This window comes from Nicotiana tabacum, chromosome 3, assembly GCF_000715075.1.
Source record: "Nicotiana tabacum cultivar K326 chromosome 3, ASM71507v2, whole genome shotgun sequence".
Taxonomy (NCBI): domain Eukaryota; kingdom Viridiplantae; phylum Streptophyta; class Magnoliopsida; order Solanales; family Solanaceae; genus Nicotiana; species Nicotiana tabacum.
In genome coordinates, this window is record NC_134082.1 from 36,197,859 (window position 1) to 36,269,947 (window position 72,089).

Genomic DNA, 72,089 nt, shown 5'->3' on the forward strand with positions numbered 1-72,089 from the left:
CACCGTGGGGTGCCCCGTTTCTTTTTGTCAGAAAGAAAGATGGGTCGCTCCGGATGTGTATTGATTTTCGGCATCTTAACAAGGTCACCATCAAGAATAAATATCCTTTCCTTGGATAGATGATTTGTTCGACCTATTGCAAGGTGCGAGGTTCTTTTCCAAAATTGATCTACGGTCCGGGTATCACCAATTGAAGATCAGAGAACAGGATATTCCTAAGACCGCTTTCAGAACTCGCTATGGTCACTTTGAATTCTTGGTCATGTCTTTTGGGCTAACCAACGCCCCGACAGCTTTCATGGATCTTATGAATCGGGTCTTCAAGCCATTTCTAGACTCCTTTGTGATTGTTTTCATTTATGACATCCTTGTTTATTCGCGGAGCCGGGAGGATCATGCCGATCACTTTAGGGCAGTTCTGCAGACCCTTTATCAACACCAGTTGTATGCTAAATTTTCAAAATGTGAATTTTGGTTGGAGTCCGTTACCTTTCTGGGCCATGTTGTTTCCAGTGAAGGGATTCAGGTGGATCCTCAGAAGATTGCAATAGTAAAAAATTGGCCTAGACCCACGACCCCGACGGAGATCCGTAGCTTCTTGGGTTTAGCGGGGTATTATCGGAGGTTTGTGGAGGGATTCTCTACCCTCGCCTTCCCTTTGACTAAGTTGACGCAGAAAGCAGTTAAGTTCCAATGGCCCGACGCTTGTGAGAAAAGTTTTCAGGAATTGAAGTCGAGATTGACCTCGGCGCCGATATTGACCTTGCCGGAAGGAACGAAAGGATTTGTGGTTTATTGCGATGCCTCCAGGGTCGGTTTGGGGTGTGTGTTGATGCAACATGGGAAGGTTATAACGTATGTTTCAAGGCAACTCATGAATCACAAAAAGAATTATCCGACGCATGATTTGGAGCTTGCGGCAGTTGTATTTGCCTTGAAAATATGGCGGCATTATCTTTATGGGGTCCATGTGGATGTGTTTTCGGACCACAAGAGTCTCCAATATTTGTTCAAGCAGAAGGAGTTGAATTTAAGGCAGCGGCGGTGGTTAGAATTGATCAAGGATTATGATATGGATATTTTATACCATCCAGGGAAGGCGAATGTGGTGGCCGATGCTCTCAGTCGGAAGTCCATGGGTAGTTTGGCTCATTTGGGAGCGGATCAGAGGCCTTTGGCTCGGGAGGTTTATCAATTGGCCAGTATGGGGGTTCATATTCCGACCTCAGACGAGGATAAGGTTATGGTGCGTAATGGAGCAGAATCGTCACTGGTAGCGGAAGTCAAGGAAAAGCAGCTCATTGATCCAGCATTAGCACAGATGAAGGAGGCAGTATTGAATAACAAGACTTCGACATTTTCACTCATTGGTGAGGATGGTGTATTACGATGTCAAGGTAGGCTATGTGTTCCCGATGTGGATAATCTTCGAGGGAGGGTAATGGCGGAGGCTCATAATTTCAGGTATTCTGTGCACCTAGGTTCTACGAAAATGTACCATGACCTCAAGGAAATTTATTGGTGGAACGGTATGAAGAGGGGTGTGGCGGACTTTGTATCTAAATGTCCGAATTGTCAGCAAGTAAAAGTTGAGCACCAGCGGCCTGGTGGGTTAACTCAGCTTATGGAAATACCAATGTGGAAATGGGAGATGATCAACATGGATTTCGTGGTAGGGTTACCTCGCACTCAGCGCAAGTTCGACTCAATTTGGGTAATAGCGGATCGACTCACCAAATCAGAACACTTCTTGCCAGTCAATTCCACGGATACTGCGGAACAATATGCTCAATTATATATCAAGGAAATAGTAAGGCTTCATGGCACTCCACTTTCTATTATCTCAGATCGAGGGGCCCAGTTCACAGCTAATTTTTGGAAGAAATTTCAGCAAGGTTTGGGTACTCAGGTGAATCTCAGCACGGCTTTCCATCCGCAGACTGATGGTCAAGCAGAGCGGACTATCCAGACGCTTGAAGATATGTTACGGTCTTGTGTCTTGGATTTCAAAGGTAATTGGGATGATCACTTGCCACTTATAGAATTTGCTTACAATAACAACTTTCATGTTAGCATTCAGATGGCCCCATTTGAGGCATTGTACGGGAGGAGATGTAGGTCTCCGATTGGATTGTTCGAAGTGGGTGAAGCAGAATTGTTAGGGCCATATCTCGTGCACCAGGCTATGGAAAAAGATAAAATCATTCAGGAAAGGCTGAAAGCTGCTCAGAGTCGCCAGAAATCTTATGCGGACATTCGTCGAAGAAAATTGGAATTCAAAGTAGATGATTGGATGTTCTTGAAGGTATCTCCTATGAAGGGAGTCATGCAATTTGGGAAGAAAGGGAAGTTGAGTCCTAGATATGTCGGGCCGTATCGGGTCACTCAAAGGATAGGGCAGGTGGCCTATAGATAGGAATTGCCCCCTGAAATGGCATTAGTGCACCCGGTGTCTATGTTAAAGAAAGTGGTTGGAGACCCATCCACCATCGTGCCAATCGAGGCTATCGAGGTCAATGAAAAGTTATCATATGATGAAATTCCGGTCGCTATTCTTGATAGGCAAGTCCGCAAATTGAGAAACAAGGAAGTTGCTTCAGTTAAAGTGCTATGGCAAAGTCAACAAGTCGAGGAAGCCACGTGGGAAGCGGAAAGTGAAATGAAAGAAAAATATCCCCATCTGTTTGAACAAGTCTAGTAGTGATTGTGCGAACTCTTGTCTCTAAGTAAACTGATGTTGTGTTCAATCTGGTGCAAAGTCACCCCATATTTTTCCCTAAAATGCTTTACTATTGTAACTCCTCAAGTTGTGCAAGAATTATATTTGTTGTGATTAATTGGTCATGCGCAAGCCCCTTTTTGGTAAATGAAAGTTTTGTGAGAACTCATGTGATAAGTGAATTATTAAAGGCAGTGTAGATTAGTAATGATTAATTGGAATATGTATAGTGTATTGGAGTGGTTGAACTGTATGGAACTCATTGAAGTGGCCAAATTATGTGCAGGTGTTGAGGTAATGAATTGTATACCAGTTGTAGGGATAATAGGGATAGCGTAATGGTGCTTGGAAATAATGTTTTGGGGGCTCTCTGACAGGTAGATAAGTCTAATTACAAAGGGAACTCTGGCAAAAAAAAATTTTCTTCAAAAATTGGGAGTTTGCATATCATGTTTTCAAAACCAACCGATTTCCAAAATCCTCATTCGAGGACGAATGATTTAAAGTGGGGGAGGATGTAAGGCCCCGTGGAAACTTGTACTCAAAATCGGGTAGCTCGTGGTGCCAAGTCCCGAATATATGTTCGGAATGTGTAAAATTAAGCGAGCCGCGGTTCAGAACCTTTTGGTACTGATCTATGCTATAAAAAGTCAAGAAATACTGTTTTCCAGAAAATGCGATTCTGTGTCGAGAGTGCGGTCGCATATCAGGTATGCGGACAGCATAATCGTCGTAAAGTGAGTCAGTGTGTTGGTCGAATTGGAGGTTAAATATGCGGTCCAATATGCGATCGCATAACGGATATGCGGACCACAAAGTCGTCACATATTTCCCTTGGGATTTTGTAAGGGGCAGTTCTGCGGTGCACTATGCGACCGCATAATGGGTATGCGGACCTCATTTCTGCCGCATATCCAGGCAGTGTGTTCAGATTTTGGGAGAACTTTTGCGGTCCATTCTGCGGAACGAATTTCCACTCTGCGATTGCAAAGTGCGATCGCATACCTAACTCGGGCTCCTATTTTTCTAAATTTTAAATCCGACCCCTTCTTCAATAAAACACCCCAACCCCTTATTTTAACATATTTTCTGAACAAACCTAGAGAGAGGTGAGAGCATTTGAGAGAGAGAAGAAGGAACCCAACATTTAAATCATCCAAATCTTGCATCAATCCTCAAGAATCAAAGAACCCAATCATAAGTTCTTCATCTAAGAGGTAAGGTTCTATACCCTATACTTTAATTTCAAGTTTGTAGTATAAGATGAGTTATTGAGGTATTATTCTTGGGTGTATTAGTATTATGTATACATACATGTACAACTTCGGTTTATGGGAAGATTATTGAACATAAATAAGTAAAGATTGGGTTAGGGATTGAAGGAAATCTTGTAAAAGAGATTAGAAATCAAGAAGCTCAACTAGTATTTGATAAAATGCTCAAATGAGCTAGAATTATGAATATCTTCCTAATTTGTGTTCAATTTTGTTATATCTCGAAGTAGATGGGCATGGCCAGAATTTCCGGAACATTGTAGTAACTTAAGGAAAAGCTCTTTGAGGTATGTATGGCTAACTTTAACTCTTGTAGAATACCCTTGTTATGACGAGCATACGGTATGTGTACCTTTTATGAAATATGTGAATTTATTGACTTAGTTGATTTCCATACCACCAAGTTATATGCGATTGTGAGAAGTGATTTGATGTGCCTATCTTATTATGTGCAAAGTTTGTAAATGCTTGAGGATGTCGACATGGAAGTATGTGTTAACGGATGAAAGAACTTTAATGTGTCCAAACATGGGAATGTGTATAGTGGCGTAAATAAATGGCAACAAACCAAGTGTGTGCATGTGAATATGGTTATGGGGTAAGAGCTGTGTAACAAATTATAGAAAAGAAATCATAATTGATGCAATTGAAACAACGACGGTAATATCATCTGTGACTTGTTGTGGGCAATTATCATTGTGACTTGAATTGTATACGGGTTATTGTATATGATGGAATTGGTATTGATGTTTATAAAAATTCTTGTGAATTGTTGTTGTTGTGAAATGATATTCTGGATGACCTGAAGCCATGTGATTGAACTGTGAACTACTGTTGTTGTGTGAAATGTAATTGTCCAGTAGGATCGGGTTGCGCGCCACAACACGAAGTTATAAGGTGCGGGTTGTGGTGATAAGGGTGGCCGAGGTAATAAGGGTGGAAAAGTGATCGAAATCACTATTGAAATAAAAATATGTGAAAGTTGTGAAATCATTGATGTGATATAATAATGTTGAAAGGGGAAAAGGAGAGATTGTGGAGTTTGTTTGGCTTTGGTTGTTCCCTTCATGTGCATTTGATTGTTGATTCTATTACTGTTTGTTATCTGTGTATTTCTTGATTTTACTTGGGGTAAAGTTGGTTCATACATACCAGTACAATTCAAATGTACTAACGTCCCTTTTGTCGGGGGAGCTACATTCGTGTTATGATTGTAGGTGGTTCCATAACAGGTACTCCAGCCCACCGACAATAGCACTCCTTCACCTCCCGTCTGCTGAATTGGTGAGCCCCTTTCCTCTCAGGGCCCTGCGTGGCTCATGCCGCTTATCCTCCCAAAAATTTTATTTTGGTATTTGCGTAAGGTATAGCCGGAGCCTTGTTACCGGCAAGTATTGTAACACTCTTCTTTTTCTCTAGAGGCTCTGTAGACAGGAAATGTGGGTTATGTACTTATGTATTTTGGGCAGTATAACTTGTAAACCACGCTAAGTAACTATGTATGTTATGTAAATCTCGTAAGAATGTGTTTAAATTTATAAATGGCTATTTTACTTGGTTAATGGGTAATGGAAACGCAGGGTATCACGTGGAATAGGAAAGGCACCCAGGTCCGCTTGGCTAGGGGATACCCGATCGAGCGCTGGTCTCGCCCCTCGATTTTTGGGGCGTGAAACATGCCAAAACCGTGATGTTGGCTATGCCAGGTGTACCGTCTGTTGAGTGGAGGGGTACTTTAGATCACACTCCCTGTAGAGTTATTTCTTTCCTTATATCTCAGCGTATGGTTGAGAAGGGGTATGATGCATATTTAGCTTATGTGAGAGATGTCAGTATTGATACCCCTTCAGTTGATTCAGTCCTAGTAGTACGGGATTTTCCTGATGTGTTTCCAACTGATCTTCCGGGCATGCCGCCCGATAGAGATATTGATTTTGGCATTGATCTGTTGCTGGGCACTCAGCCCAGTTCTATTCCTCTGTATTATATGGCTCCTCCTGAGTTGAATTAGTTGAACTCAGTAAATACGTATCGAGGGTCCTTCCTCATTTGCGAAGAAGGAAATACCTAGGCAGTATTAGGCATTTCAAAAACAATGATTTGGTCATTTTTATCAAAACTTAAGCTTGGGAGCTCGGATTTGAGCGAGGTTTTGAGGGATTTTTAGAGATATCGCTTGGGTAACGATTCTTAACTCCTTTTTGCTTGTAACCCATTAATCTAAACATGAATTCATCATTTAATTTCAGTAATTATATGAAAATTGGGGGAAGTTCTTAGACCAAAAATTCAAGTTTTGATTGGGGGATTTGACATTGGATTTGGATAATTTTGGATGGTTAGACTCTTGAGAGTACGGGGATTCTTAAAATGTAAATTTTACCCGATTTCGAGATGTGGATTTGAGGGGCATTTTGGTTATTTTACCTAATTTCTCGTATTAGCTTAGAATATATTTGTAGAATTAGTTACTTGAAGTGTTATTTACATTATTCAATTGAATTGAATAGATTTGGGTCATTTAAAGTCGAGTACTCGTGGCAAGAACGTGGTTTTGGGTTGATTTAGAGTCGTTCGAGGTAAGTGGATTGCCTAACCTTGTGTGTGGGACCTTCCTCTTAGGACTTGGTATATTTGGTAATTGAAATGCTTTGTACATGAGGTGACGAGTGCGTACTTGTGCTAATTGTTGGAAATCCATTTTTCACTAAGTAATTACTTGTGACGACCCGGCCGGTCGTTTTAAGAATTTTCGCCTCGATCTCCTATTAACTGCTTTCCCCGAGTTTGTTTCTGCTATTTTTATTTGTCGGGATGTTCGATTTTGAGTTTCAGAGAGTTTTGGGACACTTTGTCCCTAAATGAGTGCTTAAGTGTTGGAAAGTTGACCGTAGTCAGAACAGTGTGAAGACGGCTTCAGAATAGAAATCTGATGGTTCCGTTAACTCCGTTGGGTGATTTTGGGCTTAGGGGTGTATTCGGATTGTGTTTTGGAGGTCCATAGCTAATATAGGCTCGAAATACCGAAAGTTGAATTTTTGAAGTTTCCGGTTCGATAGTGAGATTTTGATCCGAGGGTCGGAATGGAACTCCGGATGTTGGAGTAGCTCTGTGATAACGTCCAAATCCACTACTAAAATGTAAATGGACACGGTCGCATACAATATAATTTACGCAACTATGAGTCGGGGTCGAATCCCACAGAGAACAATATGTAGGCGATTAGGAATGTAAAAGAATTATCATTTATCGCGCAATGCCAAACACTTAGATTTTGGTTTAGAAAATATTTTATATCTAAATGCGGAAATGTAAACTAACTTAGAAAGCAAGTAAAATGATCAATGGCTACAAGTATGGTTGCATCGGGAATTACACTCAAGTAACGATCCAATGTATTTCATGATTTTACAAATATGAGCAAGTTTATGTTAATTAGCCATAGATAAGAATTCTTACTTAGCTTCTTCCGAAGACTAACAAGACTTCCTAATTGAATTATCTCTATAACAATGAAGAGATTAAGCACACCCGGAATGGCTACAAGTAGTTCAATCCTATCCCTAGGTAGAATCTATAAAATGAGGGATAACGCCTCAAGTTCTTGTTAATTAATCTTTCTCAACCCCAAATTATCTTTTCCAAAATCAATTCGGAGTTAATGTGAGAGTCCTAGGGATTAGATAATCCCTTTGGAAACATTAAAGGACAAGAATATTTAAAGTAACAATAACTCACTTCATAATAGGATAAAAATCATTCAATACATAAGCATAACGAGGTATTTAATCCACACTTTAAGCAAGAATATTTCCATAAACAAGATTCAAGTTTTGGAAATAAATAGTACACACTTAAATATTCAATACAAAGCAAGGAAATAAAAAAATAAACATAAATGGGTAAGAAATCCTTAACCACAAGCTTGAAATCTTCAAAACCCAAGTGTGTGCGCAAAACCCTAGCTTCAAGACTTATTCTCTCAAGTATTGGGAATTGAAAATAAGCCCAAAGATATGCTAAAGATTTTCTAGGTTATGTATTAAATAGCTTGAGGGACGACTGTGTGAAATTCCAAAACTGTCTAGGATTTCCTCAATGCATTCGCAATAGTACAACCACGATTGCAGAGAATAAATTCTCCCAGTTATGCGATCGCATACGGCCTTCTGCGTTAGCACAGGTCTGTTGACCAGCCGTTGTCCAGGCTTCCTTCTTTGCGTTCTCACCTATTCACCCGCGTTCGTAGTGTTTTACTATTATTGACTTATGCGATCGCATAGTGTAATCGCTGGTAGTGGTCCATTTTTCCATTTTAGCTCCTTTTTGCTTTATTTTCACTTAGTTTCCTCACCATTACTTCTAAATCACATACAACCTGTAAAATAAAAGTAAATGACATTAAATACATGATTTTATCACTCAAACATAGTAAAAGTATAGGTTTAAAGACAAGATAAGTTGGTAAAATACCAACTTATCACTCCGCAGTGTTGAATGTGACATGTGTGCAAAATTTCAGGTCATTCGGATGAGGTTTGATAGACCTTTTGATCGAAAGCGTGTTTTTAGAGTTTTTGGAGTTCTTAGGCCTGAATGCAATGAAAAATAGGTGTTTTTATGTTGTTTTGAGAATTCCAAAGGTTGGAGCAAGTTTGAATGAAGTTATGGGATATGTTGGTAGGTTTGGTTGAGGTCCCGGGGCCTCGGGTGTATTTCGGATGGTCAATGGACCATTTTTGAACTTGGGAAAGACTGCAGACTTTTTGCTGTTGTGTTGTAGAGAAACCATTCATCGCGTTCGCGAGAGAGTCTCGCGTTCGCGTAGAACATCTGGGTGAAGCAGCTGAATTATGCTTCGCGTTCGCAAAGGTATGGACTGTCACGCTCCCAGTTTTCCTGGCAGAATTGGGTTTATGACATTTGGAGGGACAACTCATTCCTTATGGGAATTGGGTTTGATTTGAAGAGTCGCCACCTAATGATTAGGGTGCATTAGGACACCAAGAGGGTTTGATTTGAGTAACCAGAGATTGGGTAAGGGCTTGAAATTATTCCAAGGGGAAGGTGTTAAGCACCCCTCAGAATCCACTAGTGTGGTTCCCAGCTAGACAATTATTGTGAGTTTAGGGTACAATTAATATGTAGACAAATAAAGCTCAAATAGGAGGGGATTTCACATATAAAGGTTTGAAAATAGACAAAGTTTAAAAGAGCAATTTGAGAAAGCGGATTCTAGAATGAAAATGTTAAAGAAATTAGAGTAAAGGAAAGGGGGGGGGGTCCTAGGTTTACTAATAATATGGATCACCCCACACAACGTCCGGTAATCACTCCTCAATGAGGGGCTACACGTGATGTTATCGCGTGGTCATCATATCCATATCTACCTTTTCCACCCTGCTAAGGTATTTAAAGCGCGGGTTGGTCTTGTTTAGTTATTGCATACTATTACCCGTCCCAATCCTATCAGTACCAAAGGCATTTAGGACTACTAATCCTAAAGGGAGGGATATTGGGCTTATTTGTAGTTTCAAATGTAAAAACTCTAAGGAGACATACAAAACACGTATTGCAAGTTGAGGAAAAGCACATAACAAGCAGAGGCTCAGATATACCTCCTTGAACAAAGAAGAACGTAATCAACATGACTTACACATAGTGTTTAGGTCTGATTATTATAGATGAAGAAGGACGGTTACTGAGGCAATTTTAGTTTATTACATAACTCAGATAAGAAGTTCAAATTAGGCCTGCCTGCTGGTTGTAATAATTAACAGAAACAGTATCAGCTTATAATTTTACCCTAAGGCTTGCCTAAGCATTGGACAAGGATCATATAGGCATAATATCTACTGGATTCGGAAAAGCAATGAAATAGTAGGGTCTGAAACATACTGGTTAAACTCGCTAAATAAGGGTAATAAGATTGTTAAAAGAGAGGCAAGCCTTAATGAATTGGTTACAAGTTCTGCAACTGAGGGTACCCATTATTACCAATTTTAGCTCTATACGTGAATGAATCCGCTAAGCGTTGGACAAAGATCCTATAGGCATGCTTTCTACGCGTTGTTGATTTTGAACCTTGTAGACATGGTGTAAAAATGCAGAAAACCTTATTGGCATAGTATCTAAATGCATAAGACTGGTTTTAATCCTACAAATATGGTATCTAGTTTGTAGAATTTTGCTTAAGGCCTATGCCATGGTATCTAGGTGTAATTGAATATGCAGAATTGAACAATCCTATGGGCATGACTTCTATATGTATTTGAATATGCGGAATTCAAAATACCTATAGACATGATTTCTATATGAGAATTGGATATTCAGAATGACCTATAGGCATGATGTCTATATGAATTTGAGTATGCATAATTCAAAATACCTATAGACATGGTATCTATGCGAGAATTGGGATATGCATAATTCAAAATGACCTATAGGCATGATTTCTATATGCATTTGAATATGCAGAATTCAAAATACCTATGGTATCTACCCTTAGCATAAATAGTTACCCACCCTTTTCACTAACCATCACCAAGAGTTTATTACAAATTATTACAGCCCGGAATAAAATAAGAATGCATCAAAAAAATATAAATAAAAGTACAACTAGAGGAAGCCTGATTCTGACTTCCTCACTCAGTTATGAGGTAAACCAACTCCAAGAGATCATGATCCAAAGCCTTTCTCCCATTTGAGTCTGTCAAAGTTCCCCAAGAACCTCAATGGAACTCCGGGCAATGCTCACACCCAAATGTATTATTAGAATAGGGATAAGTGTTGTAAGGCCCCGTAAAATTTGGCGAAACAATATAGGATTTCGGGGTATGAGGTAGACTAATTATAATATTTTATGTGCTATAGATATGATGAATAGAATTACTAAACAAGTGTATGAGTCATATAATAAGTAAGGTGGGGTCCAAAGAGAGGCCTAAGTGTAATCCAAATGGGAAAATTTCATAATAGGCTAAGATTCCAAAGGTACTTCCACTAGTCTAGAATTTGAACGAGTATATATAAATATATATAAGGTATTAGTTGATTAATAACAGATCAAATTAAAGATCTTTGAGTCGAGTTTCCAATGCTTCAAACCGTTCGTCATTCGAACACTCCTACCAGAAGTTATGACCAAATTACCAAAGTAGCGCAGAATTTTGTACTACCGCGCCACCCCATGCGGCGCACGGCACGCCGCGCCTGTAGGAATTCAAGAATGGTACGAAATTTCAATTCCAGAAATATTTTGAATAGACACCCCGCACCCCGCAACACCCCACGCGCCGCTGTTGTACAAAAATATGTTGTTAAGACCCGAACCCCATTTAATTTAACTCGATTGAGGTTCATTTTTGGGGAAATTTTTGGTGTTCTAGAGAGAAGGGAGAGCGATATAGAGAGAGGAAAGGGAAGAAAAATAAAGATTTCACTACTCTTTCTTAAATCACACCTTGAAATCGCATCAAAAGGTTGCTAAGGCTTCAAAGAGGTAAGAATTTCTTTTCCCCAATTCTTCAATTTCGAAATCTAACCAGAAATGGGTAATTAGTAAGATGATTCTTGGATGTGAGAGTATTAGTTATTCATGCATGCAGAAATTAGGCTTGTGGGAAGATTGTTGTCAAGTAAAGATTTGGTTGGGGAATGAAGGAAATCTTGTAAAAGAGATTTGAAATCGAGATGCACAACTTGTAATTGATAAAATTCTCAAATGAGCTAAAACCATGAATACCTTCCTAATTTGTGCTCAATTTTGTTATGTCTCAAAGTAGATTGGGATTGCTAGAATTTCTGGAACGTCGTAGTAACTTAAGAAAAGCTTAAAAAAGGTATGTATGGGTAAAACCCCGTCTCTTAGAAATTGAGCTTCCATGGTGCTCGTGTAAATGTTGAAAGTTCGAAACGTGATTGATGCAGTACTTGTTATGTTAAGTGAATTATTGTTGTGAAAATGTATGTGGTAGGTACTTCTTCATGTGTTTAATGTGTTATTATTTGTAAATGGAGGATGTATGGAGAACATAATCTATGTGCAAAATTCCTAAATGTCATGCCAAGGTTACTTTGGGACTAATATGTCAAACTTGACGAATCCCTCTCTATGCTTATGATTTAAATTGCCTTTGTATGCGCCAATGATCTTAAGTGGCAAAGTAAATGTTGAAAATGGGAACAATGTGAAATGTGAATTATGGAATGTGGAAATTGTGGCCCCAATTTCCGGTAAACTAATACATGTGTAACCAAAAATTGGAGTGAGAGGAATAATGGAAAATGGTAACGTCTCGGGGAGGCGGCATAGCTGATAGGGCCGTGATCGGATGCCATGATATATACACATGGTGGTAATATATTGATGATTGAAACTGAAAAGTGTGAATGAAATAATGGTAACGTCTCCATGAGAAAGGCTTGGAGAGTCGTTGATCTGAGCAGGAGAAGTCGAGATCAGGCTCGAATAGCCATGGCTTACCGGAGCAAGGCCGGAGGTGGCCATAGAACTCAAATCAAACAAGCTTTGGGCCAAGCTTCTTCGTGGTCTGGCCTTGAAACTTTAGTAACTAAACGTGTAGGAGTTATAGGAGGCCGGTATAGGACTTCTATGGCGTTAGAAGCCATGGATTCCGGTGGTTTTAGGGTGGAAGTGGAGGGAGGCAGCTAGGGTTTCTGAGAGAGAATTTGGAAGAAGGGGAATCTGGGGGAGGCTATCGGTGAGAAATGATTAGGGTTTGGGGGGTATTGGGAAATTAAAAAGAAAAGGGTGAGTATGAGTCGTTGATCTAAGCCTTTCTCACCGACGGCTGGGATTGAAAGGGGGATCCGGGCGAGTATTAAGAGGGTCATGGTTCAGGTAAATTTAGGAATTGGTCTGGGTAATGGGATATGAAATAGGGTTCAATTAAGGGTGCCCAATCTGGCCAAAATTGAAATACAAATGGGCTAACATTTAAATAGCCATTTTCCCTTATTTATTTTATAAAAAATAGTAAAATAATTTCTGAAAATAATTTAAAGATAATAAAATTATTAATAATATATAATTATAAAAATAAAAATACTGGGGTAAATTTTATAATTATAAACACAATTAAATCTTAAAATAGGCTAATATTGCAATTATATGGAATTTAGCTTTTAAAAATACTAAATAAATTTGTAAAATTATGCAAATATTATTTTAGCTATATTTTAGTATAAATATGAGAATCTAATAAGTTAATTGCCAAAATGACAATTTTGGGAATAATTATTGGGTTTTTCTTGATAAAATAGGGCAATAAATTGATCTAAAAATCTTTAAAAATTAGTGAAAAATAAGAAAACCCTTGGAAATACTTATATATGCATACATATGCTATTCAAAAGGTAATTTGCATATAAAAATATACAGAAAAAATTGGGTATCAACAGTTGCTCCTCTCTACCCGGGAAGGATGAAAGAGTTGCCGGGTAAAGATATGATGGCCAATTTTGATCGAACGAAATGGTTCGAGGAGACTTAGGTCGTACTCTGGCTTCTGAGCTACCTACATATCACCGGTCTTACAGGAATCATGCCATATCTAGTTCAGGATCTGCCGGTGGAGTATGCCGATGGAGACTTTTCAAAAACGGACGCGATATTGAGGACGGGGTGAATGGTCAAAGTCTAATGGGGCTGCGGGAACTGGAGTGGGATCGCTCCTGCTGAGATGGCCGTTGCTCGCCGGTTTACCTGCAAATGAGCAATATGAGTGTATATTATGTGTAAATGTAAACATGATGCAAGTTCCCATCGGACCATGAATGTTGTCTTTGGACGGTTAGGATGACGTCCTCAGACCATGATGTCCTGGGCCATGAAGCGTATAATAAATTATTCACAGGCCATGAAATAATACTTTCAGGCTACGTGAATGATTCCTCCAGACTATGATGCCTTTAAATAATAATATGCAAAAGATTAAAAGGGGTCCTCAGGCCATGATATGGTGTTCTCGGGCTATGAAAATGGTTCCTCCGAACAATGATGCCTTTAGATGATTTGGCGATCTTCAGCCCATGAGATGCAGTAGGTGGCAATCTTTCAGCCGATAAGATGCAATGGGTGGCGATCTTTCAGCCATGCAAGTGTAAAAATGGCGATCTTTCAGCCATGCAAATATAAATAGTGGCAATATTTCAGCATGCAAATGTAAAGGTGGCGATCTTTCAGCTATGCAAATTTAAAGGTGGTGATCTTTCAACCATGCAATAAGGTGGCGACCTTTCAGCCATGCAAATGTAAAGGTGGCGATCTTTCAGCCATGCAAATGTAAAGGTGGCGATCTTTCGGCCATGTAAATAAGGTGGCAATCTTTCATCCATGAAAATGTAAAGGTGGCGATCTTTAAGCCATGCAAATAAGGTGGCGATCTTTCAGCCATGCAAATATAAATAGCGGCGATCTTTCAGCCATGCAAATGTAAAGGTGGTTATCTTTCAGCCATGCAAATGTAAAGGTGGCGATCTTTCAGCCATGCAATAAGGTGGCGATCTTTCAGCCATGCAAATGTAAAGGTGGCAATCTTTCAGCCATGCAAACAAGGTGGCGATCTTTCAGCCATACAAATGTAAAGGTGGCAATCTTTCAGGCATGCAAATAAGGTGGCGATCTTTCAGCTATGCAAATATAAAGGTGGCGATCTTTCAGCCATGCAAATAAGGTGGCGATCTTTCAGCCATGCAAATAAGGTGGTGATCTTTCAGCCATGCAAAAATAAATAAGGCAGCGATATTTCAGCCATGCAAATGTAAAGGTGGCGATCTTTCAACCATGCAAATAAGGTGGCGATCTTTCAGCCACGCAAATGTAAAGGTGGTGATCTTTTGGCCATGCAAATAAGGTGGAGATCTTTCAGCCATGCAAATGTAAAGGTGGCGATCTTTCAGCCATGCAAATAAGGTGGTGATCTTTCAGCCATGCAGATAGAGGTAGAGCTTAACCTCGGCAGGCAAAATGGTAGCCTTATGCAATGCAAGAGTGTAGACGGAAGTAGAGCATAACCTCAGAAGGAAGAATGGTAGCCTTATGCAAGAAGTAAAAGGGCAAAATGATAATAGAATTTTCTTAGCTGATAGAAGATTGCAATATTGCAACTCCTGAGGATACTATGTCTGTTGAGGACACTGCGTGCGGACAGCAGCTGTGAGTAAGTGCATGGTTCTGAGAGTGGTATTTCTGAGCAATGTGAGTCTCGTTAGTGTATAGTATATTCGATGATTTTGCAACTCAAGTGCCTGCATCCAAAGAAAAATTGTGAGTTTCGTAAAGAGGGGATGTTAGTTCGTATTCCCGCTGGCTCTGCTTGACCTGCTCGGCTTTGATCTGGTAATACTTCATGTATCATTGGGGTAGAGTTTCCAAACAAGGCAATTTTGGTAATAAACATGCATGATTTAGTAAAGGCATACATAAAAACATAATTAAGAATAGTTTTCTTTTGATGAACTAATGACTGCGACGTGGTTCAAGACATTGCAACCCTTCTTGTTACGGAATTTTGAAGGTCCTCAAAATTCTGCCCCAATTTACTAGGTTGATGCTTTTGACTGTTGTTTACGACGATTGGCTGAAATTACTTCGGAATTTTGAGGGTCCTCCTTAAATTTCTGCCCCAGTTTCCAATTGCGGGGGAGATGAAATTTTTATTGCATTGTGACCGAACCCATAGGGCTGCCTACGTATCCCCTTCTTAAATGGGAATTAGTTCAGGTGTAGTTCAAATTAAATCATATAGGAAAGCATAAAGACTACACATAGTAATGCTTGACTGTATCTGAAATTAATTGCCTTTGGCCAGACTTCTACGTCTATTTCTGGAAGTATGAGGGCTCCTCCTGTTAGAACCCGATGAACCATGTATAGACCCTGCCAGTTGGGAGAGAATTTCCCTTTGGCTTTATCTTGATGTGGAAAGATTTTCTTTAACACCAGCTACCCCGGTGTGAACTGTATTGGCTTGACTCTTTTGTTGAAGGCTCTGGACATTCTGTTCTGAAAAAGTTGACCATCGCAAACTGCATTCATCCTCTTTCCATTTATGAGGGCTATCTGCTCATAACGATTTTTCACCCACTCTGCATCGTCGAGCTCAACTTCCTATATGATCCTTAGGGAGGGAATTTCTACCTCGGCGGGAATGACTGCTTCTCTACCATAAACCAACATATAGGGGGTTGCCCCAGTTGATGTGCGGATTGTGATGTTGTACCCTAGAAGAGCAAATGATGACTTCTCGTGCCACTATTTATGCTTCTCTATCATTTTCCTCAATATCTTCTTGATATTCTTATTTGTGGGTTGTACTACTCCGTTCATCTACGGTCTGTAGGTTGTAGAATTCTTGTGTCTGATTCTAAAAGTGTCACACATGGATTTCATCAAGTCACTGTTGAGATTGGAGCCGTTATCGGTAATGATTGACTCTGGAATCGACAAATAATGCGGCCGCGGACAAAGTCTGCCACAACCTTCTTGGTTACTGCTCTATAAGATGCTGCTTCAACCCATTTGGTAAAATAGTCAATTGCTACCAAGATAAACATGTGCTTGTTTGATGTGGCAGGTTCGATTGGTCCAATAACATCCATTCCCCAAGCGGCGAAGGACCATGGTAAGCTTGTTGTATTAAGCTTGTTTGGAGGTACCTTTATCGTGTCTGCATGTATCTGACACCGATGGCATTTCAGGACATACTGGATACAGTCTGTTTGCATAGTCATCCAAAAGTAACCAGCACGGAGTATCTTCTTTGCTAAGACAAAACCGTTTATATGTGGACCGCCGGTCCCTGCATAAATCTCCTCTAATAGCTTGGATGCTTCTTTCACGTCGACACACCTTAGTAATCCCAAATCAGGAGTCCTCCTATACAGGATTCCTCCACTGTGAAAGAAATTATTGGATAACCTCCGAAGTTTGCGCTTCTGGGTAGGATTTGCAAGTTCCGGGTATTCTTCTTTCGCTAAGTATTCCTTGATATCATGAAACCAATGATTTTCATTTGCTCCTTCTTCAACCTGGGCACAATAGGCTGGTTGATCATGGACCTTTACAGGAATAGGATCAATGAAGATTTTATCTGGATATTGTATCACAGAGGACAGGGTCGCCAATGCATCGGTGAACTCATTCTGGACTCTGGGAACATGTTGGAATTCCGTCTTTGTGAACCTCTTTCTCAATTCCTGTACATAGTGCAAATATGGGAGTATCTTGGAGTTCTTGGTTGCCCATTCTTCCCAGACCTGATGTATAAGTAGGTCAGAATATTCGATCACTAGCAAATCTTGAATGTTCATGTCAATGGCCATTTTGAGCCCTAGGATGCAGGCTTTATACTCGGCCATGTTATTGGTGCAGGGAAACCTGAGCTTGGCGGACACTAATTAATGTTGACCGGTTTTTGATGCTAGGACTGCTCCTATGCGAACTCCTTTAAAATTTGTTGCTCCATCGAAAAACAGTCTCCAACCGTCATAGGATTCCGCAATGTCTTCTCCTATGAACAATACCTCTTCATCAGGAAAATATATTTTTAAGGGTTCTTATTCTCCATCCACGGGGTTTTCAGCTAGGTGATCTGCTAGTGCCTGTCCCTTGATTGCCTTCTGAGTGACGTAAACAATGTTAAATTCGCTCAGCAGGATTTTCCACTTGGCTAGCTTGCCAGTGGGCATGGCCTTCTAGAAGATTTACTTTAAAGGATCCATCATTGATATGAGATATGTAGTATAGGCATAGAAGTAGTGCCTCAGCTTCTGATCTACCCAAGTCAAAGCACAGCAAGTGCGCTCTAACAGAGAATACCGGGCCTCATACGGGGTGAACTTCTTATTGAGGTAATAGATGGCCTACTCCTTCCTCCCTGTTTCGTCATGCTGCCCCAGAACGCAACAGAAAGCTCCATATAATACTGCAAGGTAGAGTAATAGAGGTCTACCTGGCTCTGGCGGGACCAAGACAGGTTGTGTTGACAGGTACTCCTTAATTCTGTTGAAAGCTTTTTGACAGTCATTAGTCTATTTGGTAGCGGCGTCCTTCTTCAACATCTTAAAGATTGGCTCACAGACAACCGTAGATTGTGCTATGAACTGGCTGATGTAGTTAAGTCTCCCCAAGAAACTCATCACATCCTTCTTGTTCTTTGGCGGTGGCAATTCTTGAATAGATTTGACCTTTGATGGATCCAGTTCTATTCCTCGGCGACTCATAATCAACCCAAGTAGTTTCCCAGCAGAAACCCCGAATGCACACTTTGTGGGATGCAGTTTCAGGTTGTACCTTCTTAATCTATTGAAGAACTTCCTCAAATCTTCCATGTGATCAGTGGCCTTTTTGGACTTTATGATAACATCGTCTATGTATACCTCTATCTCCTTGTGTATCATATCATGGAAAATGGTAGTCATGGACCTCATGTAGGTGGCCCCAGCTTTCTTTAATCCAAAGGGCATCATCTTGTAATAGTACATCCCTCATGGTGTAATGAAAGTCGTTTTCTCAGCATCTTCTTCATCCATCCAGATCTGATGATACCCAGCAAAACAATCTACAAATGACTGCAGCTCATGCTTGGCGCAATTGTCGATCAGGATGTGTATACTCGGCAAAGGGAAGTCGTCTTTCGAACTAGCCCGGTTGAGATCCTGTTAGTCGACACAGACTCTAACCTTCCCGTCCTTCTTTGGTACTGGCACGATGTTGGCTAACCATGTTGGATATTCTACTACCCTGAGAACTTTAGCTTTGACCTGCTTAGTGACTTTTTCTTTGATTTTCAGACTCATATCAGGCTTGAACTTTCTGAGCTTTTTCTTTACTGGTGGACATGTTGGATTGGTTGGCAGTTTGCCAGCCATAATAGATGTACTCAGACCAGTCATGTCGTCATATGACTAGGCGAATATGTCCTCATATTCCCTTAGAGATTCTGTGTACTCTTCCTTTTCTAACAGTGACAAATGGACGCTGATTCATGTTTCTTTGACATTCTCTGCATCTCCCAGGTTAACGAACTCAGTCTCGTCCAAGTTGGACTTATGTCTGATCTCAAAACTTTCGATTTCTTTAACAATCTCTTCTAGTGTATCATATTCCTCTGAATCTATGTCCATTTGTTGCGTTGTTTCCTTGCATGTCACAGTCATCGGTTCATCAAGATAAGTAATAGTAATGTTGTATAAGTAAAGTAACGATAGAAAACAATAGTAATAAGTGTTGATTCATAAGAAAAATCAAAATTCTTTGATAAATTGCATAATTGTTTTAAACATTGAAAACATGGGAAAATAAAATCTTTCAGTAAATTAAAACAGTGCTTGTTTTAGCCTTGCTACCCCGAGGCTCGTCGGGCTCTGGTTGTCCTAATGGTCCAGTTGTTGGGGCGGGCCCCTCTGCTTACTGCCTACATGGAAGGTCCTTTCTCCCCCTCCTCCTCGAGAACAACATAACACTCCATGTCATTGTCTTCTAGGAAAAAATTCCTCACCGCTGCAAGTGCTTCTTCCTCTTCTGACACATAGATAATACCGGCCGGTTGGAAAGTCCGCTCCAAGTGTGTTACTGGCTTCTCCAGCGGGTAGTAAGGACCGCGCCATGGTGGCGACCAATGGTTGAATTCCTCCCAGGTGTACTCATATCCCAGACCGAAGGTGGTGCCATGTTTCTTGAGTTTTATGGGCTTAGCGATTCCTTGGAGGTGTTTACCAAGCCCTTTGCCAGGTTTGTATCCACACCAATTCAGTATACTCGATGTTTTAATCACACCTTTTGTCTTTGTAAACAGCATTCACCTTTCAATGTGATGGTAAGTTTCTCCTCCTAGCTTCCTTCTTCTTTCGATTGACAGAATGGTCTAGTGACTGTATATAGGATTGCTTCCGTCGCCGTGAATGATTACCTCTTGATGGTTCCATTCGAATTTCACTGCCTGATGCAGTGTCGATACCACAGCCCCAGCACCATGAATCCATGGTCGTCCCAGCAGCAGATTGTAAGATGTTGGTACATCTATCAATTTGAAGTCAACATCGAACCAAGTTGGCCCCATTTGCAAACACAGACTAATCTCCCCAATAGTGGACCTTTGGGAGCCATCGAAGGCTTTCACATTGATAGCTCCATCCTTTATCTCGTGCAATCCTTTGCCCAATTTCTTGAGTGTTACCGGTGGACAAATGTTGAGGCTGGAACCCTCATCAATCAGGATCCTGGTGATAAAGTAATCCTCGCATTGCGCAGTGATGTGCAGTGCATTGTTGTGCCCCAACCCTTTAGGCGGTAGCTCATCCTCATGAAAAGTAATTTTGTGACTCTCCAATACCTCTCCGACCATGTTAGTTATTTCTCCGCCAATAATGTTGTTTGGCACGTATGCTTCACTCAGTACCTTCAACAGAGCATTCTTGTGTGCCTCAAAATTTTGTAGCAAAGCAAGTATGGAGATCTGCACCGGTGTTTTGTTCAACTGGTCGATGACTGAGTATTCCTTGGCATGTATCTTTCTCCAAAGATCGTCTGGATCTATCTCAATGATGGGTGACCGATTGGAGGCCTACTTGCTTGACTCAACTAGGTGTTCCGGGGTATAGATCCTACCAGTTAACAGTTTCCTCGAACCTAACCTTGCCTTTCCTCCTTGCCTCAACTGTATAGTCCCATGGTATAGCCTTTGTGTGGAATGGTGTCATGGTCGACATCACCACTAGGATCAGCGTGGCTATCTTCACTCCGAACGGAGCATGTTCCTTGGGTGGTAAAACTGCAACTTTTAATGGTACAGGTACATTTGCTGGATACACGAATTCAACCTCAATTGGCACTGGTGTCTTTGCAGATGATGTTGTTTCAAAATTCCAGTGGTAGTGACATATTTACCTCAGCGTCCCTAGAGGGCTGAATCTGGATCACGATCGGGTTAAGTGTAACTATTGGTTTCTTTGGGTCATCACCTTCTGTGGTCAAACCGATCGATCCCTCGAGATCTCAATCATCCTCTATTTCAATCATCTGAATGCCTCCACCCTTGTGGTCTAGCAGCGGGTTATTGTGGACATTCGGAGCGGGTTCCTTTGCTACAATAATCTTGTTGTCAATCAAAGCCTGAATTTTATCTTTCAAAGAGCGACATTCGTTGATGGTGTGTCCTTTCATGCCGGAATGGTATGCATAGGATCTGTTTGGATTAACCCACTGAGAAGGGTTCTCAGGGGTTACCGCAAGGATAGGGGTGATATAACCAGCAACTTTGAGTTTTTCGTACAACTGGTCTATAGGTTCAGCAATGGTTGTGTATTGTTTAGGAGGTCTATTATCGAAATTTGGTCGAGGTCTAGGAAATTTTTAGCATGTAGAAGGTGATTGATAACGGGATGGTTGAGTATTGTAGGCTTGGTTAGCATGTCCGAGTTGGGAATATCTGGGTGAAGTAGGCTGATATGTGGGAGGCGGAGGTGATTGATAAGTGGGTGGTGGAGCTTGGTATGCAGGTGATGGTGCTTGGTAGTTCGGAGTTGGTTGATATGTGAGTGGAGGTATTGGGTAAGTTTGGTATTTTATAGGAGATTACGTTCTCTATGCAATCATTACGGCCTCTACGTTCTTTTTCTTGGACACGCCACCAAACTGCAAAGCCTTATTTGTAGCTTGCAAGGCCTCGAAGTTCGTAACCATACCGCTTTTGATGCCCTCTTCGATCCTTTCACCTAGCTTGATAATGTCAGAAAATTTATGGCTCTCAAACATTAGTCATTCATAATACTGCGGGTCTTGAGCCCGAACAAAGAATTTGTTCATCTTTTCCTCTACTAAGGCAGGTCTGATGTTAGCAGCTTATGACCTCCAGCAAGTAGCATACTTACAAAATGTTATTGTAGGTTTCTTCTTTAGATTCTGAATATAAAACACATCCAACGCATTCTCGGTGTTGAACCTGAACCTGTCCATGAAGTCGGACGCCATGCTTACCCAATTTGACCACTTCTTCGGATCTTGACTAATGTACCAAGACAGAGCATCTCCATTCAAACTCCTCATGAACAGCTTCATGTGGATTCTCTCGTCTTTCCCTACTCCGACCAGTTTATCACAATAAGTTCTCAAATGGACCCTTGAATCCCTTGTACCATCAAACATTTCGAACTTTGGAGGTTTGTACCCCTCGAGCGGTTCGACATTGGGTTGTATTCAAAGATCTTCATAGTTCAGCCCTTCAATTTCCTTACTTCCTTTAACGCCTTGAATTCGGCTAGTCAATTTCTTTAGTTCTTCAGCCAGGTTCCTGATGAGCGAGTCTTTATCATCAGACTCAGGTGTGTTTGAAACGGGTTGGGAGGAGTGTGGCATAGTCTCCACATAGATGGGGGTGTTATGATTGGTGTGGAAGTGGTCATTTGTGGAGTTCAAGGGTTTTGGGATGAGCATTAGAGCGTTGTTTGTAGTATGGCATGTGTTGCAGTGGTGGTGAGGAACGGGATGGTTTTGTTGCTTTGGGATATTTTGCGTAGGTGTGGGATTTTGAGCATTTGGGAAGTTGACATCCGGAGTGGTGAGGGAAAATGGCAGATTTGCCAGATTCCTAACCTGATCAAGTTCCTCTTGGAACTTCAGCAACTTTTGTTCCAGTTGGGATGCATTTTCTTTGGAAACCTGAGTACCATGGGCATGAGTGACCTCTACCCGTTCAGTTGAGTTCTCCTTTCTGGTGTTGTTCAGATCTTCCATCTTCCCTTTGTTCTTGTTTCTGACAAGACTAAGAGGAGGAGTGGGTGGAGAGCCCCTGGATCTCGTGGAATAAGATGAAGTTGCCAGAGTGCACGAACTAACCGTTAGGGAGGGGAATAAATAAACAAAAAGGTAACAAGTTAGTGAGGATTATAATAAATCTTGCGATATTTAAACACATAGTGCAAGAATGTTAATCGTGTCCTATTTGGGAACCTCTTTGTGCCTGAGGTAGGCCTAGCGACAAGTTGATTTGGAGAACTTAGGATGCTAAATGCCTCATTTTATTGATAAAAAGTAGACGAATCCCAAATCGACAACAAATAACAGGAAATAAGATATCACCAGTGGTCGTTGGCCTTATTACATTTCATATAACAAAAGAAAACTCCTATCTATTTGGTCCTAGAAGGACCTTCCCCAGACTCGGCATCTTTGGCTCCGTCGAACGGCTTTCCCAACTATCAAAGTCCCAGCAATTGGTAGGCTCTAGCTAGATGTTCGCCCTCATTTCCCTCATCATTATGGCAATTCTCAATCATTTTGAGAAATTTCTATTCTAGCTCTACTATGCCCCGCTCCAAGTATCCCAGTCGCTTGTTGGCACCGACAACCATGTCTTTCCACTCTTCAATCAGCTTTTGGTTGGCTTCCTGTATCTTACGGTGCTCGCTTTCGCATTCCCGAATCCTCTTGCACAATTGATTGTATCTGACCTGTGCTTCGGCCCTCTCATCTATGATCCTGTGGCCGCTAGCAAGTCCTGGCTGACCCAGACCATCGTGATTAGATTCTAACCAGCCTGAAAAGTATGGAGCGCAACCAATGTGGTATCTGTCTAGCTCGATAGTATCTCTTCCCATAATGATCTTACAATGCCACATATGCTGAGCTTGGCACTTATAAGGACTGTCATCGGCTTGGAAGTCAGCCCAGAAGTGACTCACCTTGTTGACCCTTGGTATACCTGCATCCTACCAGCCTGTCTTATAACTCGAAGAGGGACATAAGGGTAGGTTCCTCTCAGACCGATTAATATCAGAAACGGCACATCCCTGGATCGGGCGATAAACTCCTCGGGGAACCATTCAAACATCCATTGTATTTGATCCTAAGTTAGGTTTTCAAATAGCTCTAACCATCCCTTGGCGTATTCTAGCTGGACGAACATGTTGGGCATGTAATTCATCCACCTTGGATGATGGAAAGCTATATGATCATCCCAATCCCTTTGCTGAATCTCTTGCCGGTATTCACCCCTTTGGAGATGTTCTATGAGCCAGAGCTGGAGTAGCAAATTGCAGCCCTCGAAGAGTTTGGCTTCTCATTGATACTTCTCCAAGGCTCGGTATATCTCCGCAATAATCATGGGCACAATGTTGAAAGGTTTCCCATCAATGCCCTACATTAGAGTTTTAGTTACCATAGCTAGCCTGGTATGGATCTTTGCTTTCTTCATTGGAAATACTATCAACCCTATGAAACAAAACATAAATACAAAGACCCTTCAGTTAATATGTCCTAATGATGTGATGGAAAATTTGTCAGGATAAGTACGGTAGGATTTGCTGTGACCATACCTCTCATACAAGTAGTCGAAGGGGATATAAGATTCCTTCAGACATGTTAGTTCTGGATTCTTCTTCAAACCCATCATTTTGAGAAAACTTCTGCCCTAGCGGTTCTCAAGCATTAACCATCCCGGTTTTTCCCATGGTATACCGGTCAATCCTCCTATTTCTTCTAGCAAGGGTGTCATTTCAATGTCCCCAAAGCGGAATACAGCCCTCTCATAGTCCAAGAACAAAGTAGCAACTTCTATGATCTTGTTGTTGGGTTGAATTTCTAGAAGAGAAGGTAGATTGCCCAGATATTTCCGGACAAGAGTTTGATCACTAGAGTGAAGATCCTCCCACCAGCTTAACAATTTTGGGTGGATGTTGGTGACCATGGCGAATCTTGGGACTTCGTGCCTCATTTTCTGCAAAATAAAAGGGTTAGACACTTACCCCACCGAACTCGACTATTTAATATCAACAATTGGCATAAAAATATTTAGTTCTCCAAATTAATGCACAGAATGTGGTAGTGTCCGTTTGGGTTTTGGGAAAACCCAGCAGACCTTGGACAAGGCTATTTTAAAGAGTCATTATGGGGACAACATAACGGACTCGGCTAGGTTTGACCATGATGCATGCACAGTTAAACAGAGCAAGGTTTCTATGGGGTTTTAGACTGGTACCCTTGAGCGGACAACTCAAGGGGGAAAGGCACGGAACCGTCGACTACACCGTTGATTGACTGGTTTTATCGCAAATACACATTTTTCAGATTTAGGGGGTGATAATATCGGAAGAGCGCAACCACTCATTATAAGCGTTGCTATGGTATTTTGTTTGGAACGAGTGGAATATGATGTTGAGCATGATTATGCAACAATTAAAGCAGGTTGTCACATATTTGCACGTTATGAAAGCAGTAAATACAACAGTTCTTCATAATTTAAAGCAGTAGTAAGGGAAAGCAGTAAAGGAAAGTAATAAAGGAAAGAAACAAAAGACAAGTCAGTTTTGCAATCGAAAAGAAAATTGAATGCTTGAAAAAAATAAACAGATAATTGCGCATAAATAAGCATAAATTCACAATAATAGTCTGAAATGGTAAAAGCCTAAAAGTCCCCAGCGGAGTCGCCACGCTGTTGCTCCCCCTTTTTCCTCGCGGAATCAGGTTTATGACATTTGAAGGGACAATTCATTCCTTTTGGGAATTGGGTTTGATTTGAAGAGTCGCCACATAATGATTAGGGTACAATAGGACACCAAGAAGGTTTGATTTGAGTAACCATAGATTGGGTAAGGGCTTGGAATTATTCCAAGGGGAAGGTGTTAAGCACCCTTTAGAATCCACTAGTGTGGTTCCCGGCCAGACAATTATTGAAAGTTTAGGGTACAATTAACATGTAGACAAATAAAGCTCAAATAGGATGGGAATTCACATATAAAGGTTTGAAAATAGACAAAGTTTAGAAGAGCAATTTGAGGAAGCGGATTCTAGAATGAAAATGTTAAAGAAATAAGAGTAAAGAAAACGGGGGTCCTAGGTTTACTAAAAATATGGATCACCCCACACAACGTCTGGTAGTTACTCCTCAATGAGGGGCTACACGTGACGTTATCGTATGGTCATCATATCCATATCTACCCTTCCCACCCCGTTAAGGTATTTAAAGCGCGAGTTGGTCTCGTTTACTTATTGCATGTTATTACCCATCTATCAGTCCCGGAGGCATTTAGGACTACTAATCCTAAAGGGAGGGATATTGGGCTTATTTGTAGTTTCAAAGGTAAAATCTCTATGGAAACATACAAAAAACGTATTGCAAGTTGAGGGAAAGCACATAACAAGCAGAGGCTCAGATATACCTCCTTGAACAAAGAAGCACGTAATCAGCATGACTTACACATACTGTTTAGGTCTGATTATTATAGATGAAGAAGGACGTTTACTGAGGTAGTTTTAGTTTATTACATAACCCGGATAAGAAGTTCGAATCAGGCCTGCTTGCTGGTTGTAATAATTAATAGAGATAGATTCAGCTTATAATTTTACCCTAAAGCTTGCCTAAGCGTTGGACAAGGATCCTATAGGCGTAATATCTACTAGATTCAGAAAAATAATGAAATAGTAGCGTCTGAAACATACTGGTTAAACTCACTAAATAAGGTTAATCAGATTGTTAAAAGAGAGGCAAGCCTTAATGAATTTGTTACAAGTTTTACAATTGACAGTACCCATTATTCCCAATTTTAGCTCTATACGTGAATGAAGCGGCTCAGGTTTGATTAGGAGTTCCTATAGGTATGCTTTCTACGCGTTGTTGATTTTGAACCTTGTAGACATGGTGTAAAAATGCAGAAAACCTTATTGGCATAGTATCTAAATGCATAATACTGGTTTTAATCCTACAAATATGGTATCTAGTTTGCAAAATTTTGCTTAAGGCCTATGCCATGGTATCTAGGTGTAATTGAATATGCAGAATTGAACAATCCTATGGACATGACTTCTACATGTATTTGAATAAGCAGAATTCAAAATACCTATAGACATGATTTCTATATGAGAATTGGATATTCAGAACGACCTATATGCATGATGTCTATATGTATTTGAGTATGCAGAATTCAAAATACCTATAGACATGGTATCTATGTGAGAATTGGGATATGCAGAATTCAAAATGACCTATAGGCATGATTTCTATATGCATTTGAATATGCAGAATTCAAAATACCTATGGTATCTACCCTTTGCATACATAGTTACCCCCCCCCCCCCCTTTTCACTAACCATCCTCAAGAGTTTATTACAAATTATTATAGCCCGGAATAAAATTAGAATGCATCAGAAAAATATAAATAAAAGTACAACTAGAGGAAGCCTGATAAGTGCAGTGTGGAAGGGCCAGCCCTCAAGTGTCCAAGTTCAGAGGGAGCTCAAAGGGTCCCAAGGCAAGGCTCACAAGAGGGGGGGCAGAACTTAAAGACTAAGAAAGTGTGCAAGTGGAGAACAGAATGCTAAAGGGGAGGGGGGAGGAGAGGGAAACAGCTACAAATAAGTACCCATAGGGGTCCAGGGGAATAGGGAAATTGTGAAGAGCCTATTGCTTAGGCAAGGGCAGTCTTTAGGCATGCCCAGCAATGGAGAATGCTATCATACCTATAAGCCTGCTAGAACACACATTATTAGAGGCTAGGATTCCAGGGGATCAAGTTTGATTCATGGACAATAATTTGCAGTATTGTCGTGCCTCAAACCATAGCATGAACACATAGGGGTAGGGGTTTGGGATTCATAATAGAACAGGCAGAAAGAAATTTCAGTATGCTAGAGTAAGTGTTGAACTATACAGAAGCAGTAGGTAGACATGCATACAAAGGTAGAACATAAACACATTGTTATGGTGCTGAAAACCTTAAATCAAGACATATCAATTTTTAAAGAAGCAAATAGAGAAAAGCAGGCATCAGGACTTGCAAATAGGCCACAGTACAAGTAACAAGAGAAAATACTTTTGAGTATAGGTATAAGTTCAGAAACACTATGAGGGTTGGTGTGTTTGTGTCAATGAAGAGCAGGTATTTATAGTGTGAAAACAGACAGAAAGAAGGTAAAAAAATAATTAAGGAACTGGGTATCAATTAAAATCAATTAGTATGAGATTCCTTTAATTAAGGAGTTTAAACTTAAACGGTAATGAACAAAATTATTTAAGGAAAGGGATCAAGTAAGCATCTTGTGTAAAGTAGGCAATTAGGGGTAGATACATAGGAGTTTTCTTAAGGGAAGAATTTTGAAATACACGATTAAATAAATAAGATAAATATCAATTAGTACATAGTAAATCAAGGAGTCAGAGATTTGTAATTATTGGTCCATGAATAAACCAAGTCTGAAAGGCTAAGGAAAGTTTTCGACCAAGTAATAGGGAAATCAGCAAATAAGGAAAGAAATCAATCAGGCTTACACAAAGGAAGTCTGACATTAATAAAAAATGAAAGCCATTTTAGAGGGAATTTCAGCACATATAAAGAGCACACAAGTATGCGAGGCTGAATTTAGGACAAAGAAAAACGTCATGCAATTGCAAAATCAGTAAGTAGTAGACTATAGGAACATGGTAGTCACATAGGCCAGTCTCAGTAACTCAACAATGTAGAAGAGAGAGAGTATCAAATAGCATACAAAGGGTCCAGTAGAAAGACCTTAGAAGAGTTTAATAGGTAATCAGAACCATATAAAGAAACAAAGGTTAAAACAAAGCTTTGGAAGCCTAATCGAGTAGTAGATGAGATAACTTCAGAAACTCGAAATAGGTTCAAAGAAGTTAGGGCTTTTTTTCTCTTTTGAATCAAAACAAGTTCAGAGATTTCAGAAAGGAACTAAGACCTTTAACATGCATCTTTCAGTAGAAGAAACTCATGAGAAATATAGTAAAAGAACAATATGCGAAACACAATAGAAGAACTCATAAGAACATAGTAGAAGAAACACATAGGAAGTCACAATAGAAGAACTCGTAAGAACACACTAGGAGAGACATATCACAATCACAGTAGAAGAAACTAATAAGAAATATAGTAGAAGAAACACACAAGAGAAAAAGAAAATCAGAGAAGCATCTAAAAACTTAACAAAACCCCTAAATCGGAAAGATAAAGGTTTTGAAAGCATTGTTTGTTGAAAGAAATCTCGAGAAACTGTTTAAAAGTTTAGAGAAAACACGGATCTAGAACAGATCTAAAGAAATTAGAAGAACCTCAAGAGTTAGGGTTTTAGAAGAAACCAATAGAAGAACCTCAGAGCTTGTGATTCATGGGTTTCCGGGTCTTCGATATATGTATTTATTTCTGACAGTTAAATATTGTGTATGCCGAGCGGCACTTTTAAACACTGTCTTATTACTCTAATTCTGTTTTAAATTGTTTTACTTCCGCCAATTGGTTTATTTTCCTCAATTTAGGCTTACCTAGTCGTAGGGATTAGGTTTCATCACGATGGTTCACGGAGGGAGAACCGGGGTCGTGATAAGTTGGTATCAGAGCTCTAGGTTCATAGGAGTCATGAATCACAAGCTGGTTTATTAGAGTCTCGTTGATCGGTACGGAGATGTATGTACTTTTCTACGAGAGGCTATGTAACCGTTAGGAAAATTCCACTTCATTTGATTTCCCTGTCGTGCGAGATTTTTGACATCACGAATCCCAAACCTCTATCTTCCATTCTCTAACAGATGGTGATGACACATGCTACTAGAGATGATCAGACACCCACGCCCCCTGCGAGAGCCGTCAGAGGTCGGGGCCGAGGTAGAGGTCAAGGATGCGCTGCGGTACAGCCAAAGCACCCGCGCAAGCTTCCACCGAGGAACCACCAGCAGTTCTAGCTAGAGCACATGCATCGGATGTGCCTACTGCTCTAGCACTTCAGGAGACATTAGCACAGTTCCTGAGTATGTTTGGTACATTCGTACAGGCAGGGTTGATTCAGGTTGTACCAACTACCTCACAGATCAGGGAAGGGACCAAGACTTCTGCCACCCCCACTCCAGAGTAGTGAGTTCTCATTGGTCGGATTCCAAGTGTCATAATGACATAGCCTGTGGTCCCAATTCAGCGAGTGGTGAGGACCTCTTGCCGAGTAGATGACAGGTGGGTCCAGGAGAGAGGGGACATACGAGGTCATGAGAGAGAGTATAAGGAAGTGAGGAGACCTCATAGATTTGATAGACCCACTGGTCCTTATTTTGGAGGAACAGTACGACATGGTAAAGGTTTTGTGGGTCAGCCAGCTAAGTTTGCATCATAGATTTCACACAGTTTTTCAGGTGTTCAGGGGTCTTGGAGTACCTGTACCACACAGTTCCCACTGCCATGTCCTCCTAGAGCTTGTTTTGAGTGTGGTGACACACGCCATGTGATGAGGGATCTCCCTAGACTTGGGAGGAGTGCACCTCCACAGACTTCTCAGCCATAGCGCACTCCGCAAAGTTCTCAGGCTATGATCACAACACCAGTTGCTACCCTACCTGCTCAGCCAGCTAGAGGGGAAGTCTAGGCCATACATTATGCCCTTCCTGCCTGTACCAAGGCTATTGCCTCCAATTTTGCCGTCATAAGTAATATACTAGTTTATCACAGAGATGCATCGGTTCTATTTGATCCAGGCTCCACTTACTCTTATGTGTCTTCTTATTTTGCTCTGCATTTGGGTTTACCTCGGGAGTCTTTGAGTTCCCCTATTTATGTTTCTACTTTTGTGGGAGATTCTCTTGCTGTGGACTGCATTTATCAGTCATGTTTGGTTGCTCTTAGTGGTTTTGAGAGTAGAGCCGATTTATTGTTGCTCAGCATTGTATATTATGATATTATCTTGGGCATGGACTGGCTGTTGCCCCATTATACTATTATTGACTGTCACGCCAAAATCGTGATGCTGGCTATGCCAGGTGTACCGCGTGTTGAGTGGAGGGGTACGTTAGATCACACTCCCGTAGAGTTATTTCTTTTCCTGAAGCTCAGTGTATGGTTGAGAAGGGGTGTGATATGTATTTAGCTTATGTGAGAGATGTCAGTGTTGATACCCCTTTAGTTGATTCAATCCTAGTAGTAAGGGATTTTCCTGATGTGTTTCCAGCTGATCTTTCGGGCATGCCGCCTGATAGAGATATTGATTTTGGCATCTATATGTTGCCGGGCACTCAACCCATTTCTATTCCTCCGTATCACATGGCTCCTCCTGAGTTGCATGATAAGGGTTTTATAGGAATTGCATGATACGAGTTTTATTCGGCCCAGTGTACCACCTTCGGGTGCTCGTGTCTTGTTTGTGAAGAAAAAGGATGGTTTTATGCGTATGTGTATTGATTATCGCCAGTTGAACAATGTTACAGTGAAGAACTGTTATCCTTTGCCTCGTATTGATGATCTATTTGACCAGCTTCAGGGCGCACGGGTGTTTTCCAAGATCGACTTACGCTCAGGTTACCATCAGTTGAAGAATAGGGAGCCAGATATCCTGAAGACTGTTTTTAGGACTTGGTATGGTCATTACGAGTTCCTTGTTATGTCATTTGGACTGACCAATGCCCAACAGCCTTTATTGATGATATTCTAGTGTATTCTCGCAGTCGAGAAGATCATGAGCAGCACATGAGGACTGTGCTTCAGACTCTAAGAGATAAGAAGTTATATGCTAAGTTCTCAAAATGTGAGTTTTGGTTGGATTCAGTGGCTTTCCTAGGCCACGTTGTATCAAGTGAGGGTATTCAGGTGGATCCGAAGAAGATAGAGGTCATACAGAGTTAGCCCAGACCATCCTCAGTTATAAAGATCCATAGTTTCCTTCGCTTGGTGGGTTACTACCACTGTTTTGTGGAGGGGTTTTCATCGATTGCAGCCCCAATGACTAGGTTGACCCAGAAGGGTGCTCCGTTCCAGTGGATGGAGTTGTGTGAGGCGAGCTTTTAGAAGCTCAAGACAGCTTTGCCCACAACCTTAATTTTGATATTGCCTACAGGTTTGAGGTCTTATACGGACAATTGTGATGCCTCGAGGATTGGCCTTGGAGTGGTGTTGATGCAGGATGGTAGGGTGATTGCCTACGCGTCCAGACAGTTGAAGATACATGAGAAGAATTACCCTGTCCACAACCTTGATTTAGCTGCCATTGTTCACACCCTGAAGATCTGGTGCCACTATTTATACGGTGTGCTTTATGAGATTTATACTGACCATCGGAGCTTGCAGCACTTGTTCAAGCAAAAGGATCTAAATTTGTGATAGAGGAGATGGTTAGAGTTGCTGAAGGATTATGATATCACTATTTTGTATCACCCGGGCAAGGCCAATATGGTGGCAGATGCCTTGAGTCGTCCGGCAGAGAGTTTGGGAAGTTTGGCTTATTTACCAGTATCGGAGTGACCTATGGTGATGGATGTCAAGACCCTAGCCAGCCAGTTTGTGAGATTGGATCTTTCGGAGCCCAGTCAGGTTCTAGCATGCGTGGTTTCTCGGTCTTCCTTATTTCATCGTATCAGGGAGGGACAGTATGATGATCCTCATTTACTTGTCCTCAAGGACAAGATTCAACACGGTGATGCCAGAGATTTGACTATTGGTGATTATGGGATATTGAGGATGCAGGGTCGGATTTGTGTACCCAATGTTGATGGGATTCGGGAGTTGATTCTGGAGGAGGCCCATAGCTCGCGGTATTCCATTCATCCAGGTGCCGCTGATATGGCAGCACTACTGGTGTAGGCAGATGAAGAAAGATATAGTTGGATTTGTAGCTCGGTGCCTTAACTGTCAGCAGTTGAATAATAAGCACCATAGACCGGGTGGGTTGCTTCAGCAGTAGAGATTCTGAAGTGGAAGTGGGAGTGGATCACCATGGACTTTGTAGTTGGGCTCCCACGGACTTTGAGAAAGTTTGATGATATTTGGGTGATTGTGGATCGGCTGACCAAGTACGTTCACTTTATTCCTGTGTGTACTACTTATTCCTCGGAGAGGTTGGTGGAGATCTATATCCGGGAGATTGTTCGTCTTCATGGTATTCTGGTTTCCATCATTTTAGATAGAGGTACTCAGTTCACATCACGGTTCTGGAGAGCCGTTCAGCATGTGTTGGGTACTAGGGTGGAGTTGAGTACAACATTTCACCCACAGACGGACGGACAGTCCGAGCGCACTATTTAGATTCCTGATGATATGTTTTGTGCGTGTGTGATTAAGTTATTTCTTGACACTGGCTATGCCAGGTGTACCGCGTGGTGAGTGAGGGGTACGTTAGATCACACTCCAGTAGAGTTATTTCTTTTCCTAAAGCTCAGTGTATGGTTGAGAAGGGGTGTGATATATATTTAGCTTATGTGAGAGATGTTAGTGTTGATACCCCTTCAGTTGATTCAATCCCAGTAGTAAGGGATTTTCTTGATGTGTTTCCAGCTGATCTTTCGGGCATGCCGCCTGATAGAGATATTGATTTTGGCATCGATCTGTTGTCGGGCACTCAGCCCATTTCTATTCTGCCGTATCACATGGCTCCTCTTGAGTTGCATGATAAGGGTTTTATAGGTATAGCATGATAAGGGTTTTATTCGGCCCAGTGTACCACCTTGGGGTGTTCGTGTCTTGTTTGTGAAGAAAAAAGATGGTTTTATGCGTATGTGTATTGATTATCGCCAGTTGAACAATGTTACCGTGAAGAACCGTTATCCTTTGCCTCGTATTGATGATCTATTTGACCATCTTCAGGGCGCACGGGTGTTTTTCAAGATCGACTTGCGCTCAGGTTACCATTAGTTAAAGAATAGGGAGCCATGTATCCCGAAGACTGCTTTTAGGACTTGGTATGGTCATTACGAGTTCCTTGTTATGTCATTGGACTGACTAATGCCCAGCAGCCTTTATTGATGATATTCTAGTGTATTCTCGCTGTCGGGAAGATCATGAGCAGCACATGAGGACTGTGCTTCAGACTCTAAGAGATAAAAAGTTATATGCTAAGTTCTCAAAATGTGAGCTTTGGTTGGATTCTGTGACTTTCCTAGGCCATGTTGTATCAAGTGAGGGTATTCAGGTGGATCCGAAGAAGATAGAGGTCGTACAGAGTTAGCCCAGACCATCCTCAGCTACAAAGATCCATAGTTTCCTTGGCTTGGTGGGTTACTACCACTGTTTTGTGGAGGGGTTTTCATCGATTGCAACCCCAATGACCAGGTTGACCCAGAAGGGTGCTCCGTTCCAGTGGACGGAGGTTTGTAAGGCGAGCTTTCAGAAGCTCAAGACAGCTTTGCCCACAGACTTAATTTTGATACTGCCTACAGGTTCGGGGTCTTATACGGACAATTGTGATGCCTCGAGGATTGGACTTGGAGTGGTGTTGATGCAGGACAGTAGGGTGATTGCCTACGCGTCCAGACAGTTAAAAATACATGAGAAGAATTACCATGTCCACGACCTTGAGTTAGCTGCCATTGTTCACACCCTGAAGATCTAGCGCCACTATTTATACGGTGTGCTTTATGAGATTTATACTGACCATCGGAGCTTGCAGCACTTGTTCAAGCAAAAGGATCTAAATTTGTGACAGAGGAGACGGTTAGAGTTGCTGAAGGATTATGATATCACTATTTTATATCACCCAGGCAAGGCCAATATGGTGTTAGATGCCTTGAGTCGTCGGGCAAAGAGTTTGGGAAGTTTGGCTTATTTACCAGCATCGGAGTGACCTATGATGATGGATGTCAAGACCCTAGCCAGCCAGTTTGTGAGATTGATCTTTCGGAGCCCAGTCGGGTTCTAGCTTGCGTGGTTTCTCGGTCTTCCTTATTTCATCGTATCATGGAGGGACAGTATGATGATCCTCATTTACTTGTCCTCAAGGACAAGGTTCAACACGGTGATGCCAGAGATGTGACTATTGGTGATTATGGGGTATTGAGGATGCAGGGTCGGATTTGTGTACCCAATGTTGATGGGATTCGGGAGTTGATTTTGGAGGAGCCCCATAGCTCGCGGTATTCCATTCATCCGGTGCCGCTGATATGGAAGCACTACTAGTGGAGGCAGATGAAGAAAGATATAGTTGGATTTGTAGCTCGGTGCCTTAACTGTCAGCAGGTGAAGAATAAGCACCAAAGACCGGGTGGGTTGCTTCAGCAGTAGAGATTCCGAAGTTGAAGTGGGAGTGGATCACCATGGACTTTGCAGTTGTTCTCCCACGGACTTTGAGAAAGTTCGATGATATTTGGGTGATTGTAGATCGGCTGACCAAGTACGTTCACTTTTTTCCTGTGTGTACTACTTATTCTTCGGAGCGGTTGGCGGAGATCTATATCCGGGAGATTGTTCATCTTCATGGTATTCCGGTTTCCATCATTTTAGATAGAGATACTCATTTCACATCATGGTTATGGAGAGCCGTTCAGCATGAGTTGGGTACTAGGGTGGATTTGAGTACAGCATTTCACCCACAGACGGACGAACAGTTCGAGCGCACTATTTAGATTCCTGAGGATATGCTTTGTGCGTGTGTGATTAAGTTTGGAGGGTCTTGGGATCAATTCTTGCCATTGGCAGTGTTTGCTTACAACAACAGCTATCAGTCCACCATTCAGATGGCACCGCATGAGGCTTTATATGGTAGACAATGCAGATCTCCAGTGGGTTGGTTTGAGCCTGGTGAGGCTAGATTATTGGGCACAGACTTAGTTCAGGATGCTTTGGAGAAGGTTAAGGTGATTCAGGATAGACTCCGCACAGCCCAGTCCAGACAGAAGAGTTATGCGGACCGGAAGGTTCGTGATGTTCCCTATATGGTTGGAGAGTGGGTTCTACTTTGAGTTTCGCCCATGATGGGCGTTATGAGATTTGGAAGGAGGGAAAGTTGATTTCGAGGTTTATTGTCCCTTTTAAGATATTGAGGCGTGTTGAGGAGGTTGCTTATGAGCTTGCCTTACCTCCCAACTTGGCAGGAGTTCATCCGATACTTCATGTTTTTATGCTCCATAAGTATCATGGTGATCCGTCGCACGTGTTGGATTTTAGTTCAGTCCAGTTGGACAAGGATCTATCTTAAGTTGAGGATCCAGTGGCAATAGTGGATAGGCAGGTTAGAAAGCTTAGGTCAAAGAACATTTATTCGGTAAATATTCAGTGGCGGGGCCAGCCGGTCGAGGAGGCGACCTGGGAGATCGGGCAGGATATGCGCAGCCGTTACCCCCATCTTTTTACTAATTTAGGTATGTCTCTATGATCATTCGAGGAAGAACGAGTGTTTAAGTGTAGGAGGATGTGACGACCCATCTGGTCATTTTAAAAATTTATGCCCAATCACCTATTAACTGTTTTCCCCACGTTTATTTCTGCTATTTTGATTTGCCGAGATGTTCGGTTTTGAGTTTCGAAGAGTTTTGGGACACTTAGTCTCTAAATGAGAGCTTAAGTGTTGGAAATTTGACTGTAGTCTTAACAGTGTGAAGACGACCTCGGAATGGAAATCTGGTGGTTCCGTTAGCTCTGTTGGGTGATTTTGGGCTTAGGGGCATGTTTGGATTGTGTTTTGGAGGTCCGTAGCTAATTTAGGCTTGAAATGCCGAAAGTTAAATTTTTTATGTTTCCGGTTCGATAGTGAGATTTTGATCCAAGGGTCGGAATGGAATTCCGTAAGTTGTAGTAGCTTTGTAGTGTTAAATCTGATGTGTGTGCAAAATTTCAGGTCACTTGGACGAGGTTTGATAGACTTTTTGATCGAAAGCGTGTTTTTAGAGTTTTTGGAGTTTTTAGGCTTTAATCCGATGAAAATAGGCATTTTTATGTTGTTTTGAGCATTCCGAAGGTTGGAGAAAGTTTGAATGAAGTTATGGGATATGTTGCTAGGTTTGGTTGAGGTTTCGGGGGCCTCGGGTGTGTTTCGAATGCTCAACAGACCATTTTTGGACTTGGGAAAGATTGCAGATTTTCTGTTGTTGTGTTGCAGAGAAACCATTCATCGCGTTCGCGAGAGGGTATCGCGTTCGCGTAGAACATCTGGGTGAAGCAGTTGAATCGTACTTCGCGTTCGCGAAGGTATGGACCTGTTGGACTTCGCGTTCGCGACATGGTCCTCGTGTTCGCGTAGGGTCTGCCAGTGTAAGCTGCGCGTTCGCGAGTTGACCTCGCGTTTGCGAAAGAGGAAGTCGGCCAATAGGATTTTTGTGCATCGCATTCGTGATAGTAGTCTCGCATTCACGAAGAAGAATGCATCCAGGCAGAATATAAAATTCAAAGTCGAGGGTTTAGCCATTTTGTGAAAACTAAAGCTTGGGAGCTCAGATTTGAGCGAGGTCTTCAGGGATTTCAGATATATCGATTGGGTAATGATTCTTAACTCTTTTTTTCTTGTAACCCATTAATCTAAACAAGAATTCATCATTTAATTTCGGATTGGAGATGAAAATTGGGGAAAAGTTGGAAGAAAGTTCTTAGACCTAGAATTCAACTTTTGATTGGGCATTTGACCTTGGATTTAGATAATTTTGGTATGTATGAACTCGTGAGAGCGTGAGGATTCTGAAAATATAAATTTTACTCAATTCCGAGACATGGGCCCGAGGGGCATTTTGGTCATTTTACCTAATTTCGCGTATTAGCTTAGAATTTCTTTGTAGTGTAAGTTACTAGAAGTGTTATTTACATTATGAAATTGAATTGAATAGATTTGGGCCATTTGGAGTCAAGTACTCGTGGCAAGAATATGGTTTCGAGTTGATTTTGAGCCGTTTCGAGGTAAGTGGCTTGCCTAACCTTGTGTGGGGGACCTTTCCCTTAGGATTTGGTATATTTGGTAATTGAAATGCCTTGTACGTGAGGTGATGAGTGCCTACTTGTGCTAATTGTTGGAAATCCAGTTTTCATTAAGTAATTACTAGTATGTTTCCTTTCCTATTTTTATTACTCGCAATATTAAGCTTGTTGTAGCTTAGGAAAGCATGTCTAAGTGATTTAATTACTTTATTTGCTCAAACTGCCTTACTTGAATTCTGTGCAGCATGCTAGGATAGAATTACTTGTCGCCTTAATATGAAATTTGTCATTTCTGAATATTTTCCTTTTGCTACTGTGTATTTACATTGGGACTACGGATGTGGGATTCCGGTAGATCCCCCTTATCTGTTTATTTGGGAATACGGATTTGGGACTCTGGTAGATCCCCCTTGTCTATTTATTTAGGATTACTGATGTGGGATTCCGGTAGATCCCCTGAACAGTTATATGGAACTACGGGACTGCACCCGGTAGATTTCCCCAGTATTAGGTATTTATATTTGGGACTACGGATCAGGATTTTAGTAGATCCCCACGCACTGATAGTTGGACTACAGGACGTGATCCTCGGAGATACTTCGGATATATATGATGGACTAGGGGACAACATCCCGGGAGATCCACTGGATAGATGTAATTCAGACTACAGGACGGTATCCTGGAAGGTACCCCGATTGTTATCTCTGTGTTGAGTTGTATTTCCTTTCCGTGATTATTTTGCCTCTGTTTTAGTTGTTGTTGCTCTTTCTATTCTATGTTATTTCTTACTCTTGCACTTATTTATAATATCTTGTTCTACACTGTTATACTTTGTATTTTATTTAACCTCAGTAGGGCCCTGACCTTCCTCGTCACTACCCGACCGAGGTTAGTCTTGGCACTTATTGAGTACTGTTGTGGTGTACTTATGCCCTTTGTGCACATGTTTTTCATGTGCAGATCCATGTACCTTGACTCAGACTTACCATCCTTGAGGCGAGGTGACCGTTCGGAGACATCGAGGTATATCTGCCGCGTCCGCAGACCGAGGAGTCTCTCTCCACTCTTTCTTATAGTTACCACCCTTCTATTTTCTTTTGTTTTAGACTATTCAGGAGTTAGAGCACTATGTAGTGATCCTTAGCTTGTGATTCATGGGTTTCCGGGTCTTGGAGATATGTATTGGTTTCTGAGAGTTAAATATTGTGTGTGCCGAGCGGCACTTTTAAACACTGTCTTATTACTCTAATTATGTTTTAAATTGTTTTACTTCCACAAATTGGTTTATTTTCTACAATTTAGGATTACCTAGTTGTAGGGACTAGGTGCCGTCACGATGGTTCACGGAGTGCGAACCGGGGTCGTGACATTACTAGTATGTTTCCTTTCCTGTTTTCATTACTTGCAATATTAAGCCTGTTGTTAACATAGGAAAGCATGTCTAAGTGACTTAATTGCTTTACTTTCTCAAATTGCCTTACCTGAATTTTGTGCAGCACGCTAGGCTAGAATTACTTGTTACCTTAATATGAAATTTTCCATTTCTAAATATTTTCCTGTTGTTGCTGTGTATTTACATTGGGACTACAGTTGTGGGATTCCGGTAGCTCCCCCGTGTATGTTTATTTTGGGACTACGGATGTGGGATTCCGGTAGATCCTCCTGGACAGTTATATGGAACTACGGGAATGCACCCGGTAGATTCCCCTAGTACTGGGTATTTATATTTGGGACTACGGAACGAGATTCCGGTAGATCCCCGTGCACTATGAGTTGGACTACGGGACGGGATTCCGGTAAATCTCCGTACACTATGAGTTGGACTACAGGACGGGATCATGATAGATCCATTGGATATATGTATATTTGAGACTACATGACAGTATCCTGGGAGATCCCCGATTGTTAATTTGGTGCTGAACTGCATTTCCTTTTGTGTTTACCTTGTCTCTGTAATAGTTGTTGTTGCCCTTTATATTTTGTTTTTCTTTTATTGTTGTACTTATTTATATTATTCTGTTCTACATTGTTGAACTTTATATTTTACTTAACCTCAGTAGGGTCCTGACCTTTCTCGTCACTACCCGACCGATGTTAGGCTTGGCACTTACTGAGTACCGCTGTGGTATACTCATGCCCTTTCTGCGCATGTTTTTCATGTGTAGATCCAGGTACCTTGACTCATTCCTATCACCCTTGAGGCGAGGCGACTGTTCTAGAGACTTCGAGGTATATCTGCTGCGTCAGCAGACCGAGGAGTCCCTTTATACTCTCCCTATTGTATTAGCCCTTCTGTATTTCCTTTTCCTTATTAGATATTCTTGAGTTAGACACTGGTAGACATTCCAAGGATTTTGGATTCATGGGTTTCCTGATTTTGGAAATATGTATTAGTTTTTGAGAGTTAATGACGTTTATGCCGAGCGACACTTTTAAACGATGTTTTACTACTTTATTTCTATTTAAAATTGTTTTATTCCGCAAATTGGTTGTTTTCCGCATTATTACGCTTATCTAGTTGTAGGGAACTAGGTGTCGTCACGATGGTTTACGGAGGGCGAATCGAGGTCATGACAAATGGTCATTGTTTTACCTTAATTGCTTTCACTAATATATTACATGTATTTTAATTATTCTGCTGCTTATCATCATGATTACCCTTTGTTTTCATTTATTTACTTGTTTTTTCGTTGTTAGCTTTATATTAATATTTTAGTAGGTTAGTTGATTAGTAGGTGTGTTGACTAGAATCTCGGTACTGCTCCACTGAGATTAATTTTGATACTTATTGGGTACCATTGTGGTGTACTCATGTTACACTTGCTGCAAATTGTTGTTTAGATCCAGGTACCTCGAAGCATGTTGGGCGTTAATTAGTTTCTTGTGATATGCTGTGGAGACTTCAAGGTATACCTACCAGTGCGTTCTCAGGCCTTAAAGTCTCCTTTTTTGTCTTTCATTTCTAGTGTTTATTTTTATTCCGGAATAGATATTGTATTTAGAGATTGTAGTGCACTCAGTAGAGCTTATGACTCCGTGCTACCAGTTTTGGGAAAATGTATAACTATTGATTGTTTCTAGCTATGTATGTCATTTACTGGTTTATGTTTAATGGTTAAATGGTTTAAATATGTCAATAACTCAGCATGTATTTAGCTTACCTAGTCCTAGAGACTAGGTGTCATCACGTTCCTCAAGGCGGGATTTTGGATTGTGACACCTATAAGAAACCTCCCCAACTCTTTCTAACACCTCAAATAGACCAATAAACCTCAAGCTCAACTTTTCCTTATTCCAAAATCTCATCACACCCTTCATAGGTGAAACTTTCAAAAGTACCTTCTCACCATCCATATAAGACACATAACACACCATCTTGTCCGCATAACTCTTCGGCCTTCTTGCGTTTTCCGAAGGCGATCCTGAATCAACTTTACCATATCCAAGTCATCACAATCCAAATTCGTACCCAAGATCCTAGCTTCACCAGGATCAAACCAACTAATAGGAGAATGACACCTAGGGATGGAAGCGGGGCGGGGCAGTTTAAAGTTTATGCGGCCGCACCGCGGGTTTTAAAATTTTCTTCAAAACTCAATGCGGGGGGGGGGGGGGAGGAGGAGGGTATGTGGGTTGTCTCTTCCTCTATTTTCTTAAACTACTTTTTCTTTATCCAGTTTATGTGGGTGAGGCAAAGTCATATTCTGAGGACGATGTATGTTGTGCGATTGCATCAACTTTTTCCTTGCTTTAATTCTCACTTACATATCTACTATTCCATGTTTAGTAAATTAATTTTTATTTTATTTTTTGTTGAAGTAGTGAAGTGATATTCCTTTATTGTTGAGTCACATTATCGTTTTTGTAGTTGGTATGTTCCTTATATACTCAGTACATTATTCGTACTGACCTCCTTTTCACCTTGGGACGTTGCGTTTACGTCACGCCCCAAATCTGGGGAGGCGTGGATGGCACCAGGTGTTGTGCTGGCCCAAGCGAACCACTCTATAACTCATGATCGTTCGACCAAAACTAGAACATACATAGGTCAAGTTATCTGAACTCATTCCTTTTGTAATTCACTTAACACAAAAAAAATGTCCATGCTTCACTTCAATAAGAACTTAAAGGACTATTATACATATGAGCCACTTTTAACTTTCCGATTCTGTTATAAGAAATTTCACCACTGTTAACCATGCATAGTGGAAAGGGAAAAAAAGGGATATAACTTAGACGTTCAACACATGACTAAAAAGACAACTATTATGAATTCGTATTTTTGCGAATTAGCATTATCTCTATAGAATATATTAATGCATTAACAAACTTCAAAATATAAAAATGTAGACCCACAGGAATTGAGAAGCCGACAATGTGTAAATGTTAACGCTTTGATATCTCAGTGACCACCTCCAATGATTACTCTTTTTTTTTCTTTTCCACTCCAAAATAGATAAATCAAGCAGTAAACTCTTCATTGAGATTTATGAAACATTTGTAAACTGTTTCACATTATATTAGATACCCTTGAATAAAGGACATGGAAGAAACATGGAGTGAATGACTCATTCTGTAAGTCTGGATAACTCTCTAAATAAGGAAATACTTATAGTGTCATGCATATGCGTATGAATGTCATGCCATGCTTAAATACATGTGTTCATAACATCATTAAGCCTCTGAGGGCAACCCATCATATCATCACGGCCACTGTGGGCAAAATCATCAACGTATACCAGCTAATCATATGGTGGTGCGAATATAACACAATAACCTTTTTTTCCATATCCCCTATACATATAATAAACATATATACGTGTATATAACACCATAACATCATCACGCCTCTAAGGGGATCCCATTATATCATCTCGGCCACTGTGGGCAAAATCATCAGAGTATACGAGCTGATCAGGTGGTGGTGTGTCTATAATACCATAACCTTTTACATATCCCATATACATACATACATACATACATACATACATACATACATATATATATATATATATATATACATATATATATATATACATATATATATACATATATATATACATACATATATATATACATACATATATATATATATATATATATATGTATGGTCATTGGTCAATGTAAATGTATAAATCCATAAGAAATACGTTAATAAGATTTTCTCGGAATACCATAAAAATCAATATGTCTTTCAGATAAACGTTTATCAAAAACGTATTTTTATAACAACATAGAAATATGACAACTGAAAGGAACTACAAGTAATATAGATCTAAGAATATAAAGATGCATGAGTGCCACTAATACTGCTAGTAAAAAAACGGAGAAACTTTCAACTACCTACTAACCTTATACTCTAACTCACGACCTCCCCACCCTCATTATTAAGGGTCAACTCCTCAGTAAGCATAAGCAGCGCCATATGCTGCATAACTACCTCGAATTTCTCTTCTATAAAATAATAGACGGTAACACTAATATAAATCATCATGGAAATTATTTTCTTGTTCATGTTGTTGGGTTTATACACAATTCCATAAGTACATGAACACATGAGAATAAGATGTAATATTATGGTTTGTTTATGTACCGAGCTCTCCCATTATATCCAAGTCTAGCCGATGTGTGCTATGGTAAGTTGTTACATCCATACACTTAACAAATTCTTTAATACTAAAATTTTTATGCACTGAACTCCAACATTATAAAGTTTCAAAATGCCTTACATCATAAAGCTAAATAGGTCACACTTACCTCGGTCAATTTCTCAACAAGCTCTCCAATGTTGCCATTCAGTTACAAATCTAAGACTACACCAGGTCACAAGAATCACTTCTACAGATTCTGACTTCAATCATAAATCATATAAAACCAACTGCAATACTCAAAACCATTCATGTAGAAATAGTAGTATAAAACTTCATCTCAAATCATGTGCATGGATCAAACATATACGCCTGAAGTAAGGAGCTAAAACAAGGATCCAAAGTCATGGATAAATGATAGAAACTAAGATGTCAAAATTTTCAAGGATACCTGATTGTAATCTTTTTTTTCAGGATTGAAGTGTCTTGAATTTAATACATGGTTGCCACCAAATCAAAATGACTTAAGAGTCATTGGTTTGGTTAGTGGCTTCCTGCCACGTAGGGGTGAGAAAAATTTAATCTTTATCCAACTAATTAGTTAATTTGGCAATGTTCCGTTACCCGATAATTAACCAATTACCCGCAAAATTAAGAATTATTTTAAATTACTTAATATACTATTCACTTTTAATATACTTTATATATATACCCTACTATCATGGTCATGTGGTACCATATAAAATAAATACATACATTATTATTTCAGTAAAATATCCACGCCAAAATACATATATTTTTTCAACTTATAATTTTCCTAATCTCATATAAAGTGTAAAAAATTTCGTACGCTTAATTCTTAAAATGGTATAAAGATAACTTTCTTTTCTTTTGAAAAAAATAATTTATATCTTTACAATAAATTAAATCTCATAAATTTTTCTTATATTATGTGTATAATTTAAAACATATTCCAAAGTAGTAATATTAATAACTATATAAAATTCTTTTTTTTCAAATCATTTTATTCTTTACAAATAAAGTTCCACTCAAAATACCATATAAAACATATATAACGGTATCAATATTGTTAAACTTACAGGGTGTAACATCCTTCCCCCCTTAGAACACTCGTCCTCGAATGTTAACTCTTAGGGATTTTTAAAATTTTCACTAGGGGCACCTTTGTAACTAAACTAGAACCAAAACTATATATGATGTCTTGACTATTCACAACCTTTTCTTCTCGAGTATCTTGTATCTTCTTCACCTTTACCTTACTTACTTCTCAATCTCGCATCGTATCTTCTATTTCTTTCAGAAATTACGCCTTAAAGCTCTACCGTAACACATGTACCTCTGATGCATACAAAATTTTGCAAAAACATCATATTGATTTCTTGCTACTTAGCTTTATGGCACGATCTAGAAATAAAAGAAGGGTAACATTTCCTAAATGCCCTATAACTTCTCAATTATAAACATGGCGCGCAACATACCCATAAGTCAGACTCAATTAGGCAGGACTTTGTAAACTTCCTAGGACATGACCCACTCTAATACCACTTTGTCACGCCCCAAACCTGTGGAGGTGTGGCTGGCACTCGGTGTCGTGCTGACCTGAGCGAACCACTCTGTAACTCATGATCGTTCGAGAAAAACTAGAACATACATAGGTCGAGTTATCTGAACTCATTCCTTTTGTAATTCACTTAACACAAAAAAAAACTGTCCATGCTTCCCTTCGGTAAGAACTTAAAGGTCTATTATACATATGAGCCACTTTTATCTTTCCGATTTTGTTAATAAGAAATTTCACCACCTGTCAACAATGCGTAGTGGAAAGGAAAAAAATGGATATAACTGTGACGTTCAGCTCAGGACTAAAAAGATAGCTATTATGAATATGTATTTTTGCGAATTAGCATTATCTCTCTAGAATATATTCACGCATTAACAAAGTTCTAAATATACAAATGTAGACCAACAGGACTTGAGAAGCCGACAATGTGTTAATGTTAACGTTTTGATACCGCAGTGACCACCTACAAATATTACTCTTTTTTTTCTTTTCCACTCCAAAATAGACATATCAAGCGGTAAACACTTTACTGAGATTTCTGAAACGTTTATAAACTATTTCATATAATATTAGATACCCTTGAATAAAGGACATAGAAGAACATGGAGTAAATGACTCATCCTGTAAGTCTGGATAACTATGTAAATCAGGAAATACTTATAGTATCCTACATATGCATATGAATGTCATGTTGTGCATAAGTACATATGTTCATAACATCATCAAGCCTCTGAGGGCAACCCATCATATCATCTCGACCACCGTAGGCAAAATCATCAACGTATACCAGCTGATCAGGTGGTGGTGCGTATATAAGGCCATAACCTTTTTCTTATATCCTCTATACATATAATATACTTATATACGCGTATATAACGACATAACATCATCACACCTCTGAGGGCATACCATTATATCATCTCAGCCACTGTGGGCAAAATCATCAACGTATACCAGCTGATCAGGTGGTGGTGCACATATAACGCCATAACCTTTTCATATCCCATATACATATATATATATATATATACATATATATATACATATACATATACATATATATATACATATACATATATATATATATATACATATACATATATATATATACATATACATATATATATATATATATACATATACATATATATATATATATGCGTATATAACACCGTCTAGTCATGGGTCAATGTAAATGTATAAGTGCATAAGAAATACGTTAATAAGATTTTTTCGGAATGCAATAAAAATCAATATGTCTTTCGAATAAACTTTATCAAATACATATCATAGAAATACGTCAACTAAAATGAACTACACGTAATATAGATCTAAGAATATAAAGATATATGAGTGCCACTAATACTACTAGTAAAAAAATGGGGAAACTTTCAACTACCTACTTACCTTCTACTCTAACTCTCGACCTCCCCACCATTATTATTAAGGCTCAACTCCTCAGTAAGCAGAAGCAACGCCATATCCTGCTTAACTACCTTGAATTGCTCTTCTATAAAATAATAGTCGGTAACACTAATATTAATCATCATGGACATTATTTTCTTGTTTATGTTGTTGGGTTTATAGACAATTCTAAAAGTACATGAACACATGATAATAAGATGTAATATTATGTCTTGTTTATGTACCGACTCTCCTATTATATCCAAGTCTAGCCGATGTGTGCCATGTTAAGTTATTACATCCATACACTTAACAAATTCTTTAATACTGAAATTTTTATGCACTGAACTCCAACATTAGAAAGATTCAAAACGCCTTACGTCATAAATCTTAATAGGTCACACTTACCTCAGTCAATTTCTCAACAAGCTCTTCAATGTTTCCATTCAGTTACAAATCTAAGACTACACCAGGTGACAAGAATCACTTTTACAGATTCTGACTTCAATCATAAATCGTATAAAACCAACTGCAATACTCAAAACCATTCATGTAGAAACAGTAGTACAAAACTTCATCTCAAACCATGTGCAAGTATCAAACATATACGCCTGAAGCAAGTAGCAAAAACAAGGATCCAAATTCATGGATAAATGATAGAAACTAAGAAGTAGAAATTTTCAAGGATGCATGATTGTAGTTTTTTTTTTCAGGAATGAAGTGTCTTGAATTTAATACATGGTTGCCACCTAATCAAAATTACTTAAGAGTCATTGGTTTGGTTAGTGGCTTCCTGCCACGTAGGGCTGAGAAAAATTTAATCTTTATCCAACTAATTAGTTTATTAGCTAATGTTCTGTTACCCGATAATTAATCAATTACCCGCAAAGTTAAAATTATTTTAAATTACTTAATATACTATTCACTTTTAATATACTTTATATATATACCATACTATCATGGTCATGTGGTACCATATAAAATAAATACATACAGTATTATTTCAGTAAAATATCCACGCAAAAATACATCTATTTTCTCAACTTATAATTTTCCTAATCTCATATAAATAGTAAAAATTTTCGTATGCTTAATTCTTAAAATGTTAAAAAGATAACTTTCTTTTCTTGTGAAAAAAATAATTTATATCTTTACAATAAAGAAAATCTCATAAACTTTTCTTATATTATGTGTATAATTTAAAACATATTCCAAAGTAGTAATATTAATAACTATATAAAATTATTTTTTTCAAATCATTTACAAATAAAGTTTCACTCAAAATACCATATCAAACATATATAATGGTATCAATATTGTTGAACTTACGGGGTGTAACATCATTCCCCCCTTTAGAACATTCGTCCTCGAATGTTAACTCTTAGGGATTTTCAGAATTTTCACTAGGGTCTCCTCTGTAACTAAACTAGAACCAAAACTATATCTGATGTCTTGACTATTCACAACCTTTTGTACTCGAGTATCTCATATCTTCTTCACATTTACCTTACTTACTTCTCATCCTCGGATCGTATCTTTTATTTCTTTCATATCCTTCCTTTAACATAGGTGGAAATTACGCCTTAAAGCTCTACCTTAATACATGTACCTCTGGTGCATACAAAATTTGGCGAAAACGTATACTGATTACTTGCGACTTAGCTTTATGGCATGATCTATAAATAAAAGAATGGTAATATTTCCTAAATGCCCTATAACTTCTCAATTATAAATGTGACGCGTAACACACCCATAAGTGAGACTCTATTAGGCATGGCTTTGTAATCTCTCTAAGACACGACCCGCTCTGGTACCACTTTGTCATGCCCCAAACCTGGGGAGGCGTGGCTGGCACCCGGTGTCGTGCTGGCCCGAGCGAACCACTCTGTAACTCATGATCGTTCGACCAAAACTAGAACATACATAGGTCGAGTTATCTGAACTCATTCCTTTTGTAATTTAGCACAAAAAAACTATCCATGCTTCTCTACAGTAAGAACTTAAAGGTCTATTATACATATAAGCCACTTTTAACTTCCCGATTCTATTATAAGAAATTTCACCTCATGTCAACCATGCATAGTGGAAAGAAAAAAAAAAGGATATAACTTAGACGTTCAGCTCAAGACTAAAAAGACAGCTATTATGAATTCGTAATTTTGCGAATTAGCATTATCTCTAGAATATATTCACGCATTAACAAAGTTCTAAATATACAAATGTAGACTGACAGGACTTGGTGTCACGACCCAAACTAGAGGGTCATGACTAGCACCCGACCATACTTGTCGGGCACCAACGTACATTTTATCTAACCTTTTTTTATTATCTTTTAGGGTTGACGAGATCAATATAAATGGTAGACATGGATCATGGACAACAAAAAATAAAATATGATGGCATGAACATACATAACAGGGGATGACCAGACAATCAAGAAACTACATATAAGGTACGAGCTACCACGCTACCATGAAAGACTATACAACAAAAACTAGCCGACAAGGCATAACAAACTATACATGAGTCGACACCTGTCTATGAGCCTCTAAATGAACATAAGTGCTGCAACATAGCCGAAATAGGGCCTCTACATACCCATAATGTCTATAACAAAAATGCATACTAAGACCACGGCAAATCCGGAGAAGGGATCTCACCAATCACTACTGAACTGGACAACCTACTGTGGTGGGGGAGCTGCACCTTCCTGTCTATCAGGGCCTGCAACACGACATGCAGCGTTCACAAACAAAAGGACGGTAGTACGAATAAAGTACTGAGTATGTAAGGCAGGGAACCATAAATACGAAAAGTAATGTAAGCAGGGATAGAGAATATACAACCTGGAACATCTGAGTACCTCTGAGGGCTACTGACATGAAATGCATGATACATATGTATGTACACATAAACTTTTAAAACATACGCCTCTGTGGGCATCATCATCATCATATCGTACCCATCTATAATAGGCTCAGTAAAAAAATGTACCCGGCTATCATAAGGCTCGGTAGACTCGTACTCGGCCACGTGGAGCTCGGTGAAACCCAACTGATCAGTGGTTACACAATAGGTGTCGTACCCGACCGACTATAGCGCGGTTCGGTAGAGTAAAATACATACATATATATAATGCATGCTCGACTCATGGAATCACATTCTAAACCTTTCGGAGTGACGTAAGGTCGGTATCCTCTGTACACGTTATTAGGACTAACTCTTCACTATGAACCTTATAAGAATCAGAAAGTACCAACAACATTGATAACATAAGAATAAGAGAAGCAACATTAACATCAATCGTTCCATAAGAGGGAAAACAATGTAAGTACTGCTAGCTTCTAAGAGTAGAGTATCTTGGAAGCTCGTTCATTACATTATGTACAATCGGAGTCGTGCAAAAGAAGGAAAGGGATAGCCTCACATACCTTGTATATACTACCCCAATCGCAATATATGCAATTGTCACAACTCCTTAGTCTACAATAAGAGAAATGATACTATCGTTATCATTTAAGCGTCATAACTATTACGTATCGACCACAACCTATTTTACGTTGAAACGGACAGCACCTCCCCTATATATATGACTTAATACCATTCAAAACAATCAACAAATAGCCCAAACAACATCAATAATAAACATATTGAGCCTCCCAAAATAGTCCACGCACAACCTAATTACATCATACATACGACGGCCACAGTAGTCGTGTCAAACGACCTGGAAATGTTACGAATAACTATCAGCCCACAACCCTACATATATATGGTGTTTATCCACACCATTTCACCTCCAGAACTCCACAAAACAGTAGTAAAACACGCAGCCCAATAGCAATACAAAACAGTCCACAAAATAGTCCGCTACAAGTGAATAACTCGAACTCACGGCTTCCGATCACCGTCCCGTGAGTTCTTACATGTATAGAACGAATTATCATGAATTCACAGCAGAGAAAAATGTATTAAAGATGGCAGTAACTTACCTTACTTGTCGGATAACTCAGCCCTTCCCTTGGTTCTTCAAACTCTAGGTTTTACCTTCAAATAGAACTTGAAAGTGAGGGAAAATCGATTAGGGTTTGTGTGGGATTTTTGGGGAGGAGTTGCTGGGGTTAACTTTGGTTTTGAGGGTCTGAAATATGGATGAAATAACTGAGTTCATACCCCCTTAAAAGTCCTCTCTTGGATGACATAGGTCTTTTAATTTTGACCTATCATTTTGGCAAGTAGGTGATGCACCTACTTGTCATCTACCAATCTGCGCTGGCTTGCGAAAATATGAATATCTCTATATTCCAAGATTGTATTGACAAGTGGTCTAATGAATTGGAAACTATACTCATAGATCTTTAATTTGGTGGGTCGATCACCCCGTAGTTCCATGTAAATTAGGAGAAAACCTTAGAAACATTTGACCTATTGTTTAAGTAAAATTATGAACCTAAGTTGCGACAATGTTTGTCGACTTTTGTTTCATAACTCGTTTGACTTCAAGACTTATGATACGGATATTATATAATTCAAATAACTTAACACATGACCTCTTGAGTGTATTAAGAACCTCTAGGTTTACCTGAAAATACGAGTTACAACATCCTTGATTCGTTTAACTTCTAATACTTGTTAATCACCTTTATACACCCTTGTATCACTTAAGTCCAATAGGATTAACTTCTTATCATCTCAAAGGTAATTACTTATTGGATTTATGTTAACTAATATATGGCATGAACTAACGCGTGTGGATATGGGTTGTAACACCCTTCCCCCCTTAGGAACATTCGTCCTCGAATGTAAGGGTTCATGGGGAGTTTAAATCATCGTGGATTCCGGCCAAGTTTCTCCCATGAATAGAGTACAAACTTGCAAGCGGTTAACTCAACGTATGGCCTTACAAGAGTATGCAAAGCATTATGGACATGTACATTATCTGCTATCGCCATTTTGTATTAAGGAAGAGTATTCTCAAGTTATTGCTTACCTTATAGAGCCATTTCACCTTCCAATGTATCATGTGTTCCACCAGCATCCTTGTTATGTTCATTCTGGAATAGGTATGGGTATTTAGACTTCATCTCCTCTTCTACTTCCCATGTCATATCTTCCATATTCTTGTTCCTCCACAATACTTTGATGGAAGCTACATCTTTTGTTCTCAGCTTGCAGACTTGTTGATCTAATATAGCCATTGGCACTTCTTCATATGATAGGTCCTCTGTAACCTGTACATCTTTTATAGAGATGACTCGAGAAGGGTCTCCAATACATTTCCTCAACATAGATACATGGAATACCGGGTGGACAAATTCCAATTCGGATGGCAATTCTAACTCATAAGCAACCTGTCCAATCCGTCGAAGAATTTTATATGGCCCGATATACCTTGGACTCAGCTTATCTTTCTTCCCAAAATGCATAATACCCTTCTTTGGTGAGATCCTCAGGAAAACCCAATCACCAACCTCAAACTCCAGATCACGACATCGGATATCGGAATAAGATTTTTTCCTGCTTTGTGTCGTACTCAATCGCTCCTGCATCACTTTTGTAAGCACGTGATTTTTGCCCTATATGAAAATTACTCCCAAAAAATTCAAAAATAAAATAATTTTCCTTGGTGTGCAATTTTTGTGATATTTTGTGATATTTTGTGTAACTATTTGTATGTTTGTATGTGCATGTTTATTTGTTAAATTATTAAAAATACAAAAATATGTCTTTCTCATGTAGGATTTAATTATACAATTCTTAGTAACTAAGTTTGTTTTACAAAAAATAAAAATTACAAAAATAGGCATCGTTTGCATTTTTAGCATTTAATCTCCAAATATATAATTTTATGCTTAATTATTACTTAATTGTGCGTTAATTGTTATTGGGAGTTAATTTGCGCTTTTATAACTTAATTTAGTTCTTAATAATAAGTTAAGTATTTTTATAATTTAGTTTTAGAGAAATAAAAGAATAAAAGAGAGCGAAAATATAAAGAAAGTCGGAATTGGGCCTTTTCTTCGATTTCAAGCCACAGGCCCAAAAAATGGCCCAATCTTCCCTACGACCCAGTCCATTTCGAACTGGGTCGACCCAGTCCATAACCCAACACCCCTTCTTCATTTTTTGTCCAAACACAAAACAAAACAAAAAAATAAAAATAAAACAAAACCCTAAAAATAAGAAAAGACCCGCCCCCTCTATCTTTCTTCTTCTTCTTTTCTTCATCTTCCCAAAAAGCTCCAAGCTCCATCAATGGCTTCCTTCCTTCCCCTCATGCCACACACACACACTCATGGCACACACACACACTGTTGCATCGTCAACCTTCTCCAAACAGACCCAACAAGCTTCACTTCATCGTCTTCGGAGCTCCCTCGTCGCCATCGATGCCTCGTCGCTGCTGCCTTCCTCCTCGCGTCCAGCCATTGCTGCTACTGTTCACGCAGCTGTGCCTGTTTCGTCATTTCATCTTCTTCGTCCAATGAACAACAGTCTAGCTACTTCTTCTTTGTGTTCGTCAACGCTCGTTGCCATGGCTGCTGTCGCGACTGCGTCTTCTCTTAGTCGCCGTGGCTATCGCCGCTACTTCCTCCGTCGAGCTGCTGCTGTTTCTGCCTTCATCGAGGCTCGCTGATGCTGTTTCTCCTCCTTCTACCAGGCAGCTGCTCCCAGCCCACACGACCCTACTGTGCACGTCGAACAGTTGAAAACAAACCACGCTGCTGCGTCGACTATTGCTTCACTTCGGCGTCAACTCCAGTCGAGTTTGCGTACATGGATGAGTTTTGGTCGATGTCGTCGATCACTATTCGAGTTCGTTGTTGGTTGGTCATTTGTTCATCGTTTCAATCCGGTTGGTAGATATTGAGTTTTATTTTGTCTGTATTTTGTTTTGATATTTTCGAATCTAAAAATCGGCAAAATGTTTGTTTTGTTCATATCTATCGTTTGAATTAATTTTTAGTTTGTTCGTGTGCTTTGTTAAATTAATTTTCAGATTTCAAATGGAAGTTTAATTAGTTATTTTTCATGTTTATTTCATGTTTGTATTCATTTTTGTAAAAAAGGGATTGTTAGTTTAATGTTTGTTAGATTCAAATTGAAGTTTAAATTAATTATTTCTTCAATTTGTTTCATGTGTTTTATATTTTCAGAAATTGTTAACATTGTTTAAATCATGTGAATCCGTCATGTTTGTTGTTTTAAAAATAGATTCATTCATGTTCATACTTTGTTGGGTTGATCTTGAATCCGAAATTTGTGTAGTTTGATTTCTTGTTTATCACTTATGACTATTTCTTGAATTTGTCTCATGATCTTATTTAAAGTTTAATATAGGAATTGTTTGTTGTAATGTTGTTAGAATTGATTTTAAGTTCAATATTATTGAATTTAGAAATCTAAATATACTTGTTTGTTGTTGTTGAATCTGAAAATAGGTTTGTTGCTAAAAATATTGTTCAATCAAATTTTAGTTGTTCTTTGTTGTTCAATCATGTTCATGAGATTTGTTGTTTGAATTTGTGAAGAAATTGGTCATATTGGCTATATTTTGGTTAAGTGTGGTTATTTGATTTGTTATAGCTGATGGGGTAGTTTGGCAATTTGCAGTACGTTCAGGGGTAGTTTGGTAATTTCAGTAAGGTCGGAGGGGTAGTTTAGGAATTGTACATTTTGTAATTTTTTATGTGAAGCATAGGGGACAAAATGAAATGGGGTGGGTTGTGATATAGTTATTTAATATAAAGGGGGGACAAGACAAATTTTAGTGTGGGGGAATCTTGTATTTGTTTATGTTAGGCATGGGGAACAAAATATAATGGGGTGGTGTGATATATTTATTTAATGTAATGGGGATGAGTGGGAAGATAATGGGTTTGGTAGAGAAAATGGGTTGATTTTAATTGATTAAAAGATTTATGGGTTGAGATTATATATAGGAAGTCTTGAAGACGGACAGGAGAACGAGAGAAAAACGAATTTGAGAAGAACAAAAAGAAAATAAGAGATAGAAAAAAGGGCTGAACATTTAAGAGAGAGAAAATTCCGAAAAATATTTAAACTTTCAAAATAAAAAAAAACTAAAAAAAATCTTCTGCTTTCTTTCATTGTTTGAAATCAGAATTAATTGTTGTTTCATCAAAGCTTGAAGCTTTTGTTTTTTTTGGGATTACTGCTCCACTGGTTTGCAAACTCTGTTCCTGGGTTGTTACTGTTGCTGGACTGTTGTTGTGCAGTATTGTTATTACTGCTGTTGATTCTCATCTTCTTTTGTTTCCAATACCAGGTACACGACTGTAATACTAGCTATTGCAAAGCTAATAATGTGGAAGCATGAATACATATGAAGAATGAAATTTTGAAGTTTTAATATCATTTTTATTTCCTTTTATCGATTGTATTTAAACTATTTCATGTATTACTGAATAATAATTGAAATAAGAAAAAATAACATAAGTTAGTCTTTAATGAATCGGTTTGGCAAAACGGGTTAATTCACTAGTTATGAAGGTTTCAAAATTATCAACAGTAGGTTAATCATGAATAAGTAGCTAAATTTAGTTAAGGCATGAATTTGAATTAATTTTCAAAAATTAGGCATTAAGGCATTTGAGTTCAGGCAAGATTAGAAACTTCGTTTAAGTCTAAAAGACTTTTCTAAAAAAATTTAGTAATTATGGTTAAAATCTAGTTTCAAATGGTTGTGAATAATTAATCTCAATAGTTTTTTTTTATAACAATGCTGAGTTTTAATCTAGCTGTATTTGATTCGTTTGAATATTAGTTGTCAAATTTTTATTTTATTTATAATTTCGAATTTTTTTAAATAAAATTCCTTTTCATCAATATTTGTATTAATCTAGCAATTAGTATGTCATGCTTTCTTAAATAAATAAAATAAAAGCTAGTGATTAATTAGGATTTTCTTTCTTTATTTTAGAGACTAATTTTCATAGAAAAATGTAGTCGCTTTAAGATTTGTCCATTTAAAATAAATGAGATGAGCCTCGCTTAATAAAATGTATAGATTGCGGGGCCCTCAATAAATGTACATTTAATTGCTTAGAATTCGGGAGGAGTCGTTTTGCAAATTTCTCGGTCCTACCCAAAATAATGATACGCTAGTCGCTTTAGGCGCGTATTTAATAATATTATCTTCTTAAACTCAGGTGCGTATTTCATGCAACCCAAATCCAAATCCAAAAACATTGAATAAAAATGTGTTCCGGATTGCGGGAGCATTTCATGTGACGTAATCCAAAGACATGTTTTAAACAATGTTCACATTCTTATAAAAATAATAATAACAATAATAAAAGCGGTAAAAAGATAAAATTTGCACATGAGCTCATAATTGTATAAAAATCAGATATTTAAGCCAAATATGACAGTTGAGAGACCGTGCTAGAACCACGAAACTCGGGAATGCCTAACACCTTCTCCCGGGTTAACAGAATTCCTTATCCAGATTTCTGGTTCGCGGACTGTAATACAGAGTCATTCTTTTCCTCGATTCGGGATTAAATTGGTGACTTGGGACACCCTAAATCTCCCAAGTGGCGACTCTGAAATAAATAAACAAATCTCGTTTCGATTGTCCTTTAATTGGAAAAAACTCCCTTGTACCCTCTCGGGGGCGGAAAAATGAGGTGTGACAGCTCTGGCGACTCTGTTGGGGAAATAGAACCAGAACCACTGGTTCAGGGTTCAAGAATTCGAGCTTAAACATAACTGTTATAGTTGGCTTTATTTATTATCTGATTATTACATGATATATGCCTAATGTGCTAAATGATGCTTTTACCGCTTTAATATTATCTGAATTGTGTATATAAAATTGCTACGAAACCCTTCTTCTTTCTGATTCTTCTGAATTTATGGTGTACACGTGCACGTGGACCACCTTTCTGTTAGAAGTCATACCAAATAATACGAAGTTGGGATAAGTAACTAGGCCGGGTAGACTTTCGTGCTCCCGGTACGTTGCCCCCACTTCGGCTCAAGCTGTCCACTTGGGTAAGCCAGGGCTAGAACAATATGCCTTAGGTTTTTCACTTAGAATAACTCAGCTTCATGCCGGATCCCTAGTAGGAACGTTTGTTTGCATCACGTGCATTTGACTTTGGAGGCTCAACACAGGGGTTGGGTCTGTCTAGGACAGGTGTACCAAAAAATGAAAATGACCATCCTGATGCATCTTACTTGCTGCTACTTGCGCATTTATTTGATCCGGATTTGTGTGTTGACTGACTTTTGAATATCAGGAATAATATTTTGAAATTGAAAAAAAAAGGAAATAGCGGTTAGGGAATTGATTGTTTATTTATGAAAAAAAAAAAAACAATGCCCAAATACTGTCAAAACTCTGCCAAAATTTTGAGAAAATGAAAAAAAAAATGTTTTATTAGTTTGTTTTACTAAAAGCAAAGGAAAAATAGAAAAAAAAAATCGTTGTTCTGTCTTATTTTTTTTTAAAATAAAAAAAATAAAAATAAAAATATAAAAAGGAAAATAGTTTATTTTCCCCAGAAAATGACAATGAAAAAGAGTCTTACTTTTAATAGTTTTATTTATTTGTTTTTGAAAAATCCAAAATGAAAATGAAAAGAGTCGTGCTTTGAAAGTGGTTTTGTTATTTGTTGCTGAAAAAGAAAAATAAATCCTGTTTTAAAATAGTTTGGTTAATTGGCCCGAACTACGCGGGTTTGATTTTCACCGGATGTGAGATACGTAGGCAACCCTCATCGGGTCCAACCCCCCTTTTTGCTAAAATAGCCAAAAACCAATAAATAAATAAAAACGTGTCAAAATTTTAATTTTGTCATAAATAAGTCGGGCGGTGTCCAACCTCCCATTTTGCTAAAAAAATAGTCAAAAAAAATATGTCAAATTTAATAAAGAAGTCGGGTGATGTTGTTTTGTCAAGACACAGCCGAATGTTCCCGAAAGGGACGCCGGAAGGCTGACTTTGCATAAACAGCCACTTTTTAGGTCATGTTTAAGATTTGGTCTAGTTGACCCACACAGCCTTAAAATCTTCGTCCCCAAGGCGCTGAAGGGACGTGTTTGCAATACCACGATTTCATTGTAATTTGAAAAAAACAAAAAAAAACAAAGAGTCAACGATCAGGTAAATACCGTTTAGATTTTTGGTAAAAATAAGCCGAGCCAGCTTCGGCCGCGTCTTAAACCGTTCTTGCTGAAATAGCCTTAGAGTATCTTTCAATTGTCGAAAGGTTATTTTCGTAAAAGAATGGACAAGTTCGTAAAGTGTCAAAATAATCCTCCCCGGCCTCAAAATTCATGTGAGATTTGGAAGGGGCCACATTTGCAAAAATAGCCGTTTGGTTGCATTTGTCAAACGGGGAAAGAAACTGGCCATTTGTAAATCTTTTGATTAGAATATGTGGGTCATTTGATTTTCAAGTTTGTAGGTCATCTTTAAATCTTTGAAATCCAGTTGTTTTATTATGAAAATTGATAATTCCAAAGAAAAAAATGTTTCATTGTTCTTACCCTGTCTATTGTCCGAACTACGCAAGGTCTGATTCCTGAGGGGTCATGATACGTAGGCAATCTCCATAAGATTCAACCATGACAAAAAAAAATCGAAAAAAAAAATCGAAAAAAAAGAAAGAAAAAAAAGAAAAAAAAAATGTTGTTAATAATGAGGACCGACTGAGTCCATTCTAACCTGTTTTGTTTTGAATCGCAAAGAAAGAAGGTGGTTGGTTTGTGGTAAGCCGGAAATACAAGACCCAGAAGCACACTTTGCGGGGATCAGGCATGATAACAGAAGCACTCAAATCCTAGTGGGGACTTGTTGACTAAAGTTGATGATATCGAAGTTGGAAATGGTCTGGACAATACTGATGCAAAGCTCAGTGGCTAAAGATGCCAATTTTAATAAAGTGGGAGGACGCTCCGTTCCTTCGTTAGCAAAAGAGAAGCTGGTGGTGGCTTATTTTGTTGTCATTTCTGTTGTCCGGATTATTCTTAGGGTTGTAATCCGAATATGGTCTTGTGTCAAACCTTCTTATCTTTCCATTTTGTCATATCAGTTTGTTTAAGTTTTGTCCAGGCTATTTTAGGATTTTATTCTGGTTTGTTTTGTTTGTTTTATTATTCAAACCATTTCGCCGGTAGTCTAAAACAAAAGCCGGTCTTTATTATCTCCAGTCATCTTTCTGTTTAGTCCTTTATCATTTTTGTTCAACACCGATTCTAGGGACATGACATGCGCACACAGTTTGGGCCTAATCTTAAAAGTTAATCATAAAACCCTGGGAAGGTGATCAAAGCATTTAAAGAAAATAAGAACGGTTTGAGATTATTTGGAGCCCGAGTCATGTGGAACTGGGGCAAGTAAAACATAAAGAAAACCGTTAAATGCAAGATTCGCCAAATTGGCATGAGGGTCGTTTATGAGAGTGAGAGTGTCGCCCAACGGTGCTTTAGAAATGACAAATGAAAAGCAAGTGTTTAACATAATTGTCAAGACCAGCACCGTCGGAAGAGACTATAAATCTATGTTCAATTGTGTTGTTTGCACTTGGCATGTTTTGAAGACTGGAATGACGAAGACATTTTGTTCTGCTACCTAAACACTTTATCCTTCGTTACCCCTTTTGAGCCTTATTTATCTTCTTTCATACCCCTCGTTCGGAATCAATAGCAACGACTAGGAAATACGAGCCTGGAAGGTAAAGAAAAGAAAAAAGAAAAAAATCAACAAAAAACGAAAAAAAAAAAAAGAAAAGAAAAATGATAACAAAGAAAAAAAGAAAGTCAAAGTAAAGAAGAGGAATTGGGAACTACGTTCGACCTGATTCCTCAAAGAGGATACGTAGGCGCTTCACGGCTCGGTCATAGGGTGCATAATGGCCACAATGGTCACAATGCGCATGGAGTAATAAAAAAAAATTTAAAAAAAATTATAAATGAAGAATCCCCAAGCAAGAAACTGGGGCAAGGGTTGCGCTTATGGTAAGCAAAATTGATTCCGAAGGCTGTAATTTTAAACCCCAAATTTATTTTGTTTTTGAGCCTTTAATACCCTTTGTTTCTAGCCTATCCAAAAACCCACATTACGGTCCAAAGAAAGACCTTCTGACCACTCTGCAAAAGATGCCAAGTCAGAAAAATGAGAGTCTTACCGGTGAACATAACACTCTGTTCCACAACAGAAAGGACTCCAATCTCCAGCAGAGAGAGTCATACCGGCAACACTCCAAATCCCCAGCTGGAAAGTGATACAAATGAGAGAGTCTTATTGGTGAAAATCTTTACGGACACCATAAGGCGATGAAAGCTGAGAGAAAAACCCAAAATGAGAGAGGCTTGATAGTGAAAACCCTTCGGGCACTACAAGTCGAAAAAGATTGGGAATCCGATGGGGAATTGACAATTGAAGGTCTTGAAAGACGATTGACGGTAGAGGATAGGCCACAGGTGCATATCATGACCATTAGAGTCGGTATTTGCGTTTGATAGGTTTTTATTTATAGTTTCTTTTGTTAAAGAGTCATCTTTTTCCGTTGTCTTTTATTCTGTTTCCTTTTATCTTTTCCTTTCATAGAAATTTCCCCAGTAGAGTCTGTTTGGTCAGAACCAGTGGGAAATGACTTCAAAATAGGCCATCAGCTTTCCAAGATAAGATCTGACTAGTACATACAAATGGTATAGTCAGCAAGGAACAAGCGCGAGGCCAGTATCAAGAAAGATATCTCCAGCAAAAGGGAATTGACAAAAGGATCAACGAGTGTCAAGAGGGATATCCTTGGCAAAATCAAAGGTTATTAAATCTCAAGGCCAAGGCCCGTGGACAAACAAGGAGAGCAATGAGCATGATTTGGGAAATTCATGCGAAACTAAAAGGTCGGGAAAATGCAAGTTTCCGAGCCATGCCACGAAAGAAGAAGGATATCCCCAGCAGAAAAGGATTATCCCCCGCAAATAATATCGCCTCCAACAAGTTGTGGGACGCAGAGCAAGGAAGGAGAAAGGGAAATCCATCCCCAGTAGGAGTATCACAACCAACCACCGCGTTTTAAACTAACAAATTTTGTTTGATTTGAAACAGGTAAAAGAAATAGCATTTATAACGGAAATGCATGATAAAGATTGTCAAACTGGGGCAGAAAATTTTCTTTTCAATTAGAAAATTTTCTGGAAATCAGGTACCATTTGGGGAAGAATAAAGATAGCACCAAGGAAGTGGTATTTGAACCAGGGTTGCCCCCAACATAATAAGCTTCCAATGGAGGAAGTTGATCCCCAACAGACAGAACCAAGGAGATGAAATTGGTGTTTAGAAAAAGCAAAAGTCATTATCATCCCCAGCAGCTTCCAGAAGAATGAAGCATCAATTTGAATGGATAAAATTCCCCAACAGCATTATCCTCAACAACGTTATCCCAAGAAGATAACACTTTTATCCCCAGCAGTGTTGAGAGAATTTAAAATAAAAACAAAAAAAAAACAAAAAAAAAACAAAACAAAAAGAAAAAAAAATAGCCGGGAGATTTGAAGGAGGGGAAGAAAGGAGACTCCCACAATGGTATTATCCCCAGCAAGCAAGAACAAAGCAGCGCAAAGGAAAAAGAAAAGAAAAGAAGAAATTGCAAAGGTAAGTTTCTCAAATCATTGATCTTTACATTTTTCTCCTAGGATAAAATGTCCTAATCTGATGAATTTCCCTCCCGATACAATCTTGGTCCGATGAAATTTTCTCCCAAGATAAGATATCAAATCTTAGTCCGATGAAATTTTCTCCTAAGATACCAAATCTTAGTCCGATGAATCTTTCTCCTAAGACAAAAATCTTAGTCCGATGACATTTTCTCCTAAGATAACAAATCTTAGTCCGATGAATCTTTCTCCTAAGATAACAACAAAATGGACCTAGTTTGACGATTTATCTCCTAGAGTCACAATCTTGGTCCGATGAATTTTTTCTCCCAAGATAAGATATCAAATCTTATTCCGATGAAATTTTCTCCTAAGATACCAAATCTTAGTCCGATTAATCTTTCTCCTAAGAAAGAAATCTTAGTCCGATGAAATTTTCTCCTAAGATATCAAATCTTAGTCCGATGAATCTTTCTCCTAAGATCACAACAGAATGGACTTAGTCTGACGATTTATCTCCTAGAGTCAAAATCTTGGTCTGATGAAATTTTTCTCCCAAGATAATATAATAAAATCTTAGTCGGATGAATCTTCTCCTAGGATCAAAATCTAGTCTGATGAATTTTCACCTAGGATAATTTGAAAAAAAAGAAGAAGTTTGAATTTGAAAAAAAAAAGGTTGTTGAAATCAGGAGCCCCCCTGGAGAATAGAATGGCGATTTATTGATGGAAGTCAGGAGGCCCACTGAAGAATAGAATGGCGATTTATTGGTTGAAGTCAGGAGCCCCCCTGAAGAATAGAATGGCGATTTATTGGTTGAAGTCAGGAGCCCCTCTGAAGAATAGAATGGCGATTTATTGGTTGAAGTCAGGTGCCCCCCTGAAGAACAGAATGGTGATGTATTGGTTGAAGTCAGGAGCCCCCCTGAAGAATAGAATGGCGATTTATTGGTTGAAGTCAGGAGCCCCCCTGAAGAATAGAATGGCGATTTATTGGTTGAAGTCAAGAGCCCCCCTGAAGAACAGAATGGCGAAGTTGTTGAAGTCAGGAGCCCCCCTGAAGAACAGAATGGCGATGTATTGGTTGAAGTCAGGAGCCCCCCTGAAGAATAGAATGGCGATTTATTGGTTGAAGTCAGGAGCCCGCCTGAAGAAAGGAAAGGCGTTTTTAAAAGGGTTGTTGAAATCTCGCCATCCAAAGGAAGGAATGGCATTTTTGAAAAGTTATTGAAGTCAGGAACCCCCCTGAAGAACAGAATGGCGATTTATTGATGGAAGTCAGGAGCCCGCCTGAAGAAAGGAAAGGCGTTTTATTTTTAAAAGTTGTTGAAATCTCGCCAACCTAAAAAAAGGAATGGCATTTTAAAGTTGTTGTTGAAGTCAGGAGCCCCCCCTGAAGAATAGAATGGCGATTTATTGGTTGAAGTCAGGAGCCCCCCTGAAGAATAGAATGGCGATTTATTGGTTGAAGTCAGGAGCCCCCCTGAAGAACAGAATGGCGATTTATTGATGGAAGTCAGGAGCCCGCCTAAAGAAAGGAAATACGTTTTATTTTTAAAAGTTGTTGAAATCTCGCCAACCTAAAAAAAGGAATGGCATTTTAAAGTTGTTGTTGAAGTCAGGAGCTCCTCTGAAGAATAGAATGGCGATTTATTGGTTGAAGTCAGGAGCCCCCCTAAAGAATAGAATGGCGATATATTGGTTGAAGTCAGGATCCCCCCTGAAGAATAGAATGACAATTTATTGGTTGAAGTCAGGAGCCCCCCTGAAGAATAGAATGGCGATGTATTAGTTGAAGTCAGGAGCCCCCCTGAAGAACAGAATGGCGATTTATTGGTTGAAGTCAGGAGCCCGCCTGAAGAAAGGAAAGGCGTTTTAAAAAAGAGTTGTTGAAATCTCACCATCCAAAGAAAGGAATAGCATTTTTTGAAAAGTTGTTGAAGTCAGGAGCCCCCCTGAAGAATAGAATGGTGATTTATCGGTTGAAGTCAGGAGCCCCCCTGAAGAATAGAATGGCGATTTATCGGTTGAAGTCAGGAGCCCCCCTGAAGAATAGAATGGCGATATATTGGTTGAAGTCAGGAGCCCGCCTGAAGAAAGGAAAGGCGTTTTTTAAAAAGGGTTGTTGAAATCTTGGCATCCAAAGAAAGGAATGGCATTTCTTGAAAAGTTGTTGAAGCCAGGAGCCCCCCTGAAGAATAGAATGGCGATTTATCGGTTGAAGTCAGGAGCCCCCCTGAAGAATAGAATGGCGATGTATTGGTTGAAGTCAGGTGCCCCCCTGAAGAACAGAATGGCGATGTATTGGTTGAAGTCAGGATCCCCCCTGAAGAACAGAATGGCGATTTATTGGTTGAAGTCAGGAGCCCGCCTGAAGAGAGGAAAGGCATTTTATTTTAGAAGTTGTTGTTGAAGTCAGGAGCCCGCCTGAAGAGAGGAATGACGATTATTTTCAAAGTTGTTGTTGAAATCAGGAGCCCGCCTGAAGAGAGGAATGGCGTTTATTTTTAAAGTTGTTGAAGTTGGGAGCCCGCCCATAGAACAGAGGCATACATTTCAGTCTTTACATTTCAAGCATTGAAGTTGGGAGCCCGCCCAGATAACAGAGGCATACATTTCAGTCTTTACATTTCAAGCATTGAAGTTGGGAGCCCGCCCAGATAACAGAGGCATACATTTCAGTCTTTAATTTTCAAGTATTGAAGTTGGGAGCCCGCCCATACAACAGAGGCATACATTTCAAGATCAAGTCAGAGGACAATAAAACAGAGGGTTACAACAGGAATCCCCATCAGGAAACAATAAAAATCCCCAACACTGGGAAGCAGAAGGTTACAATAAGAGGTCCCAGCAAAAAACTCAAGTGCATGTGTCGAAAGGAAGAAAAGCATCAGAAGAAAAGCACCGAAAAAAATGCAAGCAGACAAGAAAGCAAGGCAACAAAAACAAATTGCAGTCTAACCTAGCTTCTTGTTTTCTTTTAAGCACGGTGTAACAAGGAGATCGGTAAGCAGTAGTAATAGCATGCAACAACAGTAACATTGCAGTCCCACGGTAGTCCCAGCTACCAAAACTTCCCGAACTACATTGACCTGATTCCTGTTTAGCCCAGGATATGTAGGAAACCTTTGAAGCAAAGGTTCGGTCAAATCTTTTTCAAAAAAATGCTTCATACGGAGTACTCGGATGGGCAAAAATCACTCGCTTTATCTTTGCACGAAAACCCTTCGTGTCTTCGGGCAAAGAGGGGCAACTGTAAGCACGTGATTTTTGCCCTATATGAGAATTACTCCCAAAAAATTCAAAAATAAAATAATTTTCCTTGGTGTGCAATTTTTGTGATATTTTGTGATATTTTGTGTAACTATTTGTATGTTTGTATGTGCATGTTTATTTGTTAAATTATTAAAAATACAAAAATATGTCTTTCGCATGTAGGATTTAATTATACAATTGTTAATAACTAAGTTTGTTTTACAAAAAATAAAAATTACAAAAATAGGCATCGTTTGCATTTTTAGCATTTAATATCCAAATATACAATTTTATGCTTAATTATTACTTAATTGTGCGTTAATTGTTATTGGGAGTTAATTTGCGCTTTTATAACTTAATTTAGTTCTTAATAATAAGTTAAGTATTTTTATAATTTAGTTTTAGAGAAATAAAAGAAGAAAAGAGAGCGAAAATATAAAGAAAGTCGGAATTGGGCCTCTTCTTCGATTTCAAGCCACAGGCCCAAAAAATGGCCCAATCTTCCCTACGACCCAGTCCATTTCGAACTGGGTCGACCCAGTCCATAACCCAACACCCCTATCATTTTTACAAAGTACAAAACAAAACAAAAAAATAAAAAATAAAAACAAAACCCTAAAAATAAGAAAGGACCCGCCCCCTATCTTTCTTCTTCTTCTTTTCTTCATCTTCCCAAAAAGCTCCAAGCTCCATCAATGGCTTCTTTCCTTCCCCTCACGCCACACACATACACTCACGGCACACACACACATTGTTGCATCGTCAACCTTCTCCAAACAGACCCAACAAGCTTCACTTCATCGTCTTCGGAGCTCCCTCGTCACCATCGATGCCTCGTCGCTGCTGCCTTCCTCCTCGCATCCAGCCATTGCTGCTACTGTTCATGCAGTTGTGCATGTGTCGTCACTTCATCTTCTTCGTCCAATGAACAACAGTCCAGCTACTTCTTCTTCGTGTTCGTCAACGCTCGTTGCCATGGCTACTGTCGCGACTGCGTCTTCTCTTCGTCGCCGTGGCTATCGCCGCTACTTCCTCTGTCGAGCTGCTGCTGTTTCTGCCTTCATCGAGGCTCGCTGATGTTGTTTCTCCTCCTTCTACCAGGCAGCTGCTCCCATCCCACACGACCCTACTGTGCACGTCGAACAGTTGAAAACAAACCACGCTGCTGCGTCGACTATTGCTTCACTTCGGCGTCAACTCCAGTCGAGTTCGCGTACATGGATGAGTTTTGGTCGATGTCGTCGATCACTGTTCGAGTTCGTTGTTGGTTGGTCATTTGTTCGTCGTTTCAATCCGGTTGGTAGATTTTGAGTTTTATTTTGTCCGTATTTTGTTTTGATATTTTCGAATCTAAAAATCGGCAAAATATTTGTTTTGTTCATATCTATCGTTTGAATTAATTTTTAGTTTGTTCGTGTGCTTTGTTAAATTAATTTTCAGATTTCAAATGGAAGTTTAATTAGTTATTTTTCATGTTTATTTCATGTTTGTATTCATTTTTGTAAAAAAGGGATTGTTAGTTTAATGTTTGTTAGATTCAAATTGAAGTTTAAATTAATTATTTCTTCAATTTGTTTCATGTGTTTTATATTTTTAGAAATTGTTAACATTGTTTAAATCATGTGAATCCGTCATGTTTGTTGTTTTAAAAATAGATTCATTCATATTCATACTTTGTTGGGTTGATCTTGAATCCGAAATTTGTGTAGTTTGATTTCTTGTTTATCACTTATGACTATTTCTTGAATTTGTCTCATGATCTTATTTAAAGTTTAATATAGGAATTGTTTGTTGTAATGTTGTTAGAATTGATTTTAAGTTCAATATTATTGAATTTAGAAATCTAAATATACTTGTTTGTTGTTGTTGAATCTGAAAATAGGTTTGTTGCTAAAAATATTGTTCAATCAAATTTTAGTTGTTCTTTGTTGCTCAATCATGTTCATGAGATTTGTTGTTTGAATTTGTGAAGAAATTGGTCATATTGGCTATATTTTGGTTAAGTGTGATTATTTGATTTGTTATAGCTGATGGGGTAGTTTGGCAATTTGCAGTACGTTCAGGGGTAGTTTGATAATTTCAGTAAGGTCGGAGGGGTAGTTTAGGAATTGTACATTTTGTAATTTTTTATGTGAAGCATGGGGGACAAAATGAAATGGGGTGGGTTGTGATATAGTTATTTAATATAAAGGGGGGACAAGACAAATTTTAGTGTGGGGGAATCTTGTATTTGTTTATGTTAGGCATGGGGGACAAAATATAATGGGGTGGTGTGATATATTTATTTAATGTAATGGGGATGAGTGGGAAGATAATGGGTTTGGTAGAGAAAATGGGTTGATTTTAATTGATTAAAAGATTTATGGGTTGAGATTATATATAGGAAGTCTTGAAGACGGACAGGAGAACGAGAGAAAAACGAATCTGAGAAGAACAAAAAGAAAATAAGAGAGAGAAAAAAGGGCTGAACATTTAAGAGAGAGAAAATTCCGAAAAATATTTAAACTTTCAAAATAAAAAAAAACTAAAAAAAAATCTTCTGCTTTCTTTCATTGTTTGAAATCAGAATTAATTGTTGTTTCATCAAAGCTTGAAGCTTTTGTTTTTTTTTGGGATTACTGCTCCACTGGTTTGCAAACTCTGTTCCTGGGTTGTTACTGCTGCTGGACTGTTGTTGCTGTGCAGTATTGTTATTACTGCTGCTGATTCTCATCTTATTTTGTTTCCAATACCAGGTACACGACTGTAATACTAGCTATTGCGAAGCTAATAATGTGGAAGCATGAATACATATGAAGAATGAAATTTTGAAGTTTTAATATCATTTTTATTTCCTTTTATCGATTGTATTTAAACTATTTCATGTATTACTGAATAATAATTGAAATAAGAAAAAATAACATAAATTAGTCTTTAATGAATCGGTTTGGCAAAATGGGTTAATTCACTAGTTATGAAGGTTTCAAAATTATCAACAGTAGGTTAATCATGAATAAGTAGCTAAATTTAGTTAAGGCATGAATTTGAATTAATTTTTGAAAATTAGGCATTAAGGCATTTGAGTTCAGGCAAGATTAGAAACTTCGTTTAAGTCTAAAAGACTTTCTAAAAAAATTTAGTAATTATGGTTAAAATCTAGTTTCAAATGGTTGTGAATAATTAATCTCAATAGTTTTTTTTATAACAATGCTGAGTTTTAATCTAGCTGTATTTGATTCGTTTGAATATTAGTTGTCAAATTTTTATTTTATTTATAATTTCGAATTTTTTTAAATAAAATTCCTTTTCATCAATATTTGTATTAATCTAGCAATTAGTATGTCATGCTTTCTTAAATAAATAAAATAAAAGCTAGTGATTAATTAGGATTTTCTTTCTTTATTTTAGAGACTAATTTTCATAGAAAAATGTAGTCGCTTTAAGATTGTCCATTTAAAATAAATGAGATGAGCCTCGCTTAATAAAATGTATAGATTGCGGGGCCCTCAATAAATGCACATTTAATTGCTTAGAATTCGGGAGGAGTCATTTAGCAAATTTCTCGGCCCTACCCAAAATAATGATACGCTAGTCGCTTTAGGCTTGTATTTAATAATATTATCTTCTTAAACTCGGGTGCGTATTTCATGTAACCCAAATCCAAATCCAAAAACATTGAATAAAAATGTGTTCCGGATTGCGGGAGCATTTCATGTGACGTAATCCAAATACATGTTTTAAACAATTTTCACATTCTTGTAAAAATAATAATAACAATAATAAAAACGGTAAAAAGATAAAATTTGCACATGAGCTCATAATTGTATAAAAATCAGATATTTAAGCCAAATATGACAGTTGAGCGACCGTGCTAGAACCACGGAACTCGGGAATGCCTAACACCTTCTCCCGGGTTAACAGAATTCCTTATCCAAATTTCTGGTTCGCGGACTGTAATACAGAGTCATTCTTTTCCTCGATTCGGGATTAAATTGGTGACTTGGGACACCCTAAATCTCCCAAGTGGCGACTCTGAAATAAATAAACAAATCCCGTTTCGATTGTCCTTTAATTGGAAAAAACTCCCTTGTACCCTCTCGGGGGCGGAAAAAGGAGGTGTGACAACTTTCACCTTCTCAATAGCTTGATAAATCAAATCTGGCCCATATAATTCTGTTTCACCGATTTCGAACCATCCAACTGGTGATCTACATCTTCTCCCATATAGTACCTCGTATGGGGCCATTTTAATACTGGAATGGCAGCTATTATTGCAGGCGAATTCTATGAGTGGAAGATGGTTATCCCAATTTCCCTTAAAATCTAGAACACATGCTCGTAGCATATCTTCTAGTGTCTGAATGGTACATTCAGCCTGTCCGTCAGTCTGCAGATGAAATGCAGTGTTGAGATTCACTTGTGTGCCTAAATCCTTCTAAAAAGACCTCCAAAAGTTAGCTATAAATTGAGCTCCTCGGTCTGATATAATAGATATTGGCACACCATGAAGCCTAACAATCTCCTTGATATACAACTTCGCATAATCTTCAGCCGTGTAAGTTGTCTTAACTGGCAGAAAATGGGCACATTTTATAAGTCGATCAATTATCACCCAGATAGAGTCAAACTTATGATAAGAGCGAGGTAATCCAATAATAAAGTCCATATTAATCACCTCCCATTTCCAAGTCGGAATCTCTATATTCTGAAACAATCCACCGGATTTCTGATGTTCTATCTTTACTTGTTGACAATTGGGACACTGGGCTACAAATTCTGCAATAGACTTCTTCATGTTATCCCACCAATACTACTCCTTGGCATCATGATACATCTTTGTCAAGCCGGGATGGATGGAATATCGGGATTGATGAATCTCATTCATAATCTTCTCTCGCAACCCTGCCACATTAGGCACACATAATCGGCCTTGGTATCTTAGTGCCCCATCTCTTCCGATCTCAAAAGCCATACTTTTACATTGCTGAATGCTCTCTCTTAATCATACTAAGATAGGATCTTCATATTGTCGTGCGTTTACCTCGGCTACCAAAAATGATTCTGATGTATTCTGTACAGTAACACCTCCGTCATCAGAGTCTAACAATCTGATTCTCATATTGGCTAGCTGATGAAGCTCTTTAGTCAACCCCCATCTACCTACCTCAATATGTACTAAGCTTCCCATTGATTTACAGCTGAGAGCATCTGCAACAACATTGGCTTTACCGGGATGATACAATATCTGGACGTCGTAGTCTTTCAGTAATTCAAGCCACCTACGCTGCCTCAAATTCAACTCTTTTTGCTTGAAGATATATTGTAAACTCTTGTGATCTGTGTAGATGTCAACATGGATGCCGTATAAGTAGTGCTGCCATATCTTCAAAGCATATATTACTGCAACCAATTCCAAATCATGGGTTGGATAATTCTTTTCATGCTTCTTCAATTGTCTTGATGCATAAGCAATCACCTTCCCACGCCGCATCAATACGCACCCCAAACCTATACCTGAGGCATCACAATATACCACATAACCTTATGTTCCTTCAGGGAGAGTGAGCATTGGTGCGGATGTCAATCGATTCTTCAGCTCCTGAAAACTACGTTCACAAGTGTCAGACCACTTGAACTTGGTAGCTTTCTGTGTTAACTTAGTCAATGGTGATGATATAGAGGAAAACCCTTCTACAAACCGCCTATAATATCCTGCTAGTCCTAGGAAGCTGCAGACTTCTGATGGTGTTGTAGGTCTCGGCCAATTCTTTAATGCATTGATCTTCTGAGTGTCGACCCTAATACCCTCGTCAGATATCACATGGCCAAGAAACGCTACTGAGTTCAGCCAAAATTCACATTTGGAGAGCTTAGCATATAACTTATGATCCTGAAGCTTCTGTAATACTATCCGCATGTTCCGCCTCCGAACGAGATTATACTAGAATGTCATTAATGAATACAATCACGAACACATCAAGATAGGGCCTAAATACAGTATTCATGAGATCCATAAAAGTTGTTGGGGCATTTGTTAGCCCGAACGACATCACCAAGAACTCAAAGTGCTTGTATCTTGTCCGAAAGGCCGTCTTTGGAATATCCTTCTCCTTAACCCTCAACTGATGATACCCTAAACGTAAATCAATCTTGGAGAAATACTTGGCACCCTGGAGTTGGTCAAACAGGTCATCAATTCTTGGAAATGGATACTTGTTCTTTATAGTAAACTTATTCAACTGTCGATAGTCGATACACATCTGTAACGACCCGTCTTTCTTCCGCACAAATAGGACTGGTGCACCCCAAGGTGAACTGCTAGGCATAATGAAGACCTTATCCAGCAAGTCCTTCAACTGCACCTTCAACTCTCGCAACTCTGCCGGGGCCATTCTGTATGGAGGGATAGAAATCGGTTGAGTGTCAGGCAACACGTCAATGCTAAACTCAATCTCCCTTTTAGGAGGAAGGCCTGGGAGTTCATCTGGGAAAACATCTGGGAATTCGTTGACCACAGGGATGGATTGTAAAGTAGACAGTTTCGCCTCCGCATCCCTAACGCGAACGAAATGATAAATGTAACCTTTTGAGATCATTTTCCTTGCCTTAAAATAGGAAATAAACCTACCTTTTGGTGTAGCATGTTCCCTTTCCATTCAATGATGGGTTCACCAGGAAATTGAAACATAACCATCTTCGTACAACAGCCAACATTTGCATAGCATGAGGCCAACCAGTCCATTCCCATTATCACATCAAAATCAACCATTTCTAACTCAAATAAATTTGCCGAGATTTGACAACTACAAATCATCATAGTGCAACCTCTATATACCCTTCTAGCAATCGCAGAATCTCCTATCGGAGTAGATAACGCAAGGGGTTTACTTATCAATTCAGGTTCAATGCCAAACTTAATAGCCACAAAGGGTGTAACATATGATAATGTAGATCCCGGATCAATCAGCGCATATACATCATAAGAAAACACAGATAATATACCTGTAATAACATCTAGAGATGACTCGAGATCCTGTCGACCTACTAGAGCATAGGTTCGATTTTGACCACCACTCAAACTCGGCACTGCACCTCTACCTCTACCACAACCTGTCGACTGCAGAAAACCCCGTGCTGGAGGTCGAACTGATGAGGAAGAAGCATACACAGATCCAGTCGGCTGAGCCATACCATCACCTCCCCTTTTAGGAAAATACCACATCATATGGCCAGGCTGTCCACAAGAATAACATGCATCAGAACCTCGACGGCACAGTCCAAGTAGGCCTTGCCGTACTGATAACAACGTGGTGTTGTGGGTCTCGTCTAACTAGTATCCCTGTGATGTTGCGAGCCTGATGCCTACGAACTCTAACCTAGACCAGAATAGGTAAATCGATCATATCGAGGCCTCTGAAACTGTGGAGGAGCACTAGCTATAGGTGGCGTCGAACTCCTCGAAGACTGGGGCCTGACGCTTCCTCTGAAGTCATTAGAATACCTTGCAAATCTCGCCCTCTTATGATGGCCCCTATCTTGCTCCCTATCTGCCCTCTTCTGGCGCTTACGATCTAGGGTCTGGGCATAAGCCTAAATATGGGAAATATCCATGCCCTCCACCAAGGAGGCTGTCGTGCACTCATTTATCAGATGTGGTCCCAATCCGTTCAAAAACAAATGCACCCTATCACTCATCTCGGCCACTATATGGGGAGCATACGTTGCTAAAGAATCAAACTGCATATTGTACTCTCGCACACTCATATTACCTTGTCTAAGGTTCAGGAACTTATCAGCTCTAGCTCGTTGTATCTCAACTGGCAAGTAGTGACGAAAAAAGGCCTCAGAAAATTTCTTCCACATAGTTGGAGGAGCGTTCGGACCCCTGGATCTCTCCCAACTATCATACAAGAGAACCGCTAAATCCTGTAGCCGATAAAAAACCAACTCTACTGCCTCTGTATCACTAACATGCATAACTCACAGTGTAAGATGAACTTGGTCAATAAAAGTCTGCGGGTCCTCCTTGGGGTCTGATCCGGTAA